At 36.7% G+C, this 72,089-nt stretch overlaps 1 protein-coding gene and 1 pseudogene across 1 annotated transcript in view; both read left to right on the plus strand.

Moving 5' to 3' along the window:
• Positions 1-33,266: 33,266 nt before the first annotated feature.
• LOC131162811 (cytochrome P450 CYP82D47-like) lies at positions 33,267-36,864 on the plus strand (annotated as a pseudogene).
• Positions 36,865-66,443: 29,579 nt separating this feature from the next.
• LOC131162046 (classical arabinogalactan protein 9-like) overlaps positions 66,444-72,089 on the plus strand; it is a 12,207-nt gene continuing 6,561 nt past the window's right edge. Inside the window, exon 1 of the mRNA XM_058118157.1 lies at positions 66,444-67,105. Coding sequence (XP_057974140.1) covers positions 66,515-67,105 — 591 coding nt within the window. The 5' untranslated portion in view covers positions 66,444-66,514. The remainder of the gene's footprint in view (positions 67,106-72,089) is intronic.

Raw genomic sequence — 72,089 nt, forward strand, 5'->3', positions numbered from 1 at the left:
GTAGGATTGAACCTTGAATTAAGATCAGGGATGATGAATTAGTTAATGGTATAATATACTAGTTAGATGATATATTATGGTAATAGGGTCCTAAAGTAAGTTTATTGTCTTTTTAGCGCCCATGCTAGTGGTAATGAGGGTGCTAGGCCTTCAGGCACTACGAGTGGCGATTCAAACGCAGTACTGTGCAGTGTGGCTCAGCAAGTCATGGCTGAAATTGCAAGGAACTCCAAAGAGTAGGGTGGTCTATTTGCAGGCCATGGTAGTTCGATTGAGAAGTTTATTAAGATGAATCCTCCAGATTTTTCAGGAGGAACTGATCCTGTAGTCGCTGAAAACTGGATGCAGGAGATTGAAAAAGTATTTGTAGTGTTATAGTGTACTGAGGAGCAGAGGTGTTGTTCGCTATGTATAAACTAACTGGAGAGGCCAAAAGATGGTAGACGGCAATGAAACTTCTAGAATAGCAGAGGACAATGCCTATAGAGATGACATAGGAGTGATTTCAGGAGATATTTTTCGATAGATATTTTCCAACCATGTCTAGGGAAGCCAAGATTGAGGAGTTCTTGAATTTGAAGCAGGGACAGCAGACACTGTAACAGTATGCGGCGAGGTTCATTGAGTTATCTCGCTTCACCCCATACAATATTCCAGTTGAGATAAAAAAAGGTAAGACAATTTGAAGGAAGTATGAAGAGAGAATTATATAAGCAAGTGTCGATACTAAAAGTGTAATATTTTGCCAAGTTGGTAGACAGGACAACTATGGCAGAAGTTAAAGAGCGATTGGAGGTTGAGAAGTAGAGACAGAGGAAGAGATCCACACCTTCTGATTCCCAACAAGGGTTCATTCGTGGTTCGTGGAAGAGAGGTGGCTACTATAGGGATTAGAGACAGGAGTCAGGGAATAATGGTTTTTAGGGTATGTAGTCTTTTCTAGCCTAACTGACTTATGGGAAGAGACATCCGGGTGAGTGTCATGCCTGGTAAGGTATCTGCTACCGATTTGGGGAGCTAGGGCATATGATGAGAGACTGTCAAGTTCAGATTGGAGTTGCTCCCGCACCTAGACCTACTCGAGGAGGCTATCAGGCGCCTCGTGGAGGTCAGCAAAGGAATACAGCTCCAGTCAGAGTTTTTGCTTTGACGTTGGGTGATGCTGAGATAGCCGGTGATGTGGTGACAGGTATGGTTAGCATGCTTTCATTTAAAGTTATTATATTATTTGATTCAGGAGCCACACCTCGTTTGTGTCTATGAGGTGTATTAAATTATGTTGGGACAGAAACACAGTTATTAGACACTGAACTGTTAGTAACTACACCGATTGGGTCAGAAGTGAGGTGTAGTAGGGTGCTCCGAGGTTGTCCAACTGATATTTAGAGGAAAATTTTGTCTACTGACTTGATAGTGCTGGACATTAACAGGTTTGATGTAATATTTGGCATAGATTAGTTAGCAGCTAACTTTGCCAGTATAGATTGTCGTTCAAGAGAAGTGATATTCAGACCTCCAAGAAGACCAAAATTCAGGTTTATAGGGTCATGAGTGCAATCCCTACTTGAGTTAGTTTAAGCTATTCATGCCAGTAGTAAAGGAGTTTACAGATGCTTTTCTAGATGAGCTGCCAGGCTTGTCACCTGATCGTGAGGTAGATTTTCCTATTGATCTGCTTCCAGGTACAGTGCCAATATCTAAAGCACCTTACTGAATGGTGCCCGCAGAGTTGACAGAATTAAAGAATCAGTTACAAGATTTGCTAAATAAAGGTTTTATACAACCTAGTGTATCTCTGTGGGGAGTTCTAGTGTTTTTGGTGAAGAAGAAATACGGATCCATAAGGATGTGTATAGATTATAGGGAAATTAATAAGGTGACAATCAAGAACAAGTATCCTCTACCCCATATAGATGATTTATTTGACCAACTCTAGGGTACACGGGTGTATTCTAAGATTGATCTCAGATTAAGTTATCATCAAATAAAGGTAAGGGCAAAAGATGTATCGACGACAACCTTTCGAACTAGGAATGGGCATTATAAGTTTCTTGTTATGCCTTTTGGTCTGACAAATGCTTCTGCAATATTCATGGATTTGATGAATAGAATCTTCCACCAATAGTTAGACTAATTTGTTGTTGTTTTTTTTTATGATGTACTAGTCTATTCGAGGAGCTATAAGGAGCATGAGACGCATTTGAGGCAGGTCTTACAGACGCTTAGAGAAAAGCAGTTGTACGCCAAGTTCAGCAAATGTGAATTCTAGCTCAAGAAGGCTATGTTTTTAGGGCATGTCATCTCAGGGGATGGAATTTCTATGGATTCTAGTAAAATTGATGCAGTAGTGAATTGGGTTAGACCGAAGAATGATCAGGAGATTAGGAGTTTCTTGGGGCTGGCTGGTTATTACCGTCATTTTGTTGAGGGATTCTCAACATTATCAGGGCCTCTGACGCTGCTGACCAAGAATAATATCATATTTGAATGGGACAACAGCTATGAGCAAAGCTTCTAGGAATTGAAGCAAAGGTTTGTCACAACACTAGTGTTGATCATCCCGTTAGGGGGTGAGGGTTATGTTATCTACATTGATGCATCCTTGAAGGGACTTGGTTGTGTATTAATGCAGCATGGTATGGTGGTAGCGTATGCTTCCAGGCAGTTAAAAGAGTATGAAAAGAACTACCCTACCCACGATCTTGAATTGGCTACAGTAGTACATGCATTGAAGATTTGGAGGTATTACTTGTATGTCGAGCGATGCGAAATCTTCTCCGACTATAAGAGTTTAAAGTAATTTTTCACTCAGAAAGAACTGAACATGAGGCAAAGAAGGTGGTTAGAGCTTATTAAAGATTTTGATTGTACTAACAGTTACCACCTATGGAAAGCAAACATGGTAGCTGATGCGCTGAGCAGGAAGTCTATGGGACCAGCACTATCAGCTATGGAGATTCGGTATTCGATCATGATAGATCTAAAGAGACTCGGCATAGAGGTGGTCAAGAGTGATCCTTAGGCATGTATTGCTAGTCTAGTGGTGTTGTCTACTCTATAGGAAATGATTAAAGTTACTCAGAATAAGGATCCAGAATTAGCAAAGGTAATGGTCAGAGTACAGAGTGGTCAAGGAGAGGAATTTTGTATTATAGATGATGGAGCTTTGCGGTTCCGTTTTAGATTATGTGCTCATGCTAATGCTGAAATTAGAAAGACTATCCTAAAAGAGGCTCACAGATCTTTGTACTCAGTTTATCCCGGCAGCACGAAAATGTATAGGGATCTGCGAGAGTCTTATTGGTGGAGTGGTATGAAGAAGGATATTTCTAAGTATGTAGCACATTGTTTGATGTTTCAGTAGGTAAAAGCTGAGCACCAGAGACCGGCAAGTTAGTTGCAGCCACTTTTCAACCTATAGTGGAAATGGGATCATATATCTATGGATTTTGTTTCAGGGCTACCGTCGACATTGCATAGCCAGAATGCAATCTGGGTGATTGTAGTTCGTTTGACTAAAAACATCCATTTCCTTCCCATCAAGATTAGTTACTCCATTAACAAACTGACAGAGATTTATATTCAGGAGATAGTCTATTCTAATGGTGTGCCTATATCTATAGTGTTAGACCGAGAACCGCATTTCACGTCACGTTTTTAGAGGAGCTTATAGGAGGCTCTAAGGTCTCAGTTATCTTTTATTAAGGCGTTCCATCCTTAGTCAGATGAGCAGAATGAGAGGATGATTCAGATATTAGAAGATATGCTTCAAGCATGCATGCTGAATTTTGGAGGTAGTTCGACTTAGTTCATGCCGCTAGTAAAATTTGCGTACAATAACTGTTATCAGGCAAACATTGGCATAACACCGTTTGAGGCGCTTTACGGTAGAAGGTGTCATTCTCCTTTATATTTAGATAAAATGGGTGAGCAACGAGTTGTGGGGCCAGAGCTAGTGCAACAGGCATATGATAAAGTTCGACTCATCAGAGATAGAATCATTGCATCTTAAAGCCGACAAAAGAGTTACGCCGATACCCATCGTAGGAAATTGGATTTTGATATCGGCACTCATGTTTTTTTGAAAATAGCTCTGTTAAAAGGGGTTATGAGATTTGAGAAGAAAGGTAAACTTAGCCCTAGGTTCATTGGTCCATTCGAGATTCTAAAGAAAGTGGGGTCTGTTGCCTACAGGTTAGATTGACCACTTGTGTTGTCCAGGATACACGATGTATTCCATGTCTCCATGTTGAGGAAATATGTCTCAGACCCTTCTCACGTAATCAGTTATGGTGAATTAAAGCTTAGTGATTCACTAGTTATGAGGAGGTACCAATACAGATTCTGGACAGGAAAGAACAAGAATTATGTAATAAGAAAATTCCTCTAGTAAAAGTCGTATGGAGTAATCACGCAATAGAAGAAGCTTCTTGGGAGCTCGAGGAATAGATAAGGTAGAAATATCCACATTTATTCAGTGGGGTTGTATTATAATCAGGAAGGTTTAAGTGATTATGAGATATTTCTTTTGCAGGTTAGTCAGTATATGTAATAGTATAGTTAGCAAGTAGAATTTTAGTTTTCGGAGAATTTTATTTTATATATATGTAATCTCCCAAAACTTTGAATGTAACCACGGTATTCCTCCGCCATAAGTGAGGGTATGTAATAATAAGCAGATTGTTTATCTTTAGGGGATGGTGAATCATATAGATGGTAAATTTCAAGGATGAAATTTTATAAGGAGGGGAGAATGTGGAGACCCGAAGAAATTATATTAATTATATAATAAGGGAAAGGACAGAGGAAGGTAAATTGTAAATTGTAATTTGGATTTCAAACAAGGTCTCGTCGACAAACACAGCACGCTCATCGACGAACACACTTGATGGGATTGTCGATGGGGACACGTGTCTCATCGACGAGAAGATACCAAGAGGCAATTTTCGGTTTTGAATTTCATCGACGAGGAATAAGCATTCATCGAAGAACCCCTTCGTGGCCTCGTCGATGAAGTGACGTGGCTTGTCGATGAAGGCAAGGGTATAACTAACCCTAAACTCGAATTCAGCACAGATTTTTAAGCCAAAACAGGTTTTCTCGCTCCTGTTGGTCCCCTCTCCATTCTCTTTAAGATTTTGGGTCCATTCTTCGTTGGATCGACGATCTGAAACTGTCACGCTACTCCTAAGGAAGTTCTCTCCAAGTCTGCTGGAGTAGATCGTTGGTAGAGCTAACTTGGACTCCATCCTAAGTTTAGGGTAAGGCTTTGTGTTGAGTATTTGACTTTCCTATGGTTGTAGAATAGGTAGCACTCGAAGAAATACTGAAGTTTTGTTCGCGGTGATGTTGTTTATAGGGTGTTGAACGAGGAACCCTATAGGTGTAGGACTAGTCATTTTAGGGGCTTTCCAAAAGTCAAGTAAGGGGATAAACTAAGTCAGGATTTCATGAAAATGTATTTATTAGTTTACAGCATTTAATTTCAGATAAATATGTATATTGTAGAATTATGTTGTAAATAATGTTATTGATCAAAAATATGGATTTCATGTATAATATCAGAAATAGGATTATTATGAGTATTATTTACCATGGAAATTATGATGATGAAATATTATGTTTACAAAATAAGTATGTTATTATAGTTTTCAAGAAAATGTTAAAATGACATAGGGATTTTTCAAACTAAGGAATTTATATGATATGTCGGCATAAGGGCCAAGGATTTTACACGATGTGCCGGCATAAGAACCAAGGTTTTATATGAAATATTGGCATCAAGGCCGAAGTTTTTTACGATATGCTATACCGGCGTAAGGACCATGATTTACAAGATACAAAATGTTGGCGTAAGGGCCGTAAATTTTATATGATATGTTATGCAAAGTTTTATGAAGATATTAACATGACAGATATTATTATGAAATAGTTATGTATCATTATTGAGAAATATATTATATGTTATTAGAACCTGGTTGGCTTGGTTTAGGCTTTCATGAAGCACGGTACCGTAGCTATATGATCATGATCATGTTTATGTTAGTGCTACCGCTTGCCGTAAGGGGCAGTGGGAGATCGGCAGTCGATGTGGTTTATTATAGCGCAGGCGTCCCTCTAGTGTCCGGACTAGGAAGGGCAGACCCATCGTACTTACAGACTTATGTTGATCTACCGTGGTCGGCCAGCCATTGCTAGGTCTTGCCTTTAGGCCGCACAACCCAATCATGTGGGGGTAAGACATGACACCAGCTAGCTAACCGTCTAGGGTGTTTTCCATGTATAGTTATATGAAATGATTTATATGTATAGAAATTCAATATGTTATTCCAAATTATGATAAAATATGTTTTCCCATATATGTTACAGATAGTTTTACCAAGTATGATTTATGTACTGTTATATGTATAACACGAAAATACTCATGTTGTCACACACTGATATTAGTTTATTTCCCTTACTGAGAGGTGTCACACCCTAGCTATATAAATATTTCAGGAGCCTCAGATAGAAGAGCGAATAGAGCTCCGCAATGTTAAGGTTTAGTTATTCTACCCTGTCTGATGGGTAAGTCATTTTATTCGGGTTTAACAGATTTTTGGGTGGTGACCTTAGGCTACTTTTGGATATTTTGGAATATGTATATATATATGACAGTTGTGGTAAACTCTGGTATTGTGTTGGTTGGATAATTTGATATGTATATTATTTTACGTTTCATGCTGCTTAGGTATCCGTGTTGTATTCTAGGTATATCCCTAGTACCCATGAGTCCATGTTGATTATGATTTGTTAGAATTATTATATTAGATATTATTATGAAAAAAATTATTATGGTAAATTAGGCAAGTCGTTACAGTTTGGTATCAGAGCCTAGGTTGCTAGGTTGTATAGACTTTAGAGTATAGCAGAAACGATACCAGAGTATAGGAAAATGATTTAAGGTTTTGTTCTATAGTCTAGAGGTAGCACTTCCGTGGTGATTTCTGTGTTTTTTCTAGGATAACTATTTCAAGAAAATTATAGTAAACTATTGTCGGGTTGTGTTCCTATAATGTAGGACTAGATCTAGAAATAGATAAGGATGTCAAAATAGGTGACCGGTGCAAACTGCAAGTGCACAGTATCGTAGTTTTATAATATAATGATGTGTAGAGTATCGTCCTCAGGGATTGATGTCTTAATTTTACCAAGTACCGAAATTTTACTAACCTTGATTTTATTTAAAAAAATTAATAATTTTAGACTGCAAAATTTAAACAAAACTACTTTAAATAAACTATTCAGGAGAATTTAAAACTGGATACCGCGTGTCAAATTGATGATGGTGAAAACTTCTAGGAAACCGATTTCACCTAAATTCTCACTATGCTTTACTCATTTAGCTAATTCAACTTCGTTTTCTCTGTTTGTTCGCAAATTACCAATTTTTCCAAAAGCCTCTTTCGATAGTCAATTAGAACCTATTCTTATTTATTATTTAACATAAGAGTATGCAAATTAATAACGCAAGAACGCAATAAGACCCTCGATTTTTAATTCTACGTAGGTTCATACAAGTCTTTCGATCTCTACATTTACCTATGCTGAATTATCCAAGATCTATCCTATAATCCCCACTTTCGGTAGCAAATCACAAAACTAAAATCATTTAATTAATGGCCAGTTAATTAAAAGCATTAGGCATAGAATAACTCAAACAAACATTAATGAAAACTACTTCAGATTAGCATCAAAGAGTAAGCATAGTTCGAAACTGGCTACATCGTTTTCCTAGAATTCAAAAATTTGGTTCATTCCGAAAATTAAATCCAACATTACAGATTTCACCATATTTTCTTCAATTTGGAGCGTACGAAAAAGATCAACACTTGCCGCACCGCCGTCGCGCGTCACGAACACCCCGAATACCGCCATTGTTCGCCGCCTTCCGATTCTGAAAAGATAGTATTTTTTGCGTGCTTCCAACTCTCCTTTGCTGGCTGTGTGTGTATTTTCGCAACACCCCCAAAAGAAAACCACAAGAAAGCTCCTAAAAAATAAATTTTCCAAGAAACTTTATGTGGTTTGGCCTCCCTTGTGTTTCTCCCCAAGAAAAATCAATTCTTTTCTTCTCCTATGGTGCAGCCTTCATCTCTCCAGCCCAACGCACACTGCCCCCCTCCTCCTTTCCTGCGCACCCCTCTCTCCCAAGGAAACCCTCCTCCTTTTACTTTAGACTTTTCTTTCTTTGCTTTTCTTTCCTTTCTTTTGTCTTTCCATTCTTTTGTCTTTCATTTCTTTGTACCCAGCGCCTCACCCATATGAGATGACCCGGCTGCATGGCCGGGTCACATCTCATTTTTTTATTTTTTTATTTTCTTTTTATTTTTTTTTAAAGGTACACAAACTGCCCTCCTCTTTCAAGCCCACTTTCGACCCTCTTATAGCTCGTAACTCTCAAAGCTTAAAAAATAAAAGATGTAGAACTCTTTTTCATCTTTTCCCAAAATTTTGAATTAGTTCGATCAGAGCTCGGATGAGAAAATTACGCCAAGATTACGAAGAATTGTCGAAATAATCCATAAAACGGCGTATGCTAAATTCAAGTCTGATTTTGATCTTGATGCATCCATTATTTCACAAAATGAAAAACATGAAAATTGTAGAACATTTTCTTATCTTTCTATGTCATCCTGAATCATCTAAATCAGAGGTTGAATGAGAGAGTTACGCATAGATTAAAAAGTGTCGTCGGTTTTTGGCTTCCGATAGTTGCTCTACAAGAAAAAAATACCAAAATTTCATAAATTACTTAATAAAACTCAAATATTATAAATAGAACATAATGTTAAAATATTGAGAGTAATTAGGCATTTAAATGCAAAATAGGATTCCCAATGCATGAATTAAAGCACCTAATTACGCAATTTAAGCGCGTAATCAATAGGGAACTATGTTAGGCACGTAAATTATGCATTTAAATGCAAAATAGGATTCCCAATGCATGAATTAAAGCACCTAATTACGCAATTTAAGCGCGTAATCAATAGGGAACTATGTTAGGCACGTAAATTATAAGGATAGGGTCTCTAAATCATGTTTATTGTTTTTCAGGATGAACCCCGGGGGAGGCAGTAGCCATGCGAGTGGTAGTGATGGAGCAGGGCCCTTGAGTGTAGGCAGGGCTGATTCTGATGCAGTATTACACAGTGTGGCTTAGCAGATTATGACTGAGATTTCTAGGAGCGCCAAAGAGCAGGGAGGCCCGTCTACAAGCCATGGGTGCACGATAGAGAAATTTTCCAAGATGAATCCTCCAGCATTTTCAAGGGGAGTTGATCCTGCAGCCGTCAAAAATTAGATGCAAGAGATCGAGAAAGTTTTTGCAGTATTATAGTGTACAGAGGAGCAAAGGGTTCTCTTTGCCATCTATAAATTGATAGGGGGGGCTGAGAGGTGGTGGATTGCAGTGAAACTTCTGGAACAGTAGAGGACGACGCCGATAGTTATGACATGGGACTGATTTAAAGAATTATTCTTTGACATATATTTCCCATCCACTGTTAAGGAAGTTAAAGTGGAAGAGTTCCTGAATCTGAAGCAGGGACAACAGTCGGTTTAGCAGTATGCGGCATGGTTTATAAAGCTTTCCCACTTCGCTCCATATATTATTCTTGATGAAGTAAAGAAGGCAAGATAAAATTTGAAAGAGGTTTGAGGCGAGGCATATACAAGCAAGTAGTAGTGCTGAAGATACATGACTTTGTTGAGTTAGTCGACAAAGCAGCCTTGGCCGAGGCTAGTGAGTGCATGGATGCAGAGGAGTAGGGACAGAAGAAGAGATTTGCGTCTTCAGGCTTCCAGCAGGGACCTAGGCAGGGTCATCAGAGGAGAGGAAACTATGGCAGAGGGACAGAGGTAGGAGACTGGAGGTTGTGGAGTTCAGGAGGTACATAATTTTTCTGTTTGTCAGACTTGTGGGAAGAGACATTTGGGAGAGTGTCGAGTGGGGAGAGCTGTCTCCTATTGCTGTCATAGACAGGGACATCTGGTGCGAGACTGCCCCACACCACTAGATATCGTTCCTACTCCCAGACCATACTCGGGAGGCCATCAGGTGCCCTGTGAAGGCCAACAGAGGTATGTAGCTCCAGTATGCTTTGATGCTTGGGGATGCTGAGTTAGTCGGCGATGTGGTGACAGGTATGATTAACATGTTTTCATTAAAAGTTATTGTATGATTTGATTTAGGAGCCACACATTTGTTAGTGTCTATGGAGTGTATTAGATTATGTGGGCTGGAAACACAGTTTTTAGACACTGAATTGCTAGTCACTACACTAATAGGGTCTATAGTAAGGTGTAGCAGAGTACTTTGAGGTTGTCCAGTTGATATTCAGGGGAGACTCTTGCTAGCTGATTTGATATATTAGATATGCACGGGTTCGATGTAATTTTTGGTATGGACTGGTTGGCAACCAATTACGCCAGCATAGACTATCATTTGAAAGAAGTAATATTCAGACCTTCAGAAAGATCAGACTCAGGTTTATAGGGTTACGAGTGTAATCCCCGCCTCAATTAGTTTCAGCTATTCAGGCAAGGAGACTGCTCTTGAGTGGTTCTTAGGGATTCGTGGCCTTTTTGAAGGAAATGTCAAGGAATGCGTTAAAGTTTTCGAGTACGTCAGTAGTAAAGGAGTTTACAAATGTTTTTCTAGATGAGGTACCAGGCTTGCCATAGGATTGTGTAGTAGATTTTCCTATTGATCTACTTCTAGGTACAACGCCGATCTCTAAAGCACCTTACTGAATAGAACCAGCAGAGTTGGAAGAATTAAAGAATTAGTTGTAAGATTAGCTTGATAAGGGTTTTATATGGCCCAATGTATCTCCGTGCGGAGCTCTAGTGTTATTTGTGAAGAAGAAAGATGGGTCTCAGTTATCTTTTAGCACGAAATTCCATCCTTAGTCAAATAGGTAGACTAAGAGGATGATTTAGATATTAGAAGATATGCTTCAAACATGCGTGCTGGATTTTGGGGGTAGTTGGACTCAGTTTATGCCTCTGGTGGAATTTGCGTACAATAACAGTTATCGGGCCAGCATTGGCATGACACCGTTTGATGTGCTCTATGATAGAAGATGTCATTCTCCTTTATATTGGAATGAGATGGGTGGGTGGCAAGTTATGGGGCTAGAGCTAGTGCAACAGATATATGATAAAGTTCAACTCATCAGATACTAAATAAGTGCAGCTCAAAGCCGACGAAAAAGTTACACTGATACCCACGGTAGGAAATTGGAGTTTGATATCGACGCTCATGTGTTTTTAAAAATAGCTTTGTTAAAAGGGGTTATGAGATTTGGGAAGAAAGGTAAACTTAGCCCTTGGTTCATTGGCCCTTTTGGGATTCTAAAGAGAGTGGGACCGGTTGCCTATAGGTTATTTTTACCACTTGTGTTGTCCAGGATACACGACGTATTCCATATCTCCATGTTGAGGAAATACATCCTAGAACCTTCTATATTCAATTATGGTGAATTAGAGCTCAATGATTCACTAGTTAATGAGGAAGTACCAGTACAGATTCTGGACCAAAAAGAACAAGAATTACGTAATAAGAAGATTCCTCTAGTGAAAGTCTTGTGGAGAAATGACGCAATAGAAGAAGCTTCTTGGGAGTTCGAGGAATAGATAAGGTAGAAAAATCTACATTTATTCAGTGGGGTTCAATTATAATCAAGAAGGTGTAAGTGATTATGAGATATTTCTTTTATAGGTTAGTCAGTATATATAATAGTTTAGTTAGTAAGTAGAATTTTAGTTTGGAGAGAATTTTATTTTATATATATGTAATCTCCCATAACTTTGAATGTAACCACGGTATTCCTCTGCCATAAGTGAGGGTAAGTAATAAAATAAGTAGACTATTTATCTTTAACAGATGGTGAATCATATGGATGATAAATTTTGAGGACGAAATTTTATAAGGAGGGGAGAATGTAGATACCCAAAGAAATTATAATAATTAAATAATAAGGGAAATGAGAGAGGAAGGTCAATTGTAATTTAGAATTTAAACAGGGTCTCGTCGACGAACACAACATGCTTGTCGATGAACACACTTGATGGGATCGTCGATAGGGACACGTGTCTCGTCGATAAGAAGATACCAGGAGGCAATTTTCGGTTCTGAATTTCATCGACGAGGAATAAGCATTCATCGATGAACTCCCTTCGTACCCTCATCGATGAAGTGACGTGACTCGTCGACGAAGGCAGGAGTATAACTAATCGTAAACTTGGATTCAGCACATATTTTTTAGCCAAAACAGGTTTTCTCTCTCTTGTTCATCCCCTCTCGCTTCTCTCTAAGATATTGGGTCCGTCCTTCATTGGATCGATGATCTGAAGCTGCCACGCTACTCCTAGGGAAGTTCTCTTCAAATCTGCTAGAGTAAATCGCTGGTGGGGCTAACTTGGACTCCATCTCAAGTTTAGGGTAAGACTTTATGTTGAGTATTTGGCTTTCCTATAGTTGTAGAATAGGTAGCACTCGAAGAAATACTAAAGTTTTGTTTGGGGTGATGTTGTTTACAGGGTGTTGAATGGAGAACCCTATGGGTGTAGGGCTAGTCATTTTAGGGGCTTTCCATAAGTTAGGTAAGGGGATAAACTAAGTCAGGATTTCATGAAAATGTATTTATTATTTTACAGCATTTAATTTCAGATAAATATGTATATATATTGTAGAATTATGTTGGAAATAATGATGTTGATCAGAAATATGGATTTCATGTATAATATCATAAATAGGATTATTATCTCTTTAGTGTGGCATGAGTAATATTTACCATGGAAATTATGATGATGAAATATTATGTTTACAAAATAAGTATGTTATTACTGCTTTCAGGAAAATGTTAAAATGATATAGAGATTTTTCAAACTACGTAATTTATATGATATGTTGGCGTAAGGGCCGAGAATTTTATACGATATGCTGATATAAGGGCCGAAGTTTAATATGAGATACTGGCGTAAGGGCTAAAGGTTTTTATGATATGTTATACCGGTGTAAGAGCCGTGATTTACAAGATACAAAATGCTGGCGTAAGGTCCGTAAATTTTATATAATATGTTATGCAAAGTTTTATGAAGATATTAACATGACAGATATTATTATGAAATAGTCATGTATCATTATTTGGAAATATATTATATGTTTTCAGAATTTGGTTGGCTTGGTTTAGGCTTTCACGAAGCACAGTATCGTAGTTATATGATCACGATCATGTTTATGTTAGTGCTACGACTTGGCGTAAGGGACAATAGGAGATTGGCAGTCGATGTGGTTTATTGTAGCGCAGACGCCCCTCTTGGTCCGGACACCAGAGGGGCAGGTCCATCGTACTTATAGACTTATGTTGATCTAGCGTGATCGGTCAGCCATTGCTAGGTCCCGCTATGATGACCCAAAAATATATATGCAATTAAATAATAATAATAATAATAATAATAATAATAATAATAATAATAATAATAATAATAATAATAGTCATTAAGTTAATATCAATACAGAAGTACTTTTTGTAGGATTCTTGATTCCATATTTGATGCTTAAGAAAGACCTTATCTTAGTGAATGCTCAAAGACCATTGCGGTTTAGTCACTCTCTAGAGATTAGCCTGGTCAAAATATAATTTCATAGGATAAACAAATAAAACACTGTTTGTACACGTAAATAAGTACATATACATAAAATAATTTTTTGATAGACATAATTTGTACAAATACATGATAAAATACTAATAATAATATAGGTATCCTATGATAGGCCCACAAGATTGTGTGGGACCCACATGAGTCCCAAAGTCGTGTGGGGTCCACATGAGTCCCAAAACTGTTTAGGACTCATAAAACCGTATGAGAACTATTGGAATTACGTAAGACCCACTTAGATCTCGAAATTGTGTGGGGCCCACATGAGTTCTGAAGTCGTGTGGGGTCTACATGAGTCCCGAAACTATGTAGGGCTCATAAAACCATGTGAGGACTATTAGAGTTACGTAAGACCCACTTGGGTCTCCAAGTTGTGTGGGGCCCACAAGACCATGTGGGGCCCACATAAGTTTTCAAAATTTTAATTTAATTCTTTAAAAAAAAATAATACTAAAACATGGCTTAAAAATAATAACAATGATAATGATAATAATAATAATAATAATAATAATAATAATAGTAATGATTTAAAAATTTTAAATAAATAAATAATTAATTAATTAAGAAATAATTAAATGGGAGTGGTGCCAAACACTCTCACATGGCCTCCATCTCTATCTCATACTCAACCCATACCTAACCCATCCCTTGCCCATTCTTTAATTTTTTTAAAAAAAATTATAATTTCACTCATCCCCATACTTTTACAAATTTCATTTCTTTCCCAAAATTTTCCTATAAATAGGAAGCTCTCAACCTTCATTTTTTACAAAAATTTTTAAAGAAAGAGAAGGATTAGTGAGTGAATGAATTAGTGGTGGAGAGATAATTTTTGAGTAAGTTCTCACTCACCCACTCTTTCCAATCTTATTTCTTAGAGATATTTATTGTGTTCGTAGCACAAGGTAAAAAAAGAGGTAAGTAAATTTGATTATGTTAGATTTTTATTTAAAAATACTCGAGTTTATTTGTAGGTAAATTTCGATTATGTTAGTTAATTTCATAAAATTCTCTTGAATTTATTTTTACGCATATTTAATTTTACTAGTTTTATCTTTAATATACTTGCATTTATTCTAGAGTTAAGAAATGTTCTAAATCCCTTGGGTATTTTACATCATTAATTTCTATTCAAGAAAATATTTTTAACATGAAAATTGTGTAACATGAGTTTATTTATATGTTGCATATTTCACCAAAATATGAGTAAAGATTACATGAGTTGAATTTTTTAACATCGCGTATTTCACGAAGATATGAGTAAAAATGATATTTTCATCATATTATTTTAATTGTACAAATTATATAATAAAAATATTTGTAAAACCCCTTATGGCAAAGAAAGTTCAAAGTTACAGATGCTCGGTACCGCAGCTTAAAGTTTAAACGGATTAGAGTGCACCCACACTGTTTACAGAGTGGTTTTATATGGTAGTGGATTTCTCCTGAAAGCATACCTGGGTCGGACCAGGGTTTAATAGGGAAAATCTCACTTATGATGATATACGTTGATTTAGTTTGGCCGACCAGCTAGGTAAGTCTAGTCTTTGGACCGCACAACTCAGTCATGGGGATAAACATGACTTACGATTAATAGGCCTAAGGGTGATTTTTACAGTATATGTATATACATATTTAATTACGTGTACTGAGTTATTGATGATTTGAAGGTAAAGTATAAGTTTATATGAACTGAGCCATCATTGTGCCTAAATGATGATCTAAAGGAAACATATGAGGAAATATATATATATATATATATATATATATATATATGTATGTATATAATTAAAAGTTATAATTACAGTTTTTAAAGTTAAAAGTTTAATTTAACAATTATAATATATGTTTATAAAATTTTACTGTTGTAGTTGATGCAAAAGTTTTTATGCAGAAATTTTTAAATTTACATTTATTTTGAAAGCATTTTTAAAGTTATAGTATTAAATATTATTTTACGAAATTAAAATATTTTGAAAGCTTATTTTAACCACATACTAATAATATTCTTATTTACTTACTGAGTGTTATCTCACCCCAATCATTATTTTACATTTCAGATCATTTTGAGGAGCGTACCAAAAATCTGGAGTAACAAGTGCATGAGTGGGAGTAGAAAGAGTAGAGTAGAATAAAAAAATTAGCATAATACAATTTAGAATATGTTTGTGTATTTTAGAATTTTAGAACTTTGCATTTTAATAGTTGAGACATATATTTGTAATAAAGCTAATTAGTGCTCTGGTAATAAAAATGATTTAGATTTATTTGCATCCGCTAAAAAATTTATATGTCAGAACCCATTTGGGTTTGCGTCTTTACACCTGCCATCGGGCCGCACAACCCAGTCATGTGGGGGTAAGATATGACACCAGCTAGCTAGTCATCCAGGGTGTTTTCCATGTACAGTTATTTGAGATGATTTATATGTATAGAAATTCAGCATGTTATACCATGTTATGATAAAATATGTTTTCCTAGATATGTTATAGATAGTTTTACCAAGTATGATTTATGTACTGCTATATGTATAATACAAAAATACTCATGTTGCCACACACTGATATTAGTTTATTTCCCTTTGTTGACGTGATAGGTCATACCCTGTTTTAATCATGACAAATACTTTGATATTTAATAGTTGCCAAGTATGTGTGCAAGTTTTTATTGGCACATACTCATATAATGGCATGCAGCAACCTGAAGTGGAGCTTGAAGACCGTGAAGATTATATTTCATATTAAGAAGACAACTAATGTAATATGGTTCTGTAATAGTAATTAGGGATATGGTCTGTAATAATCTCTGCATGTCATGCATGTAAGTTTGTAAACTCAAAAATGTCATAGACTGACCATAGGGACTAAATGACCTTAGGGCACCCTTCGGTCGACCGCACCGGATTTTTGGGACTATCTCAAAACGGCCTTAGTAAGACCTTAGTATGACTCTAGGTCCCAACACTCTCACATTTATCATACAAAATACAAGAGTGTTAAAAATGTGCTTAAAATGAATATTATTAAGGAAAATGAGAGAGTTCGAGCGACCGAACCCCGAGAGTTCAAAACTTCTCAGGCGCCTGAACTGTTAAGAAGTCAACAGTTGACTTGGGCTCTCGGGCGATCAAACCATTTTGTGCATACCTTCCATGACCGCTCAAACCCTTCAAAAGAGACATTCCACCAACTCGGGCTACTGAGAGATATAGTTCAAAAAAAGCCCCGGGCGACCGAACACATGAGTTCGGGCGACCGACCCTATGATCGGGCCCCCGAAGTTATGAACAAAGGCTATTGACTTTGATTCGGATTACCGAAGCATGACATGGGTGACTGAATCTATTTAAATACCTTTTATTCCTGTGTCTATTCGGGCAACCGAACCAAGGTTCAGCCACCCGAACCTTGCCGGGTTAAAATTAATTTAACTAAGGTAAAATTGAGTTAATGAGGGTTAAATGTGCTTAAGCATTTTTAAACTTTTCTAATAATACCCAATAGGTCCTAAACGGTTATATTTTTGCCTTGGTCTATAAATATGAGTTCATTTGTAAAGATTAAGCAGAGATTAAGAAAAATCATTAGCCAAAATTCTCTCAAACCCAAAATCCCATTTTGCCTATAATACTTCCAAACATTCTCACACCTTCATTCCATTGATTAATCTTAACTTTGTGAGAGTTCTTGCTTGGGTTATTGCTTAGTAGTATTGCTCATACCCCCATTGCTTTTCCTGGTTGATTGGTATTGATTTCGGGGAGTTAAGCAAGGTTTTCCCATAGATTTTATTTAATAAATCTTGTATTGGGAAAAACCTAGTAGCTTAAGGATCTTTGCATTGTCATTGCAAAGATTCCTATAGCTTGATTTTGTTGTACAAAATATTTTTTAACAAGCCATATTATTCTTTCAAACAACTCTTGAGCATATTTCATTGAAGAAAATATTTTTGAGTTGTTCTGAGTATTTGCAGCATCTTTGAAACTCTGGTGCATTATTGATATTTGATATTTATTGTTTCAAAGAAATAGCTTGATTTGAGCACTCTTGAGCATCTTACCAATTATACCATATTGAGTATTGATAGCACAACTATTTGCATCACTGAGCTTACACTTCCTATATTGTTGATGTGTGATTGATTAAGCATACTATGCGTATTAGGGTACATATCTGCTTTACAAGAAAGTATAATCATTGTACCATTTGATTAAGTGAATACTGTTGTACTTCTAGGCGTGGCCTGAGGAGGCGGTAATCCATCCCGGTAAGAATTGTGTAGGTTGAGGTCACCCTGTGTTAATTGACTTGGTTGTAAAGGTGGAGGTCAACCCTGTGCTAATTGACCTGATTGTTTAGGTGCCGCTCCACCCGTTAAGTGAGCCTATAGTGGTAATCCTTGTGCTTGTTAGCCAAGGCGGGGATGTAGGCAGTATTGGCCGAACCCCAATAACATATCGTGTGTCCATTTATATTTCCGCACTTTACATTTATTGCACGGGTATGTTATAGTGTGAATGCAGTGCATGATTTAATTTCTGCATATCATTATCTGCGCAATTAGTATATGATTAGAAAGACCCTAGGTTGTGTTATATGACTATCTCGTTTAGCCTAGGAGAGAACTTTTAAAATTCCAATTCATCCCCCTCCTCTTGGGAATACACCAAATCTAACACCCTTACTGAGAGGTGTCTCACTCTAGCTATATAAATATTTCAGGAGCCCTAGATATAAGAGCGTATAGAGTTCCGTAGCATTAGAGTTCAACTATTCTACCCTGTCTGAAGGGTAAGTTATTTTGTTAGGGTTTGACAAATTTTTGGGTGGTGACCATAGGCCACTTTTGGATATTTTGGAATGTGTGTATGTATATGATAGTTGTGGTAAACTTTGGTATTGTGTTGGTTGGATAATTTGATATGTATATGATTTTACGTTTCCTATTGTTTAGGTATCCGTGTTATATTCTAAGTATATCACTAGTACCCATGGGTTTAGGTTGATTATGATTTGTTAGAATTATTATATTGGACATTATTATGGAAAAAAAAAATTATTATGGTAAATTAGGCAGGTCGTCATAATATCTACTTAGTATAAGAAACATATTTGCTTGTACACAAATTTGATTATTTGTTGTGTTCCCGACGTGTGGTTAGAAGAGGGAGACTTGCTTTGTGAAAAGTCTCGAATTGGCTTTGACCCGGTTAGGAAAGTTAGGTGCACCATCCTGTTAAGGTATTGTATTAGGTGTCACTCCACCCGTTAAGCGAACCTTAGTGAAATCCTTTTACTTGTGAGCTTGAGGCGGGGACGTTGGCAAATCCCGATAACATTTCTTGTGCCTACTTTAATTTATGCAATTTAAATTTCAGCACTTAAATGTTTGCATTTAATTCTTAATTAAGTTTATGATTGTATAAAAAGACCCTAAGCTTGTGTAATACTGTTGCTAGAATTTGAATTGACCTAAGAAGAAAATTTTAAATACCCAATTCACCCCCTCTTGGGAATACACTAATTCCAACACATACCAAATTAAATACAAAAAATAAAACTAAAATTGACACCTACCTCTGATCTACAACTCCACTAACCTTTAAGTCAATTTTTTTGCAATTTTGAGTCCCGAATTCTTTGATCTTCAAAGCCTCTGAACCAAGCAATTTTTCTCTAGCAATTTCCCTAGGCTTCTACTCAGAATTTGCTATGATTTTCTCTTTGGAACCACTTGAAGATCACTGTGCCAACTTTTTATGTGCGAATTTCTCTCTATAACTCTCATTGTCTCTGTCTAGCACATTGTGTGCGAAATTACCTATATAAATCGCTCACTATGTGAATGTGTAAGAACCCGAACTATGATAATGGGTTCAAATATATAAAGAGAGAGACATTTTAGTAAAAGAGCATATTCGTCGACGAAGCCGGATTTCGTCAACGAAGCTTGTGTTCTTCTTGTCAACGAAATTCAGAGACTCGTCGACGAGGAGAAGCCGAGGGGTTTTGGAAAAACCAGCGATCTCAGATTCGTCGACAAGGCCGCTGATTCGTCAACAAAGCCAGTGAAAGATTCGTCAACAAAGGCAGCATTTCGTCGACGAATTCTCCCAGGTCAAAAAGGCTATAAAAGGAAATTCTCTTTTTTTTCTTCATTAAGTTTCTCAAATCTCTCTCTCTCTCTCTCTCTCTCTCTCTCTCTACTCTCTAGATTTCTTTGCCAATCGTTGATAGAATCGGAAAATGGAAGTTACCACGAGGATCGTGGAAGGATTCTCTACAACTTCTACAAATCGAAATCTCGTTTCGGATGTTTTTGGGTTTTGGCGAAAAATCGAGGTAAGGCTTGATTTTCATTTCTGATTTGGTAGTTTTGTAGAGGATGGTCTTGTGAGTATATTCTGTATTGTGATTTGTTGGTTTTGGAACTCGATTCGCTGTTTAGGAGCGTTGGAGTTCAGTTTTTTGTTATACGGGGTTAAGGTAAGGGGAAACTGTGTTATATTGGTAATTTTTTGAAATCGGACTTGGTGGAACTGTGGTCCATGGTCTTGTGTGTGTTTTGGATACTCATTTGGGGGAATCTAACAGGGAAAACTATGGGTCTTTTCATCATTACAGTTTTGGGAAAAAGGGGGCGACGGGCTGAATCCCGAGTTGTGTTGAAAACCGAGTATATGTGTGATTTATACTGTGACATTGGGATGGTCGTGCCTTGACTTTGCGTAAACTGTATTTGTTTGGAAAACCATGATTGAGATTACCAAATGAGTGTCGTTTCTTTGGTTATATGAGCATGCATGTGTGTGTGATTGCGAAATGGCTGATGGGAACGCAGTTCCAAAATGAGTCTAGGTACTGAGAGTGTCTGGCTTTATATTCGAGGGAGTGTGTTTATCGCCTGCCACGTAGGCAAGAGTTCAGGCTCTATATCCGAGGGCGTGAGCCTTGTCTGGCAGATCAGGCCAAAGGGTGTGGATCCACCATTTAGCGCCAGTACGATGCCATGGGAGTCAAGGACTAGCCATGTGATGGTGGCACCATGCTTCGTGGGTTGGCTTCGGGCCAACACCGGATTGTTGCAAACCGGCTTTGGGCCGAGGGGTGTGACGACACCGGGTTATTGATCATGTGTGTGTATTGTGACGGGGCTGTGTATAAATGGCCGCCGTATATGTGCGTGTATGCACTGTGTAAATTAGTACTGGATTCCATTCAACTACATGTATGTTTTTGTCATGATAACACTCAAATGCCACACACCGATATAACTTGTGTTCTTCCTTACTAAGAGGTGGCTCACCCCTGTTGTATGTACATTTTTACAGGTCCTTTGTGTTATAATTGGTGTATTCCCAAGAGGGGGGGTGAATTGGAATTTAAAAAATTTTTCACCTAGGTTGATCTATGCAACAACGGTATATACACAACCTAGGATCAGTCTACACAATTTCCAAACGCGTAGATAAATATACTGTGGAAATTAAGTCAAACGCATCATTCACCCATAACATACACGTGCGGTAAATATAAAATGCAGAAATATAAGCAAACACACGATATGTTATCGGGGTTCGGCCAACTGTGCCTACGTCCTCACCTCAAGCTCGCAAGCTTGAGGATTCCACTAATAGCTTACTTAAGGGTGGAGCGGCACCATTTACAACCAGGTCAAATTAACACAGGGCTGACCTCAACCTACACGCCTTAGCAGGACGACGCACCTAACTTTCATAACCGGGTCTAAGCCAATCCGGGACTATTCCAGGGCTAGTCTCCCTCTTCAGGCCCGTGCCTAGAAATACAACAGTATTTAAAAATACAATCAAATGGTACAATGAATAAGCTTTCGTGTAAAGCAGATATGTACCCAGATGCGCGCGATAACATACACCACAATATGAAATAACATGTAAGCTCAATGTGGTCTAAGATGTCAACTCTCAAATAGATTTACTATCGTTGTAATGAGTGCGTGAGAGTGCAAACCTAAATGATCTCTGTATCACAGGATATTCAATCTAAGTGCTCAAACAAAGATATTATCCAAGCTTCATATATTTCAATCAACAAGTTTTCTCAATACATATATGTATATGAAGCTCTAGCCATGTATAAGTTTGGCTTGCAAAAAGAGTTTAATCTTTATATTCAACCATAGATATAAATCAATGAATATTGCAACAAAAATTTTTCTCACACAAACAAATATCTCTTTAAAGATTTATCAAGACAAAGCACACTAGATATTTGAAAATGATTTTGAACAGATTTTGCGAACAAAATACTATAAGATCTTCTCAGGATATTGCAAGCTTAGAAGATCTAACAAGGTCTTCTTAGGATAGACTTATCAACAAAGTCCCCTAAGAATCCTTAGGTTTTGCTCTCTAATAAAATCGTGCCAAGCAAACAAAATAAGGAGAGCAAACCTATTCAAATACACTCAATCCACTTACAAATGATGTAGGCAATGATAGAAGGCATGCTTGAGTGAATAAGGCCAAAAAATGAGTAGAATAGGGTTTTTATTTTTCAGAGAATTCTTCTATAATCAAAGTGGCTAATCTCTCTTAATTTTCTCAAATGAACTCATATATATAGGCAAGGGAGAAAATATGATCGTTGGGGACCTATTGGGTATTATTAGAAAAGTTTAATGATGTTTAAAACATTTTAACCCTGTTTAAAAAATATTAACTACGGTAAAAAATCAGGGCAACCCGAGAGGTCCGGTCGACCATAAATGGTTCGGTCGACCAGGACTCAAATGGCTCGATCGACCAGGGGACTTTTAAACTGAACGGCTCGGTCGACCGGGGAGGGAGTTTCCCAAACTTTAGAGGTTCGGTCGACCGGGCCTTTTTGAACTGCATGGTTCGGTCGACCAGACCGCTGGTAATTCTCCCGAGGACCCTCCGGTCGACCAAGCAGTTGGAGTACAAAAGTGATCGGTCGACCAGGAGGTCAAAATATTGACTCCCAATTAGTTCGATCGACCGGCAAAAAATGAACTGTGAAGTTCGGTTGACCAGGCCTTAGTCAAAGTGTTGACCCAGGGCCGGTTCGGTCGACCAAGCCAAAGTGAACTGTGTTGGCCGGTCGACCGAAAGTGTACCAAGTGTGCATTTCGATCCCATATTGAACCAAACAAGTCCTATTTCAAGTGCCTAACAAACATATGTGTACATGTGTGTGTCTTAGGATCACTTAGGTCCAAAATAGAGACACCGAAAAAGTCCAGTGTCGGTCGACCCCTAAGGTCTTTCTAAGGTCCTTTCTTATTCATGGTTTGTTTGAGCTTACGTAGTAAATCATGCATGTGATGTGTGTGAGTTTATTACAAACCCAATACCTACTTACTACTACAGACCAATATAAATATATTACAATGAATATGATTTGGTCTTCAAGCTTTTCTTGCTTTGTGCACATCCTGATCTTATCATCCTTAGTTCCTGCACAAAACCTCAAACGCTCATTAGATACAATGAGTATTTGTCATAATCAAAACCGGGCGTGACCAATAAGGTCAACAATCTCCCCCTTTTTGATAATGACAAATATGACAAGCAAAAATATAGGGTTAAGCTTAAGAAGGCTCCCCCTCACAATATGCATCTAATGTATTAAAAACAACCCATTACTTTTGCCCCTTCCATCTCCCCCTTTTGGCAACAACAAAAAGGGCCATTTGAATTTAACATCCTAGGCAATGGGTGATTGGTATACTTATGCACGATGAATTTTGGAAAAATTTGGCAGAGTGCCGTTTGTAAATTGGACTTTCCAAAAGATATCCTGTATAAGTATAGCCTGTTTGAGTTTAAATTTACTAACAATTTATCCACAACTACTCAAACAGTTCAGTATGACCCAATTATAGCAAATAAAATATGAATTATGAACATGAATTGGACAAGTTGTGCAATAAAGGTATACGGTGTGCACACAATCAATATAACTGGTGATTACGATGGTTCAAATGACATGGCAAACATGATTAGACCAAAAATATACACAAACCATTTGAAGTTGAAACATATCATAAGACCTGTGGAAGATTTGCATTAAAGACACACGGCATACGATACCAAAAAGAAGGTTTGAGCATAAATATAGTCTAACTAGTTCACATGCATTTTCACATATTATCAATGAACCAGTTATATAATGCAACACCCATAAGAGATTTCATGACATAAAATTTTAATGCATGGAAGGCACAAGTCATGAAGGCATGTAAACACACTAGCAAGACATACAATGTATCCAATATGAGTTCAGTTCTTGCTTTCATAAATAGATGTATATATTCCCTTTAATATGTGCAAAAGGTACTGGGGAAGTTGCTTGATGAAAATGAGAACTTCAATTTTAAGATAATCAAGCAATATTTTTCTAGGTTGTCAATTATGCACATACTAAATTATAACCAAAAAAATCATAACCATAATGATCCAGAAATTTAAGATTCACATGCATGATCATATGGCAAATCAAGGAATAGTGGCAACAAGAACATGTTTCAATTTTATGATTAAAGCATTCCATTTAAGCACAAGCCACACTTGATTTAAAAGTAGATATAATCCATACATGTTTTGTGAGTAAGACAAGATAGACATTTATTTTTAGATGCTCCCCCTAAATGTATGCAAATTATGAAACAATTACTTCACATGGATATATACATTTGGCACATACAAGTAATGTTTCAATTATTTAGGCAAATGTCTACAGAAAATTCGGCAACATGACGGCTGTAAACAGGACATTTCCCAAATTTTACCTGCACAAAAACCGTTCTCAAACATATAGAATCATAAAAGTAAGGCATGCGAGAACCTATCATCTACCAGTAGGCAATTCTCAACAACTGCATCTGCCATGCGGTAGGCATTCTATACTACTTATGCATTTCAATACCATACACAATTAACCACTAGAACATGCAAGTCAAGAAACTGCAGATGCATATATATCATAAATAACTGGGGTAGTATGTCAATAATATCATGAGAGTACAAAATAAAGCGAAAGAGCTGTTTTATTTAATACAAACCAGATGATATAAAATAACAAAAAAAGAATCAATGCCACGCTATCTGATCTGTGGACAACTTTGGAGTCTAGATCTCCCCTCCATCATCTCCTCCATCCTCTCCTACTTCACCACCGTCGGCAGCATCAAAATCAAAGTCCATCGTCATCCGATCTCTCTCATATTGCATCTCCTGAATGCGGTCACTTAACTCATTGAAGCCAGCTGTCATGGTCCGCTCCAAATCTGTAAGGCGGCTATCAATGGAGATGGAGTGCTGCTGGAACTCCTGCCTAAGTGCAGCAGATGACGATGCCAAGTCCTGCAAGTCTGACTGGACTGATCCTCAAAACTGTATGAATATGTCAGACAAGCCGGAGATAGCAGCCATGAGATCCACATTTGATGGCTGTGGAGGTTGTGGTGGCTCCTGTGGGGCCTCCACCTATGCTGCTGCTGCTTTAGAGGGCACCCAAATGTTCCCTACGAGCTCGTACCCCATCAATCGCCAGAGAAAGTGTCCGTCGGTCGTCTCCTCTTTAGTGAAGCCACATTTTTCCTCGTAACTCCAATATTCCTGAACAACTTGTTCAGGATACCCCCATATGGCATGATCACTCGATGGCCAATCATCTTGGCCATCATCCAACAGATAATCAAACTCGGCAGGTCCAACTTCTTTCGAGCAAAGAGGCACCACATAATAAAGCAGTCTAAAAAGGATACGTGCACTCTAGATCCCGCCTTGGGCAGGACATTGTATGTGATCAGATGGTGCACGACCTTAGCCTCTAAGCTGAACTGTCTGTACTGGGGAGGATGGTTCTGGCTAGCAGTGCCAGGGTCAGACATGGTCAGGTTGGCGAATGTGGCTACGGTAAATTCCTGCTCAAATATCCAGGAGTTACCCACATCGGGGCACTCAAAATCACCACGGCCAATATCGAGGATGTCAGATATATATTGTGCGTCAAAACACACATCTGTCCTCAGAACACGGGAGAAGTACCCGTTCTCATCATTGCCAAGGTTGGCATAGAACAACCTAACGAAGGTCGGGTAATGTCCCCCAGGCTGGTAGGAGATATATGATCTCCACCCCTGATACTCAAACATATCTAAAATATTTTGAAAGTACTGGCCCATAAAAACTAAGTCGAGTATCTTACCTAATATAGCTTCCTTGGGACGGAACTCCCGTATGTACCGCATCTTGCACCTATCTGAGAGAAAGTACTCATCCTCTGCATGAGCAAGATCATGGGCTTCAATGTGAGCCATGGCAATGAAGATTGTGAGGCTGGGATTAATGGAAATGCAAAGAGGGAATGGAAAGTCTCTCAAGAATCTCGCGCAAATGAGCTGAAAACAAGGAAAAACCATATATATATCGCAGCTCGGTCGACCGACGCTTGAGATTTCCCAGGCACCGACACATGTCGGTCAACCGAGGCGAAAAATGAACTAGAATGGCCAATCGACCGTAGGGGTGTATTGTGCCATGTTTCGGTCGACCATTAAGAAACCGAACGTGTCGATCGACCGGGGAGAATGTGCTTACTAGGGTTCGGTCGACCGATGGGTCGAAATCAACCTGTCCTGGTCGATCGGGGGACTTTATAACAGCAATGCTCGGTTGACCGAGCATAGTGGATTTTCCCAGTTTTTCTTGATTTTTGATCCAAAGTTCTCCCTAAAGTCCAGATTTGATATGTTATAGTATAGGCATGATTCTTAGGGATTCTTGGTGGAAAGATGTCGCTCAAATGAGGCGCGTATTGAGAATTGACTCATTGACCTATTTTAGGTACCGAGCACTACGGAGTATGAGGCTTTTCTTAACTTGTGCTCTATGGTGATTAGAGAGTATCCTGTAGAGATGATGGCATAGAGGAGCAAGGATGTGGACCAATGAACGAGTGAAAAACTCACCAAGTATGATTGTGGTTTTGGTGAAGACTCCTTATGAAGAGGATAGGTGAGTGTGTATACCAAGATTGTCACTATAAGCAACGACCACTTTTCAATCCTATCGTCATCACAACCTCTTAAACTTAAGCCTAGGAACTAAGGAAATATATCAAGAATGTATTTTCGATTTGAATTTGTCTTTCCTTAAGTCCTATGAGGTTTGCTTCACTGATTATCCATCTCATTTCCTTTTCTAGTCCTCTCACACTTCTTAGTAAGCAATTAAACCACGTATGCCACATAGTTTTGCAAAATAAGCAGGTATAGAATATACGTGAAGGATTGTGCTTATTTATGTCATCTTTCTTTAGTGAGACTAGACTATCGGTTCTATGTAAGCAACCCGAACCCTTTTTGAAATGAGTTCTCTCTTTAGATCCGAAGGGTTTATTATGATTATTTGTATCATTTTTAATCTCAAGAGCAATTTTCGAATAATCATTTGTTTCTTCATCCAAGCATGCAATATTCAATATCTTCTCAACCTTTTTCTTTTCAAGAATAGCATGAAAATTTTTCAGCCCCTTTAATTGTTTTGCTGTTCTTTTGTTCTCATTCTTTAGACGTATTTCATGCTTAGAGATTCTAACTAGAAACTTGTGCATTTTCAATGAGGTCTTTTCTAGTTCTTCATGTGATAGCATGCTTTTAATATTCAAATCAGCACATGATTCACCAAAAGAATTATCACAACTGTTTTCATACGAATCATTGCATGCATGCTCAATAGGGCTATCATGAAGTACAAGGGATGATTCATTCCATAGTATACTGCAATATTCAATATATGAATCGTCACAAACATCACTATCAAAACTATTATGATATTCAACAGATGGTCCAGCATTTGATGTCACAAAAGCAAACATATGATTCATCACAAGGTTTTTCACAGTAAACATTGCATGAACCATTTACAGCATTATCAGCAGATGATTTAGTATATGACCCAATACAGCATTCATCACAAAAACCGTCAAATGGGCTAGAGTGAGAATCATATACCTTGCCATTGATGTTTAGCTCATGAATTACCTCCTCTTGATCATTTAAGCTTGGAGCATCTGGAGGAGTTACCATCTCAGATCCCTGGGATTTTCCATATTTCTTTTCCAGTTCATCCCAGATTTCCTATGCAGTTTGATATGCCACAAACTCAACAAAGATATCAGAATCTAACGCAAGATGTAACATGTTCATGGCATTAGAACTAATCATATTAAAATCGTTTTCTTTTATTTGAGCACATCTTCCTCTGGAAGTCACAAGCCAGACCTTCTAGTACACAGATTTCAAGAATGTGGTCATTCTAACTCTCCACATGGTGTAGTTGACACCACAAAATACTGGAGGATTGGAAAGTGACAGTCCCTCAACGAATGGGGATACACCAATGTGAGCCATTGCGATCTTTTTACAAAAACGTTTAAGTCAAGTGCAAGAGGCTCTGATACCAATTGTTATAATTGGTGTATTCCCAAGAGGGGGGGTGAATTGGAATTCTAAAACTTTTTCACCTAGGTTGATCTATGCAACAACGGTATGTACACAACCTAGGATCAGTCTACACAATTTCCAAATGCGTAGATAAATATATTGTGAAAATTAAGTCAAACGCATCATTCACCCATAACATACACGTGCGGTAAATATAAAATGTAGAAATATAAGCAAACACACGACATGTTATCGGGGTACGGCCAACTGTGCCTATGTCCCCGCCTCAAGCTTGCAAGCTTGAGGATTCCACTAATAGCTCACTTAAGGGTGGAGCGGCACCGTTTACAACCAGGTCAAATTAACACAGGGCTGACCTCAACCTTAACTAGGTCAATTAGCGGGGTTGACCTCAACCTACACGCCTTAACAGGACGACGCACCTAGCTTTCCTAACCTGGTCTAAGCCAATCCGGGACTATTCCAGGGCTAGTCTCCCTCTTCAGGCCCGTGCCTAGAAATACAACAGTATTTAAAAATACAATCAAATGGTACAATGAATAAGCTTTCGTGTAAAGCAGATATGTACCCAGATGCGCGTGATAACATACACCATAATATGAAATAATATGTAAGCTCAATGTGGTATAAGATGTCAACTTGATTTACTATCGTTGTAATGAGTGCGTGAGAGTGCAAACCTAAATGATCTCTGTATCACAGGATATTCAATCTAAGTGCTCAAACAAAGATATCATCCAAGCTTCATATATTTCAATCAACAAGTTTTCTCAATACATATATGCATATGAAGCTCTAGCAATGTATAAGTTTGGTTTGCAAAAAGAGTTTAATCTTTGTATTCAACCATAGATATAAATCAATGAATATTGCAACAAAGATTTTTCTCACACAAACAAATATCTCTTTAAAGATTTATCAAGACAAAGCACACTAGATATTTGAAAATGATTTTGAACATATTTTGCAAACAAAATACTATAAGATCTTCTCAGGATATTGCAATGAATGTGCAAGCTTAGAAGATCTAACAAGGTGTTCTTAGGATAGACTTATCAACAATGTCCCCTAAGAATCCTTAGGTTTTGCTCTCTAATAAAATCATGTCAAGCAAACAAAATAAGGAGAGCAAACCTATTCAAACACACTCAATCCACTTACAAATGATGTAGGCAATGATAGAAGGCAAGTTTGAGTGAATAAGGCCCAAAAATGAGTAGAATAGGATTTTTATTTTTCAGAGAATTCTTCCATAATCAAAGTGGCTAATCTCTCTTAATTTTCTTAAATGAACTCATATATATAGGCAAGGGAGAAAATATGACTGTTGGGAACCTATTGGGTATTATTAGAAAATTTTATTGATGTTTAAAAAATATTAACTGCGGTAAAAAATCAGGGCAACCCGAACGGTCTGGTTGACCATAAATGGTTTGGTCGACCAGGACTCAAATGGCTCGGTTGACCAGGGGACTTTTGAACTGAAAGGCTCAGTCGACCGGGGAGGGAGATTTCCCAAACTTTCGAGGTTCAGTCGACCGGGCCTTTTTGAACTGTATGGTTCGGTCAACCAGACCGCTGGGAATTCTCCCGAGGACCCTCCGGTCGACCAGGAAGTTGGAGTACAAAAGTGGTCGGTCGACCGGGAGGTCAAAATGTTGACTCCCAGGTAGTTCGGTCGACCGGCAAGAAATGAACTGTGAAGTTTGGTCGACTGGGCCTTGGTCAAAGTGTTGACCCAGGGCCAGTTCGGTCGACTAGGCCAAAGTGAACTGTGTTGGCCGGTCGATCGAAAGTGTACCAAGTGTGCATTTCTGTCCCATATTGAACCAAACAAGTCCTATTTTAAGTGCCTAACAAACATATGTGTACATGTGTGTGTCTTAGGATCACTTAGGTCCAAAATAGAGACACCGAAAAAGTCCAGTGTCGGTCGACCCCTAAGGTCTTTCTAAGGTCCTTTCTTATTCATGGTTTGTTTGAGCTTACGTAGTAAATCATGCATGTGATGTGTGTGAGCTTATTACAAACCCAATACCTACTTACTATTACAGACCAATATAAATATATTACAATGAATATGATTTGGTCTTCAAGCTTTTCTTGCTTTGTGCACATCCTGATCTTATCACCCTTAGTTCTTGCACAAAACCTCAAACACTTATTAGATACAATGAGTATTTGTCATAATCAAAATCGGGCATGACCAATAAGGTCAACACTTTGAGTAACCAGAACTAGCGTCCTGGTGTAGGAAGCGTAGTGGCCGGTGTACTGCGTTAGCGCTTGGGTAAGTGCTAGGATTGTAGTTTTGTTGGGTTGCCATTTTAAGTTGTATTTGGGCACCCAGCTGTACGTTTGTTAGAGCCATGTTCTGCTCTTGTATAGACTCTGGTATGGTACTACATATGTTGATATAGAATGACTTTTTCTGCTGCATATATGTCTGTGATTAGATGTGTTTAGGGTGCCTGGGAACCCCACAGGGTTGGACCCTCATCCATTTTTCTATATTTTTGGATGTTTTTATCGGATACAGGGACAGGTTCGGTTACTTTTTCACTCCTGGGTCCCATTTCGGGTTCAGGGCGTGACAGAATGCCTCTGTTTGTCCCTTTTCTCTCTGTGTGTCTCTCTATTTATAGACTTTTGAGAGATGATTTAAGTTAAATTATGATTGATTAATTAATTCTAATTGCTCAATTAGCCTTTAATTTTATTAATCAAAAATTCAATGTAAATCGTTCATGCCAATCACATTTATATTTTATTTTTGGCACATGTTTAACCTTTTTTTTTTTTCCCCTAGTGGGTTTGAAATAGTTGAAAATTGAAGACTACTAGCCCACTTCCATTCATCTTTGTTTTTCTTTCTTTCTTTCTTTTTTTTTTCATTTCTTTCCCACATGTTTAACCTTTTTGTTTAATAAAAGTGAAGCTTGCGGGTTTTCTTTATAGCCAGCACTGTAGAGAAAATCGTTGATGATTTTTTTTTCTGACTCTCAGAAAACCATTGCCGGTTTCTCTTTAACCGGCCCAAAATTACCGTTTACCTGTTACTGACCCGCGGTAAATCCCCATAACCGTCGACGATTTGCTTTTCACTCTAGAAAACCATCACCGATTTTTTTCTCTCCCAGCCAAAAATCTATTTTTTCCAATTTCTTTTATTATTATATTTTCTGGGTTTCTATAGATCTTCTCTGTGTTTTCTATGTTTTCTAGTTTTCTCTGATTTATGTGTTATTTTTCCGTAGGTTAATTTTTTTTTTTTTTAAAAAGGATCAAAGTTCATCAAACCATTAAACCCTAGATAAGTTCCCCTTCCCCTGTTTTATATTTTTTATTTTTGTTTGAATAAAACAGATCATCTTGATTTGTGTTTAGAATTTGCATTGAGATCTTGTTCTTGATGAGTTAACTCACCAAGACTCAGTGGGTTGGGTTGACTCGAGGTGAGTCACCCATTGTGTTGGGTTCGGTTTTTGGGCTATGTATGTGGGTTTTGTGGGGGATTTTAAAAATTTGGGCCTAGGGCTCTAATAATTGGGCCTCAAGTTTTAAAAACGTGGGACCGAGCCCTTTGTGTTTTAGAAAAATGTGGACTCAGCCCACTGTTGGACTTGAATTACATGCTTGGGCTTTTAAAGTTTGGCATTTTTGAAAATTTGATTTGGGCTTTCGGGCTCAAGTATTAACAGACCCAAATCCAAATTGGATATGAGTCTTAGGTTTGTGGGTCCTTAAATCAAATGGGTCAGTTCAACCCAGCCAATTGGGTCGGGTAATTGGGTCATGCTCAATGGATCAGATCCACAAATTGGATCCGAATCTTGACCCTTTTTCAGTATATTTCCATACCAATTTAAATACAAAAAATAAGGCTAAAATTGACACCTACCTCTAATCTTCAACTCCACCAACCTTTAAGTCAAATTTTCTGCAATTTTGAGTCCCAAATTCTCTGATCTTTAAAGCCTCTGAACCAAGCAATTTCTCTCTAGCTATTTCCTTGGGCTTCAAATAAGAATTTGCTATGATTTTCTCATTGGAACCACTTGAAGATCATTGTGCCAACTTTTTTGCGCGAATTTCTCTTTATAACTCGCATTGTCTCTGTCTACCACATTGTGTGCAAATTTCCCCGTATGAATCGCTCACTATGTGAATGCCTCTATTTGTCCCTTTTCTCTCTGTATGTCTTTCTATTTATAGACTTTTAAGAGATGATTTAAATTAAATTGTGATTGATTGATTAATTCTAATTGCTCGATCAATTAGCCTTTAATTTTATTAATCATAAATTCAGTGTAAATCATTCATGCCAATCACATTTATATTTAATTTTTGGCACATGTTTAACTTTTTTTTTTTCCTTTTCCAGCACGTTTGAAATAGTTGCAAATTGAAAATTGATGACCCAATTCCATTCATTTTTGTTTTTCTTTTTTTTTTCCCATTTTTTCCCAAATGTAAAATGTATTTTTTTTTTCCTTTTTCTGTATCTTTGTTTTTTTTTTTTAATTTTTTTTTATATTTTGTATTTTGTATTTTTATAAAATAAAAATTTTATTTTTTTATCTGGTTATATAAGGTCCTGAACAATCTGGTTAATACTTTTTGTTAATTAGAAATTTTATTTGAGTTTTGCGGTTTGACATTAAAAAAATGTACACGTATGGGCTATTCTAATAATTCAAAGATATTTCATACCCCTTATCAGCCATACAATTCTACAATTATTTCAATTCATTCAGAGCGCCAAGGAAAGGAAAGCTGCAGACAGGCATGGAGTTTTTCCTTCTCCCTTCCTCCTCCGCCACTTACGCTGCTTCCGCCTTCGCTGTTCTTCTCTTCCTCTAGTCCCTGTACGGATTTATACAAGTTTCGGAAAGAAGTCAGTCGGCCAAAAAATAGCAGCCCCCGAAGCCGCCGGCGTGTGGCCGATGATCGGCCACCTCCATCTCCTCGGAGGATCCCAACTCCCCCACAGGAAGCTGGGGAGCATGGCCGACAAGCACGGCCGAATCTTCACCATAAATCTGAGCATGCACCGTGCCCTGGTCCTTAGCAATCCGGCGATGGCCCGGGAGTGTCTGACCACTCATGATAGAGTCTTCGCCAGCCGCACCAGAGGAGTGGGCGTGGAGCACATGGGCTACAACTACGCCATGTTCGGGTTCGCCCCTTACGGCACTTACTGGGGCCACGTGCGCAAGATAGCCGTGACCCATCTCCTCTCCAGCCACCGCCTCGAGACCCTCAAGCACGTCTCCGAATCCCAAGTGAAGGCGGCCGTAAACGATATCTATCGGAGATGGTCCGGAGCCAGTGGCGGTGGCGGTGGCGGTGGCGGTGGTTCAAATGCGGTGCTGGTGGATATGAACAAGTGGTTTGGGGATATAAATCTGAAGGTGATTCTTAGGGCTGTGATAGGAGAGCGATGTTTGGAAGATAGCAGCGCCGCCGACGATAGGTTTCGGAGGGCGTTGGAGGAGTTCTTCCGGTTGATAGGGTTGTTCGTGGTGGGGGACGCTGTTCCGTTTCTGAGGTGGTTGGATGTGGGGGGATACGAGAGGGAAATGAAAAGAACCGCGGCGGAATTGGATCGCGCGATGGAGGAGTGGTTGGAGGAGCACAAGGGGAAGAGGCCTGTTTCGGCGGAAGACGGCGGCGACTTTATGGGCGTTATGTTGTCCGTACTCGAGCGCGACGAAGCTCTTTCGAGGCTTTCCGATTACGGCGTCGACACTGTCAACAAATTTACATGCCTGGTAAATTCTCAATCAATACAACTCCTTCTTCTTCTTCTCGTCTTTATTACTTTTGATTGTCTCTTGGATAAGACAATTTTCATGATTATAAAATCCGACGAGAGAGCAAGATTTTATGGATGTCCGATTATGAAAAAAAGGGAAAAAGAGGGAAAGTAAAATAAAGAAAAAAATATTTTCGGTTTTATTTTTTTATTATATGAAATTTTATTTTAATGCGATTAAAAAATTAAAAAAAAATAATATTAATGATATATAAAATCAAAATTTTCTTTTTAAATCTTACATAACTATTTTTATTTTATTTTTTTTCAATATTTACAATAACTAAACACAAAAATGCAAATTTTTTTAAAATTTTCTTTTCTTTCTTTAACATTTTTTTTTTTTTTAATTCTAAACTAAACGGGTCCTAATATTTTTTCGCCACAAAGCCTAGGCTAGGGATGAAGTATGGTGTGTTTACTGGGAAAATATTAGCTGCACTCTTGTGGTGTACATCAATAAGCTTGCTAGCTATTGGTTAGATTAAAAAATTATAGTGCTCAATACTTGATCTAATTAAAAATATATAATTTTTTTCTAATGTTAAAATACAGAAAAATATAATTACTAATTTATTTAATATTTTCTCTTCTATTATACTGTTTAAGTGCAAGCACCTATATTTAATTCTAATATTTACTTGGGGTCGAAAAGATCTAGAGAACAAAAATTAAGCCCTATTTACACATCCTTGCTTACTTTTTGTAAAAGAATGAATTATATATTCAATCCAAAGAGTTTATTGAATGAGGGTCAATTTGGTATTATTGTTAGTTTTAGTTTTTCAATTTCATTTTTGAATAATGAAAAGATATATTATAAAAATGCATTTGTTTATATTTCTAATTTTCTGTTTTTATTGTTGGTTTTCAGTTATTTATTAAAAAAATGAAAATCAAATTTTATCATTTTAAGTTGTTTTACCAACATGCTGTCAAAAAATTTAATATTCAAAATAATTTTTTAAAATTAAATCATTTATTTTGTACACACTTTTGATTAAAATTGAAATAAAATAATAATACGAGTTTAAAAAAATTTAAAATAAAAATATCCATATATTTCAAAAAACAAATTAAAAAATAAAAATTAATAAAAAATATTTTTACTACTTTTCAATTATCACTTTTAGAATATAACAATTAAGTAAAATAATTATAATCATTTTAATTTTTATTAGAGTTTTTTTTTTTAAATTTGTTTTATTTTGCACTTATATGATTTAGTTATATTTTTAAATTATATTATTTGATTTATAGATAAAAATGAATATTTTTAATTAAATATTTAATTTATTTTAAATTTACAAATACTAATCAAATAGGTTGCTAATTTTGGATATTTTATTTCAAATTTTTAATTTCTTTTTCTTATTTTTCATTTTCATAATTTTTAATAGAGATACCAAACTAACCCTGAAGTTTCAAGTTTCACCTTAAAAATATAAGACACTATATATATGGATTGAATATGTATATATGCCGAGGCCCATAATAGAACCCATCTTACCAAGGTAAGGTTTGGTTCACAATTGGAATCAAAATCAAAATTTACTGAATTGTAAACGGAATGTCATATTTCACTCTCATGTTTGGTTCAATAGTTAGTATATATAAACATAGGAATCATAAATGAGTCTAGTTAGTATAAAAATACTATTCAATTAATTTAGTGTGAAATAATAACATTATATATATAATTATTATATAATATTATTTTATTACTATATAATAAATAATTTGTTACAATAAAATAATTTTGATAATCATGTACTTGATTATACTTTACGTATTATTATTATTATTATTATTATTATTATTATTATTATTATTATTTTTTAAATAATATTATTAATATTATATTTTATCTTATATTTTATAAGTATTATATTTTAATATGTAATTTATTAATAAAAATATCATATGTTATGACGCTGTAACGTAATTTATTATTTAATATAAAAGAATAAAATAATAAAACAACCACCATAGCATTATATTATGTTATACAATAGTATTTTATTATTTTCTTGTATATATTTTAAAAGTATTATATTTTGTTATAAAATATTATTTTGATTTTACCGTAAAAGTTTGAAATCAAAATGAACAGGTATGTAAGAGAAGAAATCATCTGAATAAGATTAAGCATTACAATTCTGATTTCAATATTTAGAGTCGATTCCATTACCAAATACTACAAGTGTGTTGTCTATGGTATACATAATTGATTGTAGGGTCTCGTGTTGGCGGGCTCCGACACCTCAACTATGATGCTGGTATGGGCTCTCTTCTTGCTCCTCAATAATCCCCACACTCTAAAGAAAGCCCAACAAGAATTTAACGCCCAGGTTGGGAGACAGCAACAACTACAGGGAACTTATATCAAACACTTGGTATACATCCAAGCCATCATCAAGGAGACCTTGCGCCTTTACCCCACCGCGCCTCTAGGAGCACCTCACGAATCCATAGAAGATTGCACCGTCGGTGACCACCACGTCCCTGCCGGCACACGCCTGGTGGTGAACCTGTGGAAGGTTCACTGAGACCCGCAAGTGTGGCCCGATCCAGACGAGTTTCGACCGGAGAGATTTTTGACAAACCACAAGGATGTGGATGTGAGGGGGCAAAATTTTGAGTTGATCCCGTTTAGCAGCGGTAGAAGAATGTGCCCTGGAGTTTCTTTTGCTCTTCAGGTTGTGCATTTTACACTGGCCAATTTGCTGCATAGGTTTGAGATTGCGACTCCAGACAATTACCTTGTTGACATGGGGGAGTGCTTTGGGCTAACCATGACTAAGGCAATGCTGTTGGAAGTCCTCCTCTCACCTCGCCTGCCTTCTCACCTATATGTGTAAGGTAATTTGCCAGTTTGTGTGATAAGAGTCTATTAGAAGATTTCAGGTCTCCAATCGCTTGCTTAATGTTTAATATTTTAGCTTTGAGATAATTTTGATTTGGGTCAATTTAAATAAAGTATAATATGAAATTATATTTAACTTTTATAAATTTTTCATAAATTCAAATTGAACATTCCAAATTAATGTTCTTGATATGATTTAAATTTTTCTTTGAATAAAAAAAAAAGTTTATGTAATGATGTAGAAGTAATAAAATTAAGAAAAATGACTACAAGCGAACTGAGTTAGAAGTTTATAATACGCGCAAACTCCTTTTTTTGTTTGCTTTCGTTTTTCCAAAGTTCTATTAGACCAATTATTTGATGATCTAATTTTAAAATGCTTTTCACAAGTAGTCTGCGCGCGCGCGCGCACACACACACACACACACACACATATAAGACCTTCATTTGTTTAATGATGAAGTGACTTATGCTTTAACTTTAGCCCTTCCACAGCTAAAATAAAGATATATTTGTTGACACCCCAATTTTAATCAGGTCATTTTCGAGAAAATCCAGTATAATAAAAGTTGACTTTGAATTTCGGAAGTTGGAGGACCGTGTTTGAAAGTCCTGCTATTCTTAATTGAATCTCGGTATTTTAAATTGAGCCCTGATGTTTTTAAATCAACCCACAGTGTTTTAAATTAAGTCCTTGAGTCATGAGTTTTCAAATCAAGTCCTATTTTAAATTGGAGTCTTGTTTTAAAAATCGAGTCCCGGTTATTTTCAAAAATGAGTTCAAGATATTTTTAAAATAGAGTCCTTTTAAGTTTTTAAATCAAGTATTTTAATTTAAAAATTGAGTTTTTTTATTAAGGGCCTATTAATCTTAAATCAAGTCTTGGGATTTTTGAGTTGAGTCTTTTATTTTAGATTGAGTCCTTCAATTTTTTTTTTAAGTCTTTGAATTTATAAACTGAGTCTTTCAAATTTTTGGAATGGAGTTTTTAAATTTTAAATTGATTTTTTAAAATTTTTGAATTTTAAACTAGGTCTTTTGATTTTAAAATCGAGTATTTTATTGAGTCATTCTTTTTCGAGTTTGGGTCCTTCTATTGCCGGGAATCAAGTATTATTTTTAAAACTCAAAACTTTACTTTGGAAAAACAAAATGGGACAACAAAAATAAATATATAAGAAGTTCCCAAAATAAAAAGAAGAAGGGAAAAGCAACAATGCCCAAATGAAAGGAATACATGGAAATGAGCAAGTACAAACAATGGGTGTGGACAAAAACCTTGTGGGTACATCCAACAAAGAAAAAAGAAATTCAAAAAGAAACAAATAAAAAAGGAAAAGCCATGAGTAATGGAAAAATATTCTCTCCGAAACAGAACTGCGCGTGTATGGGGCAAAATATGCTTCTATGGTAACTTCTTTGGGCGCCAATTATTGCTAGACTCTCTATAAAGAGAGAGTTTGGGCACACATAGAGGGGCATTCTGTGACAACCCGAATAATAATGACATTTATATAATAAAGAGGAAGGGAAATGGAGACAGTAACAGAAGGAGGAAGTCGGCGAAACGTTCGTCGACGACATTGCACTTTGAAAGGAATAACCGAGGGAAATCATGAGGGCTTCGTCGACGAATACAGAGGATTTGTCGATGAAGGTACAAGAGGATTCGTCGACGAAGACGAGATTCGTCGACGAGGAAATACCGAGAGAGGTTTTTGAGCAAACTGAATTTCGTCGACAAGGAGTGGATTTCGTTTTTGAGCAAACTGAATTTCGTCGACAAGGAGTGGATTTCGTCGACGAAATTATTAGAGGAATCGTCGACGAATCCAACTTTATAAATATTAAAAATCCAGATTTTTACTTCCTAATTAAGAAATCTCTCTCCTCTCTCTCTCTCTCTCTCTCTCTCTCTCTCTCTCTCTCTCTCTCTCTCTCTCTTCAATTTTGGGTCGGATTTATGCCGGTTCGACAATCTGAAGCCACCACGACGCTCGTGGGGAAGTTCTCTCCAAATCTTCCGGAGTGGATCGTTGGTGAAAGCAAGTTGGAAGTCATCCTTGAGTTGAGGTAAGACTTTTTAAGCCAAATTTGGTATTGTAGTAGTTATAGAAAATGATATACACACGAAAATACGGAAGTTTAATACTGAGAGTTTTTATTTTCAGGGTATTAATGAAGAAATCCTAGGTGTTAGACCATGATATTTTAGGGGCTTTCTCAGTAGTCAGGTAAGGGAATAAACTAAAGCAGTTATTTTTCACGCAAATCATTATTATTTATGAAAAAATTGATTTCCTGAAAATATGTATGATATTTGAATATTTTGGAATAAATGCACGTTTGGGAAAATGCTGCTATTATATTGAAACGTGTATATATGTATGAGATTCCAGAAATCATGATTTTTAGAATACAATGTATGATTTTATACAACAAATGTATGACATGAATATTATTTTACTTGAAGAAATATTATGACATGATAATGATATGAATGAAGTATGGTTTGAGAATTATGAAAGTATATAGTATATGATGATGTTGACAAATACATGATAATTGATTATTTTCAGAACGACGTATTTATGTATGATTTCGGCACGAGACAGTATATATGTATAATTTCGGCGCAAGGTCGTATTTATGTATAATTTTGGCGCAAGGCCGTATTTATGTATGATTTCGACGCGAGGTCGTATCTATGTATGATTTCGGTGCAAGGCCGTATTTATGTACGATTTCAGCACGAGACCATATTTATGAAATGTTCGGCGCGAGGTCGTATTTATGAAATTATGAAAGATGTTATATTATCATGTATTATACGATATCAGAACCCGGATGTTAGTTTAGTTCAGTTTAGGAGCACGGTACCGTAGCTTATAGATCAGATATTTATGATCATATTGGTGCTAACCACCCTACGAGGGGGTGGGAGATGGATAGTTGATGTGACTTTCAGTAGAGTGTGGATGTCCACCTAGTAGTCCGAACTAGGGTGTGGCAGACCCATCGTACTTATAGACATTTTTGACTTGGCAGTGGTCGGCCAGCCATTGTCGGGTTTCTCCTTCGGGCTGCACAACCCGTCATGGGGGGTAATACATGACAATAGCTAGCTATTCACCATGGGTATGTTTTCAATATTATCAGTTATAACAAATGCTTATGTACGATATGATTTATTAGCAAATATGAAAGCATACGATTTTTCAGTACGATATGATGAATGTTTAAAGAAATATGAAATGTACTGTATATGTATAATTGCCTTAAATATTCATGTTGCCACACAACTGTATTTAGTTTATTTTCCCTTATTAAGAAGTTTCTCACCCCTGAACTTAATTATTTTTTCAGGAGACCCTGAGAGACCGGCGGGTCGTGACCGCCGTTGAGTTAGTGAGTTGCCCCACTAGGAGGGTAAGATTTTGATCTAGGATTAGGAGATTTTTGTTGTATGATCCTAGAGTTATTTTGATGTTTTGAAAGTTGTGTATAAATACACTATTTTGATGATGTAGTAAACTCTGGTATTATGGTTTATGGATGTTTGAGATTTTATACTTACTGCTGCTTAGGTTTCCGCTGTGATTGACAGGTGTCCCCATTACCCACGGGTTCGGGTTGACTTTTCTATTCATCATGTTACATTTTATAGTAAGAATTTGAGGACGTTACAGTTTGGTATCAGAGCCTAGGATACTAGGTTCTACAGACTCTAGAGTGTAGCAGTAATAATACCAGAGTATAAGATAAGGGGATTTGTGGTCTGGTTTTGCAGTTTAGATGCAGGACTTCGGTTGTGGTTTGTGTGATTTTTATGGGGTGGTGATTTTAGAAAAGTCATGGTAAACTATCGTCGGGTTGGGTATCTAGGTTGCAGGATTGAACCTTGAATTAAGATTAGGAAAAATGGATTAATTAGGAGAATATACTATATGAGTTCAGTGATATGTATAGTGAAGGGGTTCTGAGTTAAGTTTATTGTTTTTAAGGATGGACCCTGGTGGTGGTAGTGCTCACGCTAGTGAGAGTAAGGGTGCTGGACCCTTAGGTGCTGCGGGTAGTGATTCAGATGCCATCTTACGCAGTGTTGCACAACAAGTTATGGCAAAAATTGCCAGAAGTTTGAAGGAACAGGGTGGTCCATTGGCAGGCCACGGTAGCTCGATCAAGAAGTTTATTAAGATGAATCCTCCGGCTTTCTGAAGAGGGATGGATCCTACAGTCGCTGAAAACTGGGTGCAAGAGATAGAGAAAATATTTATAGTGCTGCAGTGTTTAGAGGACCAGAAGGTGCTGTTTGCCACATATAAACTGACTGGGGAGGCCAAGAGATGGTGGTCAGCAGTGAGAATTTTAGACCAGCAGAGGACTATACCTATGGAGATGACGCGGGAACGGTTTAAAGAAATATTCTTTGATAGGTATTTTCCAACCTCATTCAGGGAGTTAAGATTGAGGAGTTCCTGAATCTAAAGCAAGGACAGCTGTCAGTACAGTATTACGCGGCGAGGTTCATCGAGCTATCTCGCTTCGTCCCGTACATCATTCCAGATGAGGCGAAGAAGGTACGACAGTTTGAAAAAGGTCTAAGGAGGGAAATATACAAGTAGGTATCGATACTGAAGTTGCAGGACTTCGCCGAGCTGGTTGACCGAGCCACTATAGTAGAAATTAGTGATCGGTTGGAGGTTGAGGAACAGAGACAGAAGAAGAGATTCGAACCTTTCAGTTCCCAGCAGGGAGCCGGCCGTGCTGCATGGAAGAGAGGTGGCTATTATAGAGACCTGAGACAGGAGACCGGGAATCGCGGTTTCCAGGGTGTGTAGCCATCTCCAGTTTGCCCATCTTGTGGGAGGATACACCTAGAAGAGTGTCGTGTCGGGCGAGGTGTCTGCTACAGGTCCAGGGAGCTAGGACATATGATGAGGGAGTGTCTGACACAGATTAGTGCTGCTCCTGCTTTTAGACCTGCTCGAGGAGGTTACTAGGCGCCACGTGGAGGCCAGCAGAGGAATAGGGCCCAGCAAGGGTTTTCGCTTTGACGCCTAGTGATACTGAGGCAGCCGATGACGTGGTGACAGGTACGATTAATGTGTTTTCATTTAAAGTTATTGCACTTTTTGATTTTGGTGCCACACACTCGTTTGTGTCCTTAGGGTGTGTTAAATTGTGTGGGGTTGAAACACAATCATTAGATGTCGGGTTATTAGTGGCTACACCGACCGGGTCAGCGGTGAGATGTAGTAGAGTACTATGTGGTTGTTTAGTTGATGTTCAGGGGAAGATTTTATCTGCTGATTTGGTGATGCTGGATATGCACGGGTTTGACATTATCTTCAGCATGGATTGGCTAGCAGCTAATTCTACTATCATAGATTGTCGTGCAAGAGAAGTGATATTCAGACGCCCAGGGAAATCAGAATTCATATTTACAGAGTCATAAGTGCAATCTTCACGTCAGATGGTTTTAGCTGTTCAGGTGAGGAGACTGCTCCAGAGAGGCTGTTAGGGATTTGTGACTTTTGTGAAGGAAATGTCTGAAAATGAATTGAAACTTATCAATACGCATGTGGTGAAAGAATTTATGGACATGTTCCCAGATGAATTACCAGGTTTACCACCTGATCGTGAGGTAGATTTCCCTATTGATCTACTTCCAAGTACAGCGCCGATCTCTAAAACACCGTACCGATTGGCGCCAGTAGAGTTGGCAGAACTGAAAGATCAGTTGCAGGATTTGCTTGATAAGGGCTTTATACGACCTATTGTATCTCCATGGGGAGCTCCAGTGCTGTTTGTGAAAAAGAAGGACGGGTCTATGAGGATGTGTATTGATTACAAAAAGATTAATAAAGTGACAATCATGAACAAGTATCCTCTACCCCGTATTGATGATTTGTTTGACTAGCTCTAGGGTACACAGGTGTATTCCAAGATTGATCTCAGGTCAGGCTACCATCAAGTAAAGATGAGAGCATAGGATGTATTGAAGATAGCTTTTAGGAATAGGTATGGGCATTACGAATTCCTGGTTATGCCATTTGGTCAGACAAATGCTCCTGCGATATTAATGGTTTTGATGAATAGGATTTTTCATCGATATTTAGATCAGTTTGTGGTTCTTTTTATTAATGATGTACTGATCTATTTGAGGAGCTATGAGGAGCATGGGACACATTTGAGGCAGGTTTTGCAGATGCTCAGGGAAAAGAAGTTGTATGCCAAGTTCAGCAAATGTGACTTCTATCTCGAGAAAGTTGTGTTTTTGGGGCATGTTATCTCAGGAGATGGAATTTCTGTGAACCCCGGTAAGATCGAAGCAGTAGTGAATTGGGTTAGACCAAGGAACATCCAGGAGATCAGGAGTTTCTTGGGGTTAGCTGGTTATTACCGTCGTTTCGTTGAGGGGTTTTCAGCTTTATCAGAACCTCTAACACGACTGACTAGGAAGAATGCTAAATTTGAATGGGACGATAGCTGTGAGTAGAGTTTTTAGGAGCTAAAGCGGAGGTTAGTCACAGCGCCAGTATTGATAATCCCATCTGGGGGTAAGGGTTATACTATCTACAGTGATGCGTCCTTGAAGGGACTTGGCTGTGTGTTGATGCAGCATGGCAGAGTAATGGCGTATGCATTTAGATAGTTGAAAGAGTACGAAAAGAACTACCCTACCCATGATCTTGAGTTGGTTGCAATGGTACAAGCATTGAAATTTTGGAGTCATTACCTGTACGGCGAGTAGTGCGAGATTTTCTCCGACTACAAGAGCTTAAAGTATTTCTTCACACAGAAGGAATTGAATATGAGGCAGAGAAGGTGGTTAGAGTTGATTAAGGATTTTGATTGTATTATTAGTTACCACCTAGGGAAAGTAAATGTGGTAGCTGATGCATTGAGTAGGAAGTCTGGCATATTAGCGTTGGCAGTTATGGAGATCCAGCATCCGATCATGATGGATCTGGAGAGACTCAGCATTGAATTGATAGAGAGTAATACTCCAGTATGTATCGCTAGCCTAGTGGTACAACCTACTCTGCAGGAAAGAGTTAAAGTCGCCCAAAAAGAAGTTCCAGAATTAGTGGAAGTAATAGATAGTGTGCAGAGTGGTCAGAGAGAGGAATTCTACATTTCAGATGATGGAGCTTTGCGGTTCCATTCCAAATTGTGTGTTCCTGCTAATGCTGACATTAGAAGGACTATGTTAGATGAGGCTCACAGATCTTTGTATACAGTTCATCCTGACAGTACGAAAATGTATAGGGATCTGTGAGAGTTTTATTGGTGGAGTGGTATGAAAAGAGAGATTGCTGAGTATGTAGCCAAGTGCTTGACGTGCTAGCAGGTAAAAGCTGAGCACTAGAGACCAGCAGGTCGGTTGCGGCCATTATTTATCTTAGAGTGGAAGTGGGATCATATATCCATGGACTTTGTCTTAGGGCTGCCGTCGACATCGCATGACCAGAATGCAATTTGGGTGAAAGTAGACCGGTTGACTAAGTCTGCCTATTTTCTCCCTATCAAGATAAGCTATTCCCTCAGCCGATTAACAGAGATTTACGTCCAGGAGATAGTTCGTTCTCATGAGGTGCCTGTATCTATTGTGTCAGATTGAGACCCGCATTTCATGTTACGATTCTGGAGAAGCTTGCAGGATGCTTTAGGGTCTCAGTTATCATTTAGCACGACATTCCATCCTTAGTCAGACGAACAGACTGAGAGGACAATACATATACTAGAAGATATGTTCTGTGCATGTGTATTAGATTTTGGAGGTAGTTGGACACAGTTCATGCCGCTGGTAGAGTTCGCGTATAATAACAGTTACCAGTCCAGTATTAGCATGACACCTTTTAAGGCACTGCATGGTAGGAGATGTCGGTCACCTTTGTATTGGGACAAGATAGGTGAGCGGTGAGTTGTGGGCCCAGAGATGGTGCATCAGGTATATAACAAAGTTCGGCTTATTAGGGATAGAATCGGTGCAGCTTAGAGCCGACAGAAGAGTTATGCCAACAATCGCAGGAATTTAGAGTTTGATGTGGGTGATCACGTATTTTTGAAGATAGCTCCGTTGAAAGGAGTTATGAGATTTGGTAGGAAGGGTAAACTTAGCCCTAGGTTTATTGATCCATTTGAGATTTTAGAGAAAGTGGGGCCGGTGGTCTACAGGCTAGCATTGCCACCTACACTATCCAGAATGCACGACATATTCCACGTATCTATGTTGAGGAAATTCGTCCCAGATCCTTCTCATATTATTAGCTATGGTGAGTTAGAGCTCGGTGATTCGTTAGTATATGAGGAGATACCGGTGCAGATTCTGGACAGAAGGGAACAGGAACTATGTAATAAGAAAATTCCTCTGGTAAAGGTTCTATGGAGGAATCATGTAGTAGAGAAAGCTTCTTGGGAACTCGAGGAGCAGATCAGACAAAAATACCCACAATTGTTTCAGGAAGATTAGATGTAATTAAGAAATGTGAGTAATATGTAATGTTTCTTTTGTAGGTACATGTAATATTCTAGTAGTTAGAGGTATTTTAGTTTTGGGGAAATTTTCTTTTGATATATGTAATCTCCAAAAACTTGAGATGTAACTACGGTATTCTTCCGCCATAAGTGAGGGTAAGTAATAAAATAAGTAGACCATTTTGCTTAATAAGGGATGATGAATTATATGAATAGTAAATTTCGAGGACGAAATTTTATAAGGAGGGGAGAATGTGACAACCCGAATAATAATGGGATTTAAATAATAAAGAGGAAGGGAAATGAAGACAGTAACAGAAAGAGGAAGTCGACTTCATTCGTCGACAACATTGCACTTTGAAAGGAATAACCGAGGGAAATCATCAGGGTTTCGTCGACGAATACAGGGGATTCGTTGATGAAGGTACAAGAGGATTCGTCAACGAGGAAATACCGAGAGAGGTTTTTGAGCAGATTGAATTTCATCGACAAGGAGTGGATTTCTTCAACGAAATTATTAGAGGACTCGTCGACGAATGACGTGGCTCGTCGATGAATCCTGCTTTATAAATATCAAAAATCTAGATTTTTACTTCCCAATTAAGAAATCTCCCTCCTCTCTCTCTTCCCTTTGACTCTCTCTCTCTCTCTCTCTCTCTCTCTCTCTCTCTCTCTCTCTCTCTTTCTTCGATTTTGGGCCAAATTTATGCCGGTTTGACAATCTAAAGCCACCACGACACTCCTGGGGAAGTTCTCTCTAAATCTGCCAGACCGGATCGTTGGTGAAAACAAGTTGGAAATCATCCCTAAGTTGAGGTAAGACTTTTTAAGCCAAATTTGGTCTTGCGGTAGTTATAGGAAATGATATACACACGAAAATACTAAAGTTTAATACTAAGAGTTTTCATTTTCAGGGTATTAATCAGGAAATCCTACAGGTGTTAGACCAAGATATTTTAGGGATTTTTTTAGTAGCTAGGTAAGGGAATAAACTAAAGCAGTTATTTTTCATGCAAATCATTATTATTTATGAAAAAATTGATTTCCTAAAAATATGTACGATATTTGAATATTATGGAATAAATGCACGTTTGGGAAAATACTGCTATTATATTGAAACGTGTATATATGTATGAAATGTGAGAAATCATGATTTTTAGAATACAATGTATGATTTTATACAGCAAATGTATGACATGAATATTATTTTATGTGAAGAAATATTATGATATGATATTGATATGAATGAAGTATGGTTTGAGAATTATGAAGGTGTACAATACATTATGATGTTGACAAATACATGATAAATTGATTATTTTCAGAATGACGTATTTATGTATGATTTCGGCACGAGGCCATATATATGTATGATTTCAGCGTGAGGCCGTAGATATGTATGATTTCAGCGTGAGGCCGTATTTTTGTATGATTTTGGCGTATAAAATTTATGATTTGGACATTAAGTCAATATTAAAATGTACATTGGTCGTACGTGAGAGAAATTGTGTACGTGAGCCATGCATGTGACCGGCACGTACAGGCATTTGTTTGAAGTCGTGTGTGTGTGTAAAATTAAAGAGATCAGGCCATGATTTAGATTGCGTGAACTGGAGCATATTGAAGAGACAGCTAAATATTAAATGAAGCCATGCAATTCGTGGGTACGTAAGCTAGGTCTCATGCAATGAAAGAGGCCGTGTGTGAAAGGAATTAAACAGGGCGCTGGGGATGTTCTGAAAATTATAAATGAGGTTCGTTAGGGGAGCCGTCTACGTAGGCCTGGCAAAACGGGTCATAATCCGTCGGGTCACCCGGACCCGCTCGTTTAAGACGGGTTCAGGTTTAAGAATGTTAACCCATTTAATAATTGGGCGGGTCACGGATCAACCCATTTATAAACGGGTAAAGTGGGTTTGGGCGGGTCACCTGGCGGGTGACCCGCTAATTCGCTATGCCTTCGACCCTTCACGCGACTCACGCCTTAGTGCCTTATGGAGTCACGGTTCACTCTTCAGTCTTCACAAACACAATCACACACACTTTAAAAAAAAAAAAAAAAAAAACCCTAACTCTAACCCATGCCACGCCTCTCCACGGACCACAGTCCACTCCAGTCTCCAATCTCCAGTCTCCTCGTCTGGCCGTATGGATCGTCCCTGACCTCTCGGCTCTCGGCTCTCGGCTCTCAGCTCTCAGCTCTCACTCTCTCTGTTTCTCAGATTCTCCTCTCCAGTCCGGCAGTCTTTCCTCTCCTCTGGTGACTGGTGCACTGCTACGTGCCGGATCTGCCAGGCTACCAGTCATCGTCTCCTTCGAACGATCGATAGACGCGCCCAGAGGACCAGACGGTAGCCGACCAGAGGTGGAGCCGTGGAGGTAAGATTTTTTAGTATTTTTATCTAATTAGGTCATTGATTAAATGACCAATGAATGGCTTTTGAATTTGTATATTGAAAGTGTATATTTAAAATCTTATATTACTGTAATACTGTGTGTTCAGAAATTTTATTGAAAGTGTGATTATTATTTTATTTAAAATCTAGATATCTACATATCTCATGTTTGCTTTTGAATTTGTATATTGAAACTTAAATAGGTGTGAATTTTTAGTATAAATAAGCCATGAATGGCTTTTTAATAGAAAGGAATCAGAAATTAAAAAAGAGATATTTCCTTCTTTTGTTGTTCTCTTTGTTTTTTCTGTCTGTGCTTTGGTGCTGTGTTGTGGTCTTGTGGACCTTGTGGTGTTCTGTAAATAGAAGGGTGGGACGATAAACCTTCCATTGTTTTGATATTTTATTAAACTACAAAAATAAATAGAAGTGTTGTTGGCTGCTGGTTTCATGAATTACTGATGAATAAACAGTAGATAAATGTTTATTGTGTTTCCCCTACATGAATTAGTTCTCTCTCTCTCTCTCTCTCTCTCTCTCTCTCTCTCTCTCTCTCTCTCTCACACACACACACACACACACACACACACACACAGATACACACATGCATACTGCTACTACTAGACTTCCCAATAATATTATCCTGATTTCATTTTCATAGCAGCTTCCTTCCATGCATATATATTTATACAATCTGTTGCAAAAAAAAAAAAAAAAAAACTAACGATTTTTTAGTTAATAATTTTTATAAAACGCAGATTTGTGTTTATTGTATAAAATTTTCATTATTTTCTTTATTTTACTATTTTCCGAAGTCTTAACAATTTTTCTTTGTTAGGAAATTAGTCTAGTGCAAAAGCCCAAGACACTCAACATATTCAAAAAAATTATTCTTTGTTAGGAAGAATACAAATTGCAAATAATGGACACCATAAACTTGGATTTTGATGATGAGTGTAATATTACTCCATCTTCAGATAAATGTGAAAAGAACAGTTCTTCTATCAATGATGGCACTAGCAAAAAGAGACAACGTAGAAAGACATCAACTGCTTGGGATGAATTCTATTTGTTACCTATAGATGTTGATGGAAAACATAAGGCAAAATGTAAAAAATGTGGGGCTGAATATGTTGCTAATGCTTCAACCCATGGGACGGCAAATTTAAGACGCCACATTAATAGTTGTCTATTACTTGATAACTATGATGTGAAGCAGATGCATATGGATTATGGAACCAAACTTCATGCGAAAAAAATTGAACAAGATGTTTATCGTGAGAAGATGGCAATTGCCGTAATATAACATTGCTATCCTTTTTCATAGGTTGAGCATGAAGGAAATCGAGATGTGCATAAATATCTTAATCCTGATGTTAAACCAATTACTAGGAACACTGCTAAAGTTGATGTATTGAAAATACATAAAAGGAAGAAGGAGAAACTTAAACTTACACTACAGAGTGCTTTTGGTAAAGTGTGTTTGACTTCTGATTGTTGGTCTTCTCCTACGACTGAAGGATATTTATGCATTACAGCTCATTTTGTGGATGAAAATTGGGTATTGCATAGTAAGATTATTAACTTTTCTCACATGCCACCCCCATATTCAAGAGTTGCTTTGTCAGAAAAAACATTTGATGTATTGAAGGAATGGGGTATTGATTGGAAGATATTTTCCATCACATTGGATAATGCAACTGCTAATGATAGTATGCAAGATATTCTTTCAAGTCAATTCTCTTTGCAAGAACCTTTAGTAAGTGGCGGTGAATATTTTCATGTAAGGTGTTGTGCTCATATTTTGAATCTTATTGTTCAAGAAGGCTTAAAAGTGATTGAACGTGTTGTGTATAACATTAGAGAAGGTGTCAAGTACATTAAGGGTTCAGAAGGCAAAAAACTTAAGTTTGAAGAGTGCATTAAACAAGTTGGTATACTTGCTTCAATCAGTTTGCGCTTGGATGTACCAACTAGGTGGAATTCAACTTTCATAATGATAGAAAGTGCACTTATATATCGACGGGCTTTAATTCATTATGCTTTACTTGATGCAAATTATAAGTATTGTCCGTCAAATTAAGAGTGGAATAGAGCTGAGGTCATTTACAATTTCTTGAAGCCATTTTACGACATGACAAAACTCTTCTCAGGTTCGGATTATCCTACATCTAATTTGTATTTTTCAAATATATGGAAAATTCAATTGCATTTACTTGAAACAATGGAAAATCTGGACTGCATTGTTAATGGTATGGCTGCAAAAATGAAAGAGAAGTTCGATAAATATTGGAAGTGTTATAGTGTTGTTTTGGCATTTGCAATTGTTCTTGATCCTCGTTACAAGCTTCAATTTGTCGAATTTTGTTACTCAAAGATTGATTTATCCACTTCTCGACAAAAGCTAAATCTCCTTCGTCAAAAGTTGTACTCTTTATTCTAAGATTATGCAAACAAATCAAAATCTTCTTTGGAATCTATTGCTCCATCTACTTGGGGTACTGGTGGTAGTGACAATCTCATTAGAGATGAGCTTTCGGTAACTTCATTTATATTTTCTAATTTTTCATTTCTTATTTTATATATTATTTTTAGTTGTTATATTTATATTTTTTGTTTTTCTATTCTAATATATGACAGGAATTTGAATTTTATGAAAGCTAATATTGTGCTACTACAGAAAATCTCAATTAGATTTATATTTGGAAGAGCCCAGGCTAAATCATGTGGAACATGGTGAAATGGATCTATTACGGTATTGGAAAGATAATCAATTTCGATATCCTGATTTATCTCTTATGGCGCGTGATGTACTTACTATTCCTATCACAAGCGTTGCATCAGAATCTGCATTCAGCATTGGAGCCCAGGTTCTTAACAAATATCGAAGATGACTTTTGCCGGAAAATGCAGGAGCATTGATAACAACTCGAAATTGGTTGTTTGGTTACGCAAGTATGCATTTTTTTTTTTTTTTGAGTTTTTCCAATATTATTTCAATAATTTCAATAATTACATTTTATTTACTTTCAAATCATTTGTCAATTGTTATTGTTTCTTATTTGTTATCTATTTATTTTGTCATTGCAGTAGATCCAAGTGAAAAAAGAGAAGAAGCTGAACAATTAGAAGTCAAATTTGAAAATATTTTGATTAATGATTTGGAAGAAGTTTCTACAAACAATCATGGCTAATTAAGTTTTTTTGTTATCTTTTGAAAATTGTAATCTTGTGAATTTTTATGGAACTCATTTAAATTTGGTTTTGTTTCTTTAACTATTATATTTTTTAAGATTACGTTTTGATTGTGTGGGACTTGAATATTTGATTCATGTGTTATGCATAATGCATGAATTAAAAAAATATGAATGATGAATGAACTTATTAAATATTTTACATTTAGCTCTGTATGTAAATATTATGGGACTCATTTAAATTTAGATTTATATATAAATATTTTATGCATGTATTATGCATATTTAATTTTTTTAGTGGTGTGTGTTTTTTTTTTTAATTTTACATTTTTTAAAAATTGTATTCATTAAAGGGATGTATTTTTTTTACATTTTATGTTCTTTTTATTTAGAAATTAATAAATAAAATGCAGTTTTTGTCATTTTATATGAAATTTTTAAAAATTTTAAAATAAAAAAATCATATTTTTTAAACGGGTGACCTGTTACCCGCCCGTTTATTAAATGGGCGGGTTAGGGTGGGCATGTGTGTGATCCGTTTAACATCGACCCGTTAATGACCCGACCCGTTAGTGACCCGCCCAAACCCGGCCCGCCCACCCGTTTTGCCAGGCCTACGTCTACGTGCATAGCCCAAAGCTTGTGCTAGAAGCTGAATTGCAAAGGAGCCACGAGGGTTCTTGGATACATGCTCGGTGAAGCTCGTAGGGGCTAGTTTTTTTTATTTTTTTTTGGAGAATAACTGTGAAATACCTACAAAAAGGGCCGGGTGACAAGACCAGCCCATGCATGTACTGAAGGGAGTTATAGCCCAATTCAATAGGGAGTTGTGGGGTTTTTTCTTTGGGCTATGCACTGGGTGTGAGAGTAGGGTTTTAATAGGTTTTAAGAAGCTAGGGTTGCTTTTAAGTTGAGGAGATTTTTGCTTTTGGGTGATTTCACCCATGTACGTTTGTCATCTCCTGTCCACTTGATTCGTTTTCAATTTCGCTGGAGCTTGAGTCATCCCAAGTGACCTTTATAGCTTCCTTCTTTTTCTTCTTGTCTTTCTTGAGTAAATGACAATCTGGTTTGATATGTCCTGGTTTTTTTACAATGATAGCATATAAGAGGTTCATTTTTACTTTTATTTTCTTTTCTACTTGATTCTACCTTTTTCAGTTTTTCTTTTGTTGAATTTCTTAGGAAATCTTTTATTCCTTCTATAAAACTTTCCTAGTCTCTTCGTGATAAATGCTAATTCTTTTTTATCTAAGTCACTTGATTCACTTTCTTCTTCACTTGAACTGTGGCTTGATGCTTTTAGTGCAATAGATTTCTTATGCTTTGGTTCAAGATTTCTTTCTTTTTGAGTCATTTCATAGGTAAGAAGTGATCCCGTAAGTTCATCTAAGGAGGTGGTCTTAAGGTTTCTTCCTTTGGTAATTGCTGTAGCCTTAGGTTCCCATATGGAGGGAAGACCTCTCAAAATTTTCCTAATCATTTCGTAGGTGGTATAAGTTTTTCCTAAGACACTTAAGGAATTAATTATGTGGTTGAATCTTGTGTGCATACTTGATATGGATTCATCTTGAATGCTTCATATTTGCTTGTTAACATGTCTATTCTATTATCCCTAACATCAATAGATCCTTCATATGTAACTTCTAATATGTCCCATATTTCTTTAGCTGTTTTACAAGCCATGGCCTTATTGAATTCGTTAGCGTCTAAAGCATAATACAAAGCATTTATAGCACTTGAGTTTATTTGAACCATCTTATAATTTGAATCGATCATATCCTTTTTCTCTTTTGGAATATGTTTTTCATCTATTATTTTGGTGGGAACAAGGTCTTCATCCACAACTACTTCCCATGCTTTCCAATCCATGCGTTGGAGGTAGATTTACATTCTCTTTTTCCAAAAGGTGTAGTTGTGTCCACAAAAGATTGGTGGACGAGTTGAGGATTGGCCCTCTCCAAAAGGAGCTACTTTTATGTTAGCCATTTAGATCTTTTTATAGCTTCTTGTTAGGAATTTGCTATAACTAGGCTCTGATACCAATTGAAATTAAGAATAGCTTCCCAAGAGGAATGGGTGGGGGGGGGGTGGGGTGAATTGGATTCTTTTTTTTTTTAATAATTTTTTAGCTTTTGCTTATGATACCAAGAAAAACACAATTAATAACTGATAATCACACTTGAAAATACTGAAATTTAAGTTCACAAGCTAATCAATGAAACCAAAATAATTCAACCATTCAACCAAGAATATTAGTACTTTTTTCAATTTCCCTATGATTGTTTACAACCTTCTTTGAGTAACCTCTTTGTATGCACTTCTCTTGATCAAGATTTCCGCAAATTAACCATCGTACTCCCTTTTGGGTTTCCGCAAACAGTTAATCAAAACGTACTTTCTAAATATCAAGAGTCTTTGTTTATGCCTAACTTTTAAAACCTGCAACCTGCACTTTGAATCTTATAACAACAGCAAGTACACAAAATAGAAAGTAAAGAAGAGAGAAGGACACAAGGTTTTTACGAGGTTCGGCTTCAACACAGCCTACGTCCTCGCCCTTGGCAAAACACCAAAGGGTTCCACTATAGCAGTTCCGTTACCGGGTGGAACAACGCCTGTTTACAATCACTCCTTGGCTAAGGCTAGAGCCCGCATTCTCTAAACAATATACCCTTGTTTGGTCAACGATCCAATAGCCCTGAATCGTCTATGAATAAGAATCAAGACAAAGAAGATTTTGTGTACAAGAAAACACACTCACAATAGAGTAGGTTAGTACAACATTCAGCACAATAATATTTCAAAGTAATTCAAATATAAAAGAATTTGAAGCTCAATACTCAATATAGATCACCAAATATCTTCTAGAATTTGAAAGATTCTGACTTTGAAAGCTTTACTTCGGAGTTTGAATTAATAGCAATTCAGTAGTTGAACACAAGAGAGTTTGAGAGCCTTTGAGAACTTTGATTGCTTGAAAAATTTCTTGGTGTCTCAAACTTTTGAAGTTTGGGGCTATTTATAGATGTTCAAAAGTAATTCCTTACCCCCCAAAGTTTCCTTGAGGTAGTTTTCAAGTTTTTCAAAATAATAGTATCCAAAAACTTCTTTTAAAAAATCTTCCTGTTGAGAGTTTTTAAGTCAACGTTCGAGTGGCAGTTGCCTATCATAGAACAAACTCACAATAAAGAACATTGGAAGTCGCCTGCCAGAACCAAGGCAGTCGCCTGGTATGACCACCTAGGTGCCTAGCATGTTCAGGCAGTCGCCTGTCATGCTACTGTTTCTTTGAAAAATCCTTCACTTAATTTGGCAGTCACCTGGCCCTTCTATTTTTCAAAAACTTTTCTTTTTCAAAACCCTTTCTTTTCATTGATTATAAAAGACATTCTTTAAAGTTTCCTTAAAAACATATTTCTGAGTTTCTTTAGATTTTATGAGGGCTTCAAATCAATTTATACTTGAAATTAACTTGAAGTACTTACATTCAAAACATCCTTAATTTAATCCTTTGTTCTTCAATCTTGTTCTTCCATCATTTTTGAGTTTTCGATCTTTTCTTTCAGCTTTTATAAAGTTATCTTTAATCTTCATGCTCTTCAAAAACTCTTTTTAATCCATAAGCCTTATCATCCTCTTGAGCTTTTTCACTTCCTTTAAGCTTTGTCTTTTTCTTGAAAAACTTTCACTTGAATCACATTAAACATATCATGATGTGTTATCATCAAAATAAGAATTGTAAGCTTTATTAGGCCAACAGTACACATTAAAGCTCTAAGATGTACGCACTCTCTTATGATATGATTTGAGCTCAGAAGAGTAAAGGGTGCTTATCTAAATAATATTTTCACAAATGAAATGTATATGAAAAATGAGTATTATTGTTCTCCTCTAAATATTTTTGCAAGTAAATAATATTTGGAGAAACTAGGAATTTTAAGCTCAAAAGAATATGTGCAATAAATAATTTTTCTCTCAAGAATATTTATCAAATAAATAACCAGCAAAAATGCAAGCAATATTCTCAAAGATTGGTTTTCAAAAAGTAAGTAACAAGTGAGAGTATATGCGTGTAAATACAAACATAAAGCCCAAAATAAAATTCTCTCTTTGAAAATGATTTTGAGATAAAACAAGTGAAAGAGATTTGTTTAAAATATTTTTCCCCAAAAGAATGATTTAAAAAACAAAAACCTTTTTGGGGGAACTTTGATTAACAATAAATTAGAGAGAAGATTTGGGTTAATCAAAAGTTGCTAATTTGGAGTAATGAGAGGGTATTTATAGAGTTTGTGAAAAATATGACCGTTGGGGACACACTCAGTATTTTGGAAAAGATTAATTAACTTTTAATGACGTTTTAAAGCCCTTTTAAAAATACCAACCCCAGAGCACCGATCGACTAGGACTGGTTCGGTCGACCTAGTTCTTGAGGCTTGGTCGACTGGGCCAAAAATGAACTCCGGGTTCGATTGACCGGACAAGTATGTACGAGGTGATTTTTCCTATTTTGCGAGGTTCGGTCGACTAGACCATTGGGTTCCCACACATGGGCACTCAGTTGACCAGGTTGGTGGTATACAAAATCACTCGGTTGACCAGGAGGTCAAGTGGTTGACTTCCTAGCAGGTTTGGTCAACCGGGGCCAAATGACCTACATAGTTCGGTCGACTGGGGCATTTTGTACATGTGAGTTTGGTCGACCGAATGTGCACATTTTGTGCATTTCCGTCCTTTTTAAGCCCCAGTCACCCTATTTCAAATGACCAAACATGTGTATGCATGAGTGAGTGTCCTAGGGTCATTTCTAAGTCTTTTTGAAGACACCAAAAAAATCCGGTGTAAACTTCGTTTGGCCTTGATTTTAACCCTAAAGTTATTCCAAAAACTTATATGATTGTAGTCAATTTAGAAAAATATTTTTGGTGAGATGTGCTGGTCCCTAAGGTCAATCTACGATCGTTCTGAGCACTCAAACATATCATGCAGATGCATGCATTATTATAGACCAAAGATAAAAATTAAATGCAATTACATAAAATACAAATGTCTTCTTCTTTCTTCTTTGCTCTTTAACTCTACGGAATGCACTTGATCGTATAGTCTTTAAGTCCTGTAAGCTTCCATCGCTGTTTCCTTATGTGTGTGTTAAATTAATGGACCTGTTCACATGCTAAATACACACATAAGAAACATGTGCTTTGTCAGCATCAAAACAAGTGTTGGCCTTACAAGGCTTAAAATCTTGTTATCTTATTTTGATGTTAACAAATAAGTGGAATTTAACATATTTGTGTGAGTAATGTTATTTCAGGGCTCATATATGAGAAAGTAAGGTCAAAGTGCTCACAAAGATCAAATGAAGCTTAAATGAGTCAAATCATGGATTTAAAGATGATATATTAAACCTTGAAGATTATGAGGACATGAATAAGTTGTTGAAAGCCAAGGAATATTAAAGTCAAAAGAGGTAAAGAAAGGCAAAGTGAGAAAGTTCAAAGAATATGGAAGCTTGAAGAAAAGATGAACTCAATCCAAGGACAAAGCATGAAGACTTGAGCGTTTAGAATGTTAATGTCTTAGAAGTCTCATGTAAGTGCTTTAATGTTTAAAATATCGTTTGAAATATTTTGACGCTCTTAGGTTAATTTCTTGGATCTAGATACCTTTTAATATACTTGGAAAATACTTTTATAAAGTAAAAAATTATTTTAAAAAGGTTAAAATCATTTTTGGAATGAAAAGTACCAAAAAGAGTTTTTCCAAATGCTGTCAGTTTTTATACTTTCGCATTGAGGTGAATTTTTCTCTATCAAAATATCCTTATTTTAAAATGTGTTCAACATAAAAGTTGTAGTATTTTTTCTTATATTTCTTTTGACACCAAGAAAACCTAATTTTGAGTTATACAAAAAAAAATTATGGCTAAAACACTGAAGTAGGGTTACAACCGTCAAACATCTAAGCACTGTTCACGGGAGGCACTTTTGCTGTCTGAACAGCACCCAGAACCACTTCAGACGTCTGAAGATTTTTTGGGACAAAAAAAAAAATAGGCAGTAGTTGTTCAGACGTCTGAACTTAACACTTCAGACATCTGAACACTGTTCAACAGACAAATTTTTAAATTCTAATATTTTAAAATATAGCCGTTTTGTGCTCCAAATTTTCTAATAACTTGGTAAACTCTCTCAGGAAACTTTAGCAACATGGAAACAAGTTTGAAAGCCTATAAATACATGGTTTTACAAATCAAAATACATCCAAGAATTGAAAAATCTGTTTTGAGGAGCTAAAAGCACTCATGTTCTTCCAAAGTTCTCTTCCTCACTCATTGCAAATCTCTTTTGCTGAGATATTCTGAAGTGCTAATCATTCCTCCTCTAAATTCCTACTGCTAATCCTCATCTAAGAAGGATATTGATGAATTCTACACTTGAGCTTCATTCTATTTCGTATTGATATTTGACATTGAAGTATATAGTGCTGAAATTGTACTAACTTGCTCTTTGAGAGAGTATACTTGCGCGCAGATTATATCTTGTTTTCTTGTAGTTCTTTAACGTTCCAAGGATTGTTTGGATCGTTAGCTAAGCAAGGGGATATTGCTTAGAGAGGCGGGCTCTAGCCTAAAGGAGTAACCGAACGAGGGGACATTGTTTGGAGAGGCAGGCTCTAGCCTAGTGAAGGAGTGTTTGAGCGTGGGGTATCTCTTGTAAAGGTTTTGTTCCACTCGTCAATGGAATAGGTTTAGTGAATCCTTTGGTGGTTTGCCAAAGGCGAGGATGTAGGCTGGGTATAAGCCGAACCTCGTAAAAATCTCCGTCTCACTCTCTCTTTCCCTATTCTTTATTTTCAGTGCATATTTAAATTGCGTGGATGGTTTAAATTTGAAAATCATATAAACTAAGTATATTTGGAAATCAAACAAACTTAAGGTTTAATTTTGATTTGGGTTGCAAAAAACGAAAGGGAGTACATTGGTTACACCATATCTTGCGAAAACCTTACGGGAGTACATTATTTGGTTAACATCCCAAAGATAAATTTACCAAGAGTTTATTTGAGTTCTAAATATTTGGAAAGAGTGATTTGATTCATTTATACAATATTTTACATCAGCAAACATAAATTCTCATTCACTACAGGGTTTGGTTCAAATTTATATTAACAATAGGGTTACACACAAGCTGAGAATTCTTATGATTGTTTGGTTTGATCATCATGGTAAATTGATTGGTTTGGTTGAAAAGTTGATTACTTGTTTGATTAAACAATAAGTGTTGTGGTTGAAGATTGAATGTTTACTTAGTTCTTGTTTGATTGATAAAATAGATAAACAAGTAAAAGAATTTATTAAATATTAAAAGAAGTTAAGGACTTTAAAAAGAACTAAAATGAAAGTTTTAAAAGCCAATTCACCCCCCTTCTTGGGAAGCTATTCCCAATTTCAACAGGGATCAGACGCAAAAAGTCAACACCAACTGTTTTCCTATGCATTTTCTTTCAGTCAGTTTGAGTTTGTTTTTCCTGCTTATCGCTACCCAACTCAATCGAATCAAATAAATCCTTACAATAAAGAATATCCTATATCTTTGGTTTCCAAATTAAATAATTTGAAATTGTGAGCTTGCACATAGTGTTGACACCTCAATTTTAACCAGACCATTTTTTAGAAGACCCGATGTGATAAAAGATGACTTTTAATCTTGAAAATTGGAGGACCTTTTTTTAAAAATCTGGTGTTTTAAATTGAGTCTTGATATTTTAAATTAAGTCCCAAAGTTTTTAATTGAGTCTTGGTGTTTTAAATTGAATCTCGGTATTTTAAATTGAGTCCCAATGTTTTTAATCGAGTCCTGGAGTTTTCAAATCGAGTCCTCTTTTGTTTTAAATTGGAGTCCTCCTTTAAAATCGAGTCCCGGTTATTTTCAAAAGTGAGCTCAAGATATTTTTAAAATAGAATCCTTTTAAGTTTTTAAATCGAATCTTTTAATTTGGAAATTGAGTTTTTAATTAAGGTCCTATTAATCTTAAACTGAGTCTTCGCATTTTTGAGTTGAGTCTTTTAATTTTAGATTGAATCGTTCATTTTTTTTTGTCTTTGAATTTTTAAATTGAATCTTTCAAATTTCTGTAACGGAGCTTTGAAATTGAGTTTTTAAAATTTTTGAATGGAGTCTTTCATTTTTAAACTGGGTCTTTTGATTTTAAAATCGAGTATTTTATACTATTAAAACCCGAAAGCTTCATTGGGAAGACAAAATTGGACAAAAAAAAAAGCACAAAAAAGAAACAAAAAAAGAGATAAAACAAAAATAATAATAATAAGAATGTCACAAGTAATGGTTGCACCAAAGAACCTAGGGGTACATCCAGCAAAGAAAAAAAGAAAATAAAAAAGAAACAAACAAAAGGGCAAGGCATGAGCAGAACCACGCATGGGGGAAAAAGATTCTTCAGTTGGAATGGATTTTGGGTTCGAAACGAACTGCTAGAGGATAAAAACACGTAGGGGGACCTCCATTGTTCATGGCCTCTGTCACTCTCCTCCCTCTCTAACCACATGCCACACCTCCATACCTGAAGCCCCTTCGCAGCTCTTCCCCAGTGACCTGAAGCTCTTAGCATTCTCACCCTCACGGACCATCTTTCCTTACCCTTCATTTTCGACTCATCACCGCACCGCTCACCACTCTCCAACCACCCTCAACCTTCTCTCCCCTCTCGGACGGCTACCCGCAGCAGCGAACTATCAGCTCACACCGCCGGCCACCGTTCTCACAGCCGCAGCAAACCTTCCTTGCAGAATCTAGCCCGTTCCCCACTTCCAGCAAGCCTCTCTTCCTCTAACTCCAGCCGAGTTTCACTCACCACCATCCATCTCCACGGCCGTAAGCAGCAAACCAAACTCTCCACTCTCCCTCATTCTCCCAGATCTTTCCATTTTTTCCATTTTTTCTCCTCACCAACCTCGACTCCTCCATTGTTCACGAACTCGCTTTCCACGCTCTCTCGCTGATTTCTCCCTTCTGCACTATGACTCCACAAGTTGCCGATGCCAGACACGCTCAGCTCCTCTCACCCTCTCTCTTCTCTTCAGCCACCTCACCAACTCTCATTCTCTCCCTCATCTCCATAGCCACACCTTTTGCCTCGTAGCCTTCCGCAGATCCCATTCACCCACGCATCAACCTCCATACACGACCAGCACCCAGCACCTCACAGCAACTCCCTCACACACCACATAGCCTCTCCCTCGTAACAGCCGAGCACCTCACGACCACTCAGTTCCTCAACATCACCAGCCACCAGCAGCCCCGCAACCTACCGTCATCACCACTCCTCCGTTTTCAAGGCCGAGTTTGGCAAAGCCTACGCTCCCCTGGAGGAACACGACTACCAATTTTGTACCAATCTCCGCCGAGCCAAAGCCACCATCACCATTCGCGCACAGCCAACGAGCATCTCATGATCATCACTTCCGTCTGCAAGCACCACCAGACACCTACTTCTCCAGATCCATCACCCACGACCTTGTCTCCATCCCCTGACGTCAAGCAGGATCAACCACTCCCGTGTGTTCAATTTTTTCCGGTTCTAAAATTTTTCCATCTGGGCAAGTTCGGTTGTTGAGAATTGGAGTTGATCTTATTTTTGTTTCTGATCATTGGACTCTATTAAAACTATTTGTGTTAGGGTAGCTATGAATGAATTTTATCATAAAAAAATCTGCCCCTGTGCTTTGCTATGTTTCAAAAATCCTACCACCTGTTTGATAAAATGCCTAAACCAAGTTTGTTTTTAGGCAGATGATTGAAAGAGTTTTTGGGGGATGGCAGCATCAATTGGGGTTTAGTTTGGAGCTTTGAGATAAAATTTGATTTGAAAAGGGAGTAAGGTTTGGAGTTTGGCCTGTGTGGATAGTAGGTGTTTGACATAAGTCTCCTGTGGATGCAACTCTCTAACACACTGCTCACACACCTGCACACACACAGATTCATGCATCACCCACTCGCACACCACTAACACACACACCTGCACACACACTGACACAGTCACCTACACACACACTATTACACACAATAAAACACACACCACTAACACGCGCGCGCGCGCGCAGACACCTGCACACACATGACATACCCATCTACACACACTATTACAATTTACACACAAACAAAAAACAAATAAAAAACAAACACCACCCACTCACGCCCATGCACGTGTACACACACAACCACACACCTATGCACTTACCAATTTCCCAGCACGCATTCAACACTTCCATGCACACACACTTTTCACACATTCCATGCACACAAAAACATACGCTAACGTGTGTACCTCATATGCACCATATGTTGACATGGTCTCGACCAAGACCTTAAATTGGTTTTTCCACAAACCAATCAATATTTGACCGGTTCACCCCTCCCGAACCGGTTGACACTGATTTTCTTTATTTTATTTATTTAGTAAAAGTTTATAAAAATAAAAATAAAAATTTAGAAAACTCCAAAAAAATATTTTCAGACTTTGAGTACCATGGTTTTCGTCTTAATTTTATTTGTGCTATTTTAAGGTTCAAGAAAAATATAAAAAAATCACAAAAATATTTGTTAGGCCTAAAAAATAATTTCCATCCTGAAAAAAATTTCAAAAACCTCCCGGAATATTATTTTTCATACTTAGAAAATTTTATAAAGATTTCAAAACCCGAGAGAGTATTTTTCGTAAATTATTTTCTCGATTTTTCATCCCGATGATTGCAACAAAGAGCGTGGACTCTTCGGAGTATTGGATTGCTCCAGTTATGAGGGAATGCTTATATAGTATCTGTTTTGTGCATTTCTTTTGATTTTTTGAAAGAGAGTAATTCTGAAAGGCTTATTAAATTTATTTTGGGATAATTTTCGATAAATATGATACCGTTCGTAAGAATGGGCGCGTAGGTGGTGCTAATACCTTCCCCTCGCATAACCGTACTCTCGAGCCCAACTCTAGTAACGCAGACTGATTCTACTACTAACGGGGTAGCAATCAAGTGTTCTAACCGCACTCTAAAAGGCTAGTGACTACTCCATACACCATGTTTTCCACGAAAATCACATTTTCAAAATCACACATCCATTTTTCCCAATTCACAGCCACGCCCATTGCTAGAGTGGTCTCTGGCGGGTTCGGGACGTTGTGACACATAGTACCTACGTTGTCTTCCATATTTTATATGAACCTGACTCTAATACTACTTGTTAGGAAAGTAACAATGTAGTAACACGACTAATTATAGAAATTAAATAATAAAGAAAGGAGGAAGAGCAAGAATTTTAAAGGGGGATGCAGTAGAGCCTCGTCAACGAACGCAGAGCGTTTGTCCATGAAAGACCTTGGGCTTGTTGAGGTGGACGCGTGTCTCGTCGATGAGAGTTTATCGAGGGGCTGTTTTCGGGGCCTAAAACTCGTCAACGAGGGTTAGGTGTTCATTGACGAACTCTCTTCTTGAACTCGTCGACAAGGTGACGTGGCTCGTCGACGAGGCCACATGGCAAAAGGTCTATAAATAACAGAAAAATCGGGTTTCAACAACAGGATTTCATTTTCTTTCTTTTCTTTCTCTCTCTAACTCGGTTCTCTCTCCTTCTCTATAAATTTCTCGCTCCGTTACTCCCAGGTTTGACGATCAGAAGCTGCCACGTTGATCCTAGGGAGTTTCTCTATAAGTCTGCTGGAATAGATTGTTGATTGGGGCAACTTGGACACCATCCCTAAATCAGGGTAAGTATATTATTTGGTTGTTTTCAGTTTTATTAGGCTTATTTGAGTTTAAATTTTGAGTAATATGGAAATATACTGGAGTTTTGTAAAATAAATTAGGGTATTATATTTTCAACATTTTGGTGTTTTTGGGACCTTGCAAACATGGGTTGGAAACCCCGGTGAATATTTCTAAGAGTTCAGGTAAATTATAATTCAGAAAATTACGAGTATGTATGTTCAGAGAAATATAGTAGATTTATTGGAAATACATATATATGTATTATTTCAGGATCTTGGGGATAGTACGTCGTGAGCGTGAGGATAAAGTTGGAGACGAGCCTCCCAGCCAGTTAGGTAAGGGAAATATGTTATGCTAGTAAATTCAGAAATATTATCAGTAAATTATAGTATTTGTTTATTAAGGTATAAGATATGAATTATACAGTTTTACACATTTCAGAACATGAGTTTTATTAATTGTGTGGCTTGAGTAGGTATTTGTTAGTACAAGATTTATATAGTTTTTCAGAATATCATAATTTATAGTGTATATATAGACATATATATTTTATAGATAGATATTTACCAGACAGATATTTTATAAATATTATACAGACAAGTATTTTATAGTATTTACAGAGTGTCATGTTTTCCAAAACCATAACACTCAGACATTACAGATTATTCAGTCAGATATGACAATCAGATATTACAGTTATTTTAGTCGTATATTATAGTATTTTCAGGTCAGATTTATAGTGTTATGGTTATTTTTGAAACATGATGAAAACAGTAGGATATCTATAGAAATAGTATATGCAGTATCAGACCCTAATGAATCAAATTTATAATCTATTAGCAGAGCACGATACCGTTGCTAGTATAGTTCAGAGTGCAGCCACACATCTTAAATAGTGTGTAGATGGTTTTTGTCAACCATGCCTAGAGGGTTTGCAGACTCCCAAAAATACTGGGTTGAGGTGGCCAGTTTCACGAGGTAGTTACCAGTTCCAAGCTTAGGACAGGTTGCAATTTGGCCAGGCTAAGGATTGGTAGAGTTACAGTTGACTTACTTGGTAGGCTAACTAGGATTAAGTCCCACCTACGGGCCGTACAACCCTGTCATGAGGGGTTAAATCATGACGTACAGTTTTTCAAGGTAAACATCTCAGTAATGTATATGCATAAAGATTTACAGAATATCGGCAAATATGACATGATACTAGAAGTATGAAAAAGTAGAAAACTCAGATATTATAGTTATACTTTAAACTATGATAGATGTAATTTTACTGTATATTGATTTACCAGTTTTTACAGTTTCAGATAATCACAGTATAATATATATGAAACTTTGTTTCCACACACTAGTAATAGCATATTTCCTCTTACTGAGCATTGTCTCATTCCAGTAATTTAACATTTTTTAAGTGATCCAGTTAGATGAGCAGATTAGGTTCGCAGATGAAGAGATCTTGTGTGCTACCCTATTTAAAGGGTAAGTGTATTCATGGGATTGTAATTTTGAGTAGATGTTACAAGGGTGATGTGTAAATATGTATGTATGGTTTGGAAACACTGGATTTTGGTATTGTAAATATGGGTGTATGATTTTATACTTTTCACTGCGTAAGTGTGTCAATTTGTGTACAGGGATATTGATTACGCATCAAAAGTGTGTAATTAGGAACTTAAAATTATTAATTAAAGATCATAACTCTAATTAAATGTCTAGTTATGTTTGATATTTCAACATTGAGCTCATTTGGAATAATTATCCTACTTTTCCTGTAAAGTTATGGATATTCATTTTTTTATTATTGTAGGATATTTAGTGGAAATTAAGGCTGAACCATGCTTATAACGTAAGCCATGCTATCTGTGCGCATCGATTGAAAATTTAGGTGCCGAAAATTCCCTTGGATATTTAACGAAAAATCAAGAAAAAAAAAAGATATGTGAACATATATATATATATATATATATATTATGCAATGTGAGCTATTAGATGCAAAAGTAAACAAAAGTAAAAAAAATGATATATATTGCAAACAAAAGTCAAAAAGTGTGGGCTTGCTTGGTTAGAGCAATTTGAAAAAAAAGAGTTTGCTAGCAAGACGTACTTGAAGGGAGCCCAAAGGAAACAATAAAAGAAAAAAAAAAGAAAAAAAAGAGAGTAGGGTCGAGTCCTTGATGTGAGCCGGCCATGCAAGCTTTGGGGCAGCCCATTTTTGTGAGGAAGAGCGAGGCGCTGCTTATGTGCTGGGAGTGGTGCGCTGAAGTGAGGCATGAAGGGTCATGTTGGCAGGGGCAAGCCAGTCAAAGAGGGGAAAAAGAAAGGGAGAAAAGGGGGCATTGAAGCTAGGGTTTCTTGGTGAAAAAAAAAAGGTTGTGTGTGGGGGATTGTTGGAGGTCTTGGGAGCTGCACCACAGCTAGGATTTTGGAAGACCCGAGCCTCTCCTCTCCAGCTCAACACACTGCCATTTCCTCTCTCTCTCTCTCTCTCTCTCTCCTTCTTCTTCTTCTTCTCTTTATTTAATTATTTTTGTTAAATTATTATTTATTGTTCTTTAACTTTTCAATAGATATTTCCTTGTATTGGTTGAGTCATTTACTGTATTGAGCACTTCATTTAAAGTTAATGTTGAATATTGTATTGGTGGGTTTAATTTGTTTTTATTTTTGCTTTCTCTCTCGACTTGTTTATTTGTTTAAATACTTGTTTTAATGGATTGTTAGAGCAGTTTAATGTTAGACTGAGTATTAAATGTTATTTTATTGTTGAGTATTTTCATTAGATTAAATTAAATTCTTGTCTTTTATTTTGTTATTTTAGAAGCTTCAAGGTTGAAAAACTTAGTTGTTGTTTTGTTGTTTTGTTCTAGTTAATGTCATGCTGAATATTTTATTGGAGTTTTAATTAGTTTAAATCTAATTATCTTTATTTAAGAGTTATTTGAGTTTATCTATTGTTAGGTTTATTTTATTTATTTAGTTGAGCTTTATTTCATATTTAACTTAATCTATTTTCATTTAGTTGAGTCATTGTTAGGTTCGGTTTATGTCTAGGTATCGTAGGATCTATCCATTTTGTCTAAGTCACTATTGTGGAGTCGGTTCATTATCTTTAAGTCATTGCTGAAGTCTAATCTTTGTTATCCTTGTTTTGTTATTTGAATGTTTAAGTGGTGAGTTATTTGGTTGGTTTTATGCGCATTAGATTCACATTTTAGGTTTTGCGTCATTTAATTTCATCATAAAATCTCAAAAACTTCAAAATTTCAAATCTGAACCATGTTCAGTGAAATTTGTTTTCTTATTTTCTTTTTCTGTTTCCCACTAGTTTAAAACTGATTTACATTTCCTGTGGAGACGATCTGACCTATTTGACTTAATTATTATACAACGTAACTCTTACACTTGGGATAGTCATAGTGCTACTTGTAAACACCCTATTTTTGCGCGAACCAAATATAACAAAGAGGTTACAAATTATTATTATTATTATTATTATTATTATTACTTTACTATAATTATTTTTACTATTTCTATTTTTATTAGTATTATCATTATTTTCAAACCATCTTATTATTATTATTATTATTATTATTATTATTATTATTATTATTACCATAAAAGTATAAAAAAAAGAAATAAAAAAAGAAAAGGGGCACATGCTTTAGGGTTGTGGAAAATCTTTATAAAAGAGAGCAACCATTCAAAGAAAAGGGGGGGCGGAGACGCACAAAAAAAGGCCATCTTCTCTCTTCCACTCTACTCCTCTCTGGTTCACACACGCAGCCTTGATGGCTGCTCCTCACTCCCGCAGCACCATCTCTCCATCCTCTCCCTCTCCCTCAACCTCACCATCTCTCTCACTCTCTCGGCACCTCAGCCTCTCCCTCCGTCTCAGTCTCTTACTCTCCTTCGGCTCACCTCCAGATACCCTTTCAGCCAGTCATCCCCACTGCTCTGGCCGCCTCCCCACAACCCAGACAACCCAGCCGCCTACCCGCAACCCAGACAACCCAGCCACCTCCCCGAACAAAAGCTGCTGCCCAAGCCAAGGAGTTCTTCCGCTGCTGCTCCAAGCCATCCATAGCCCTCTGCTCCGGCCACCTGCCGTGAGCCACCCCCCGTTCCAACCACGCACAACCGCGAAGTTCTCTGCTGCTAGCGACAGGCATCCCGTGAACCTCCCCAAACAGAAGCTGCTGCCCAAGCCAAGGAGGTCTTCCGCTGCTGCTCCAAGCCATCCACAGAACTCTGCTCCGGCCACATGTCGTGAGCCACCCCGTGAACCATCCACAGCAACACAGCCATCAGCCAGGAGCCCCGATGGCAAAACCTCTCGGTGTCGTCGCTCCCTGCTCCGTTCTCCAGTAGCACCCTCAGCGGTGAACTCCCTGCCCCCAACCATACACACACATGCATGTGTTCCATTTATTTGTTTATTTTTCTATTTTGTCTTGTTTGGTTTTTATTATATTGTAAAGTATTCGTGGCTAAGTTGTTTCTCATACTATATATGTATTACTGTTCTTTTTATATTTTCTTGTTTTGATTTTCTTTATATATATATATATATATATATATATATATATATATATATATATTGTCATTATTTGTTGGTAGTATTTATGATTTATTGTCATAAGCTAACTTTATTATTATCATTTCATGTGTAGATTTTTATATCCTTTAATATCTAGTATACTTGCTTATATTCTCATTTGTTGTTATATTATTTATAGTTCTATTATTATTCACAATCATTATAGATTATTGTTAAAATTCTATTATTAGTTAGGGTTGTAATTATGTTAAGTTATTATTTAAGCCTATTTAGGGTTTTGATTGGTTTCCATGTTGAGGATTAAATTACTTCTATGTGGCTTGTGTACTAATTTTAGGGATTTCATATCATTATATATTTATCTTAAGGGTTTCCATAAAATGTATATTAATTTTTTGGTTTCTATATGACGTTCAATATAAAATCCAATCACTCTTTTCAAATATTTAGAATTCAAATAAACTTTTGGTAAATTTATCTTTGGGTGTTTAACCAAGTAACATACTCTCGTATGGTTTCCGCAAAGTAAGGTTTAACCAACGTACTCCCTTTCGATTTCCGCAATCCCAAACTAAAATTGAACCTTAAGTTTATTTAATTTCCAAATTACGTAGTTTGAATGTTTATTAATTAAACCATCCACGCAATTGTATATGTACTGAAAGTAAAGAGTAAGGGAAAGAGAGAGGAACACAAGATTTTACGAGGTTCGGCTTCAACACAGCCTACGTCCTCGCCCTTGGCAAACCACCAAAGGGTTCCACTATCGTAGTTCCTTTACCGGACGGAACAAAACCTTTACATATTCCTTCAGCAGGCTAGAGCCCGCCTCTCCAAACGATGTCCCCTCATTCGGTCACTCCTTAATTAGGCTAGAGCCCGCCTCTCTAAGCAATATCCACTTGCTTAGCCAACGATCTGAACATCTCGAACCATCCAAGAACTACACAAAATATGAAGAAAATACTGCATACAAAGCACTCTCAAAATAGAGTAGATTAGTACAATTTCAGCTTTAGGTACTTCAATAATTTAAATACCACTAAGAAATAGAATTGAAGTTCAAAAGTAGAATTCACCAAGGGTTCCTTTGTGATTTGAGAAAATTCAATATGAGAACCTTAGTTTGGTATTTCAACAGCAATTCAAATTATCTCTCTTCAGCAAGAGTTTAAGCAATTCAAAGCTTTGAAAGATGTTAAGAGATTTGATACAAGTGTGCTGTGTAATTGGTTGTCACTTTGAAATATTGAGATTAAGGAAGTATTTATAGGCATTCTAGGCTTAGTTTCCTTGTTCCCCAAGTGACTTTGAGTGTTTCCCAAGTTTTTACAACGTTCATATTTTGAAAAACCAAATTTTGAAATCTTCCCGTTGGAGTTTAAAAAATAAAACCCGTGGAGTCAGTTGGCTGGACAGGCGACTGGGTAGTACAAATTCACAAGGTCAGTCGGCTGGATAGGCAGTTGACACCATTCTGTTTCCTAAAAATTAAATCAAGAAATTGTTAGTTGGCTGGCGAGACACAGTTCATTTTGGGTCAATCGGTTGGGTGATTTTACCTTGTTAAGTGAGTTGGCTGGACAGATATTATTTCTATTCTTTTCTGTCAGTCGGCTGACTGAACCAAGGTCTTTTTGGTCAGTCAGCTAGGCAGACCATTAACTATTTTTTTTTCCTTTTTGGTTTTCCATATTTAGTTTCGCTCATATGTTTTGATATTTCATAAAACCATTTTCCAAGGTTTTTAAAAGGTCTCTAAGTCCATTTAACATCCCCTAAAGAGTTCCAACAATATTTCAAAAGATATTTATATATTAAAGCACTTACATGAGGACTTCTAAACTTTTTGTTATTCTTGAAAACTTTAAGTCTCCATGCTTTGGTATTTTCATCTTCAAGCTTTAAAATACTTCAAGCTTTTTATTGAGTTCTTCTTTTATCTTCTAGCTTTACATTTGATGCTTGATGTCTTGAAGAAACTTTCACTTGACTTGTCTTTAATTTTCAAGCTCGTATCCATGACAAATGTGAGTGACAAGATATATTTACCTGAAATAGAATCACTCAACAACACATGTTAAACCATCTACATTTGTTATCATCAAAACAAGATTGAAAAACTTAGTTAGGTCAACAATCTCCCTCTTTTTGATGATGACAAATGAGAAGCAAAGATAAGGATAAAACTCCCCCTAACTATATGCATTCCTTATTATGTGCTCAAAGTCATAGATATCAATATACTCAAGATCCTCAAGATCATAAATATGCCATATTCCATAAATCTTCCATGCATGCCATATTCCATAACTCTTCCATACATCTTAGATGCACATACATCATTTTCAATCATATCATTTATAAGGACAAACATTCCACACATAAATAGATATAATTCCATACATAGATAATCATAATTCCATACATCATTCCGTATGCATTCCATATTCCATACATAGAATTCAAACATTTCTATCTTTGCTTTTCACAAACTCTCCCCCTTTGGACATCAATCAAAAAGAAAAACAAAATAACAACACATTTTGAGCATATCATGCATATCAACCATATGTACACACTCAAGTTATTATTTTTCAATATAACATGTATAAAGTGTAATATCTTTACTAACAGTTTTTTCCCCCTTTGATATTATTAAAGATACCAATTTTTTATACCAATTTATGATTTTTATGATACCAATTTAAAATTTAAAATTTAATTCATGATAATTGATTAATAGGGAAATTATCATAATATAAGCAATAAATCATAACTCCCCCTGAATTCAATACATTCAATTTTGTTACCAACTTTGCATTTATCATCCCATGTTTCAAAACATTTAATCATGTCATGTATCAAATATCAACATCATGCTAATATCATCAATGTCATACCATGCTCAAAGACAAATTGAACTTTTAGATTGTGATACTAAGTGAGCTTTTAAATTTTGATACCAATTAAAAATTTTAAAATGTGATGCCAAAATTACTTTATAGATATCAAAGTCATTATCATATCATGCATAACTCATGGATGCCAATATAACAATTATATCTTTCTTAGCTCATATATATCAAAAGTAGTAAGTTTATCCATATGATTCATCAATAGCATGCATGGTCAAGAATTAATCTCATATCAAAATCCATGCTTATACGCAATAATCTCATGCTCAAATTTTCAATATAGTGAGCCATAAATTATCAATATAAGTCAAGTCATGTAGCATATAGCATATCAGCACATCACATAAATAGGGAGCATATCATATAGGCATGTAAGCATGTAGTATATAGGCTTTCATTCTCAAATATCTTCTTCTTAATCAAGATACTTATGTAATAAGCTTGGTTTGATTTTTTCTTAATATTTTCTTAAGTTTAAGCCTTGTAAAAAATCATCCTATGATTTTGGACCAACAATGCTATTTTCTTTATGTTTGTATGAAGTTACTATTTCACTTTTGGTACCCATACCTTTTTGGGTCCGGTAGGTTTTACAAGGGATGTTTCTTTTATCTTCCATACTTTTTTTGTTTTAACACCCTTTCTTTTAAATGGACATTCAAACTTTATGCACCCCTTTTTCTTGCATTGATAGCATATGGTGTTAGTGTAGGCAATAGAAGACGTGTTTGCATAGTCTTTGGATCCTTTTGAGAAATATCTCATGTACATATTCTTTTTCCTTTTATTTTCAACTCCATTGAAACTAATGTCTTCTTTGTTTAATGACATTTTTTTGTGAGGCAATCATCTTATCAAGATTTTCTTTTCCTTTAGTGAAGTTATAAATGATCTTATCTTTATCTTTTATTTAACTCTTGAGATCGATTATCTCCATCTCTTTCTTGTTGTCAACTTTCTTTAATGATTTCTCTAACTCTAGAGATAATTTTCTGATCTATCCTCTAATTTAGAAATATACATATCTTTCTCATATACTGTAGAGGATAGGGATCGAAGGTCTTCTATCATTTGTTCATTCTTGCTTTCTAATTTCCTGATTTTCAAGTTGTTTTCTTTTTCAGCAAGAGTTTTAGCTTATATTTCTTTTATTGCAACTTCATACTTATTTTCTATTTTCTTGATCCTTGAATCCTTTTCTCTTTCAGCATTTCTAAGGGATTCTAACTCTTTCATTAATCCTTCATTCTTATTCTTCAATGAAGCATTTTGTTTATTTACTTTGAAAAGCATCTTATGTACTTTGAATAGATCATTTTGTAGTTCATCATAAGATGACATACCCTCATCATTGGATTCACTAGATGAATTACTACAAGAATTATCTAAGGGTTTGGATGAGGAGCTTTCCTCATTGTCCCAAGCCATAAAGCACGTATAAGCAACCTCTTGGTCACTTGATTCATTTTTTGAACTACTTGTACTCGTCATGTCCCAAGTAGTGGCTTTCATGGCCTTTTTCTTTTTCTTCTTAGATTCTTTCTTTAGTAGTGGACATTCTGGTTCAATATCTATAGCTTTGTTGCAATTGTAACACATAGGAGTTTTATTCTTTGACTTCTTGCTAACTTCTTCTTCTTCTTCATCTGATTTAGATTTGGATTTTCTTTTGAATTTATTTTTATTTCTTAGAATTTTTCTAGCTTCTTAAATATGAAGGCTACTTCATCTTCATCCATCTCTTCTTCACTACTTGAGTTTTCCTTTGAGGATTTGAAGGCTATTGTTTCTTGGGCTTTAGTTTTGCCACTTTTTTCATTTATTGTCATTTCATATGTGAGTAAAGAACCTATAAGCTCATCTAAGGAAGTGGTTTTCAAATTTCTT

This window comes from Malania oleifera, chromosome 8 (genome assembly GCF_029873635.1).
Source record: "Malania oleifera isolate guangnan ecotype guangnan chromosome 8, ASM2987363v1, whole genome shotgun sequence".
Taxonomy (NCBI): domain Eukaryota; kingdom Viridiplantae; phylum Streptophyta; class Magnoliopsida; order Santalales; family Ximeniaceae; genus Malania; species Malania oleifera.